The 72089-nt window shown below is 49.6% G+C and overlaps 2 protein-coding genes across 2 annotated transcripts in view; one reads left to right on the forward strand and one right to left on the reverse strand.

Moving 5' to 3' along the window:
* Nucleotides 1-16333: 16333 nt before the first annotated feature.
* On the forward strand, nt 16334-46370 carry LOC147096017 (CCN family member 1-like). The gene is made up of 5 exons (XM_085974981.1): nt 16334-16910; nt 26399-26603; nt 36441-36752; nt 37820-38022; nt 41722-46370. The coding sequence occupies exons 1-5, from the start codon at nt 16782-16784 to the stop codon at nt 42049-42051; spliced, it is 1179 nt and encodes a 392-aa protein (XP_085831107.1). The 5' UTR covers nt 16334-16781; the 3' UTR covers nt 42052-46370.
* Nucleotides 46371-60722: 14352 nt separating this feature from the next.
* Nucleotides 60723-72089, reverse strand: part of LOC147096018 (chloride intracellular channel protein 1-like) — a 12855-nt gene continuing 1488 nt past the window's right edge. Inside the window, exons 2-5 of the mRNA XM_085974983.1 lie at nt 70652-70783; nt 69078-69184; nt 63730-63911; nt 60723-61121 (exon numbers count right to left, since the gene is read on the reverse strand). Coding sequence (XP_085831109.1) covers nt 60960-61121; nt 63730-63911; nt 69078-69184; nt 70652-70783 — 583 coding nt within the window. The 3' untranslated portion in view covers nt 60723-60959. The remainder of the gene's footprint in view (nt 61122-63729; nt 63912-69077; nt 69185-70651; nt 70784-72089) is intronic.

The raw sequence follows: 72089 nt of genomic DNA on the forward strand, positions 1-72089 counted from the left end.
CCCGCCATCCTCTCACTATTCCAGCCCTCCTCTCACTATTCCCGCCCTCCTCTCATTATTCCCGCCCTCCTCTCACTATTCCCGCCCTCCTCTCACTATTCCCGCCCTCCTCTCACTTTTCCCGCCCTCCTCTCACTATGCCCGCCCTCCTCTCACTATTCCCGCCCTCCTCTCACTATTCCCGCCCTCCTGTCACTATTCCTGCCCTCCTCTCACTATTCCCGCCCTCCTCTCACTTTTCCCGCCCTCCTCTCACTTTTCCCGCCCTCCTCTCACTATTCCCGCCCTCCTCTCACTATTCCCACCCTCCTCTCACTACTCCCCCCGTCCTCTCACTACTCCCTCCCTCCTCTCACTATTCCTGCCCTCCTCTCACTACTCCCCCGTCCTCTCACTATTCCCGCCCTCCTCTCACTATTCCCGCCCTCCTCTCACTATTCCCGCCCTCCTCTCACTATTCCTGCCTTCCCCTCACTATTCCAGCCCTCCTCTCACTATTCCCGCCCTCCTCTCACTATTCCCGCCCTCCTCTCACTATTCCCGCCCTCCTCTCAATACTCCCCCCTCCTCTCACTATTCCCGCCCTCCTCTCACTATTCCAGCCCTCCTCTCACTAATCCCCCCCTCCTCTCACTACTCCCGCCATCCTCTCACTATTCCCGCCCTCCTCTCACTATTCCCGCCCTCCTCTCACTACTCCCGCCCTCCTCTCACTATTCCCGCCCCCTCTCACTATTCCCGCCCTCCTCTCACTATTCCCGCCCACCTCTCACTATTCCCGCCCTCTCACTACTCCCTCCCTCCTCTCACTATTCCCATCCTCCTCTCACTATTCCTGCCCTCCTCTCACTATTCCTGCTCTCCTCTCACTACTCCTGCCCTTATTTCAATATACCTGCCGTCCTCTCACTATTCCTGCCCTCCTCTCACTATTCCTGCCCTCCTCTCACTATTCCTGCACTCCTCTCATTATTCCTGCCCTCCTCTCACTATTCCTGCCCTCCTCTCACTATTCCCTCCCTCTTCTCACTATTCCCGCCCTCCTCTCACTATTCCCGCCCTCCTCTCACTATTCCCGCCCTCCTCTCATTTTCCCGCCCCCTCTCATTATTCACGCCCTCCTCTCACTATTCACGCCCTCTTCTCACTATTCCCGCCCTCCTCTCACTATGTCTGCCCTCCCCTCACTATTCCCGCCCTCCCCTCACTACTCCCGCAGTCCTCTCACTATTCATGCCCTGCTCTCACTATTCCTGCCCTCCTCTCACGATTCCTGCCCTCCTCTCACTATTCCTGCCCTCCCCTCACTATTCCTGTCCTCCCCTCACTATTCCCGCCCTCCTCGCACTATTCCCGCCCCTCACTATTCCCGCCCTCCTCTCACTATTCCGACCCTCCTCTCACTATTCCCGCCCTCCTCTCACTATTCCCGCCCGTCTCTCACTATTCCCGCCCTCCTCTCACTATTCCTCTGCCCTCCCCTCACTATTCCTGCCCTCCTCTCACTATTCCTGCCGTCCTCTCACTATTGCTGCCACCCTCTCACTATTCCCTCCCTCTTCTCACTATTCCCGCCCTCCTCTCACTATTCCCGCCCTCCTCTCATTTTCCCGCCCTCCTCTCACTATTCACGCCCTCCTCTCACTATTCACGCCCTCTTCTCACTATTCCTGCCCTCCTCTCACTATTCCTGCCCTCCTCTCACTATTCCTGCCCTCCCCTCACTATTCCCGCCCTCCCCTCACTATTCCCGCCCTCCTCTCACTCTTCCCCCCTCCTCTCACTATTCCCCCCCTCCACTCACTACTCCCGCAGTCCTCTCACTATTCACGCCCTCCTCTCACTATTCCTGCCCTCCTCTCACTATTCCTGCCCTCCTCTCACGATTCCTGCCCTCCTCTCACTATTCCTGCCCTCCTCTCACTATTCCTGCCCTCCCCTCACTATTCCCGTCCTCCCCTCAGTATTCCCGCCCGTCTCTCACTATTCCCGCCCTCCTCCCACTATTCCCGCCCCTCACTATTCCCGCCCTCCTCTCACTATTCCCACCCTCCTCTCACGATTCCCGCCCTCCTCTCACTATTCCCGCCCGTCTCTCACTATTCCCGCCCTCCTCTCACTATTCCTGCCCTCCTCTCACTATTCCTGCTCTCCTCTCACTATTCCTGCCCTCCTCTCACTATTCATGCCCTGCTCTCACTATTCCTGCCCTCCTCTCACGATTCCTGCCCTCCTCTCACTATTCCTGCCCTCCCCTCACTATTCCTGTCCTCCCCTCACTATTCCCGCCCTCCTCGCACTATTCCCGCCCCTCACTATTCCCGCCCTCCTCTCACTATTCCCACCCTCCTCTCACTATTCCCGCCCTCCTCTCACTATTCCCGCCCGTCTCTCACTATTCCCGCCCTCCTCTCACTATTCCTGCCCTCCCCTCACTATTCCTGCCCTCCTCTCACTATTCCTGCCGTCCTCTCACTATTGCTGCCACCCTCTCACTATTCCCTCCCTCTTCTCACTATTCCCGCCCTCCTCTCACTATTCCCGCCCTCCTCTCATTTTCCCGCCCTCCTCTCACTATTCACGCCCTCCTCTCACTATTCACGCCCTCTTCTCACTATTCCTGCCCTCCTCTCACTATTCCTGCCCTCCTCTCACTATTCCTGCCCTCCCCTCACTATTCCCGCCCTCCCCTCACTATTCCCGCCCTCCTCTCACTCTTCCCCCCTCCTCTCACTATTCCCCCCCTCCACTCACTACTCCCGCAGTCCTCTCACTATTCACGCCCTCCTCTCACTATTCCTGCCCTCCTCTCACTATTCCTGCCCTCCTCTCACGATTCCTGCCCTCCTCTCACTATTCCTGCCCTCCTCTCACTATTCCTGCCCTCCCCTCACTATTCCCGTCCTCCCCTCAGTATTCCCGCCCGTCTCTCACTATTCCCGCCCTCCTCCCACTATTCCCGCCCCTCACTATTCCCGCCCTCCTCTCACTATTCCCACCCTCCTCTCACGATTCCCGCCCTCCTCTCACTATTCCCGCCCGTCTCTCACTATTCCCGCCCTCCTCTCACTATTCCTGCCCTCCTCTCACTATTCCTGCTCTCCTCTCACTATTCCTGCCCTCCTCTCACTATTCCTGCCCTCCTCTCACTATTCCTGCCCTCCTCTCACTATTCCTGCCGTCCTCTCACTATTCCTGCCGTCCTCTCACTATTCCCGCCCTCCTCTCACTATTCCTGCCCTCCTCTCACTACTACCCCCTCCTCTCACTATTCCCGCCCTTCTTTCACTATTCCCGCCCTCCTCTCACTATTCCTGCCCTCCTCTCACTACTCCTGCCCTTGCTCACTATTCCTGCCATCCCTCACTATTCCTGCCCTCCTCTCACTATTCCTGCCTCCTCCTCTCACTATTCCCGCCTCCTCTCACTATTCCCGCCATCCTCTCACTATTCCTGCCCTCCTCTCACTTTTCCCGCCCTCCTGTCACTATTCCCGCCCTTCTCTCACTCTTCCTGCCATCCTCTCACTATTCCTGCCGTCCTCTCACTATCCCTGCCCTCCTCTCACTATTCTGCCCTCCCGCTCACTATTCCTGCCCTCCTCTCACTACTCCCTCCCTCCTCTCACTATTCCCGCCCTCCTCTCACTACTCACCCCCTCCTCTGACTATTCCCACCCCCCTCTCACTACTCCCGCCCTCCTCTGACTATTCCCGCCCTCCTCTGACTATTCCCGCCCTCCTCTGACTATTCCGCCCTCCTCTGACTATTCCCGCCCTCCTCTGACTATTCCCGACCTCCGCTCACTATTCCTGCCCTCCTCTCACTACTCCCGCCCTCCTCTCACTATTCCTGCCCTCCTCTCACTATTCCCGCCCTCCTCTGATGATTCCCGCCCTCCCCTCACTATTCCCGCCCTCCTCTGACTATTCCCACCCTCCTCTCACTATTCCCACCCTCCTCTCACTACTCCCGCCCTCCTCTCACTATTCCCGCCCCTCCTCTCACTATTCCCGCCCTCCTCTCACTTTTCCCGCCCTCCTCTCATTATACCAGCCCTCCTCTCACTTTTCCCGGCCTCCTCTCCCTACCCTCCCTCCCTCCTCTCACTATTCCCGCCCTCCTCTCACTATTCCCGCCCTCCTCTCACTATTCCCGCCCTCCTCTCACTATTCCCGCCCTCCTCTCACTATTCCCATCCTCCTCTCACTATTCCCGCCCTCCCTTCACTATTCCCGACCTCCTCTCACTACTCCCGCCCTCCTCTCACTATTCCCATCCTCCTCTCACTATTCCCGCCCTCCTCTCACTATTCCCGCCCTCCCCTCACTATTCCTGCCCTCCTCTCACTATTCCTGCCCTCCTCTCACGATTCCTGCCCTCCTCTCACTATTCCTGCCCTCCTCTCACTATTCCTGCCCTCCCCTCACTATTCCCGTCCTCCCCTCAGTATTCCCGCCCGTCTCTCACTATTCCCGCCCTCCTCCCACTATTCCCGCCCCTCACTATTCCCGCCCTCCTCTCACTATTCCCACCCTCCTCTCACGATTCCCGCCCTCCTCTCACTATTCCCGCCCGTCTCTCACTATTCCCGCCCTCCTCTCACTATTCCTGCCCTCCTCTCACTATTCCTGCTCTCCTCTCACTATTCCTGCCCTCCTCTCACTATTCCTGCCCTCCTCTCACTATTCCTGCCCTCCTCTCACTATTCCTGCCGTCCTCTCACTATTCCTGCCGTCCTCTCACTATTCCCGCCCTCCTCTCACTATTCCTGCCCTCCTCTCACTACTACCCCCTCCTCTCACTATTCCCGCCCTTCTTTCACTATTCCCGCCCTCCTCTCACTATTCCTGCCCTCCTCTCACTACTCCTGCCCTTGCTCACTATTCCTGCCATCCTCTCACTAGTCCTGCCCTCCTCTCACTATTCCTGCCCTCCTCTCACTATTCCCGCCCTCCTCTCACTATTCCCGCCATCCTCTCACTATTCCTGCCCTCCTCTCACTTTTCCCGCCCTCCTGTCACTATTCCCGCCCTCCTCTCACTCTTCCTGCCATCCTCTCACTATTCCTGCCGTCCTCTCACTATCACTGCCCTCCTCTCACTATTCCTGCCCTCCGCTCACTATTCCTGCCCTCCTCTCACTACTCCCTCCCTCCTCTCACTATTCCCGCCCTCCTCTCACTACTCACCCACTCCTCTGACTATTCCCACCCTCCTCTCACTACTCCCGCCCTCCTCTCACTATTCCCACCCTCCTCTCACTACTCCCGCCCTCCTCTGACTATTCCCGCCCTCCTCTGACTATTCCCGCCCTCCTCTGACTATTCCCGCCCTCCTCTGACTATTCCCGACCTCCGCTCACTATTCCTGCCCTCCTCTCACTACTCCCGCCCTCCTCTCACTATTCCTGCCCTCCTCTCACTATTCCCGCCCTCCTCTGATGATTCCCGCCCTCCCCTCACTATTCCCGCCCTCCTCTCACTACTCACCCCCTCCTCTCACTGTTCCCGCCCTCCTCTGACTATTCCCACCCTCCTCTCACTATTCCCACCCTCCTCTCACTACTCCCGCCCTCCTCTCACTATTCCCGCCCTCCTCTCACTATTCCCGCCCTCCTCTCACTTTTCCCGCCCTCCTCTCATTATACCAGCCCTCCTCTCACTTTTCCCGGCCTCCTCTCCCTACTCCCTCCCTCCTCTCACTATTCCCGCCCTCCTCTCACTATTCCCGCCCTCCTCTCACTATTCCCGCCCTCCTCTCACTATTCCCGCCCTCCTCTCACTATTCCCGCCCTCCCTTCACTATTCCCGACCTCCTCTCACTACTCCCGCCCTCCTCTCACTATTCCCATCCTCCTCTCACTATTCCCGCCCTCCTCTCACTATTCCTGCCACCCTCTCACTATTCCCTCCCTCTTCTCACTATTCCCGCCCTCCTCTCACTATTCCCGCCCTCCTCTCATTTTCCCGCCCTCCTCTCACTATTCACGCCCTCCTCTCACTATTCACGCCCTCTTCTCACTATTCCTGCCCTCCTCTCACTATTCCTGCCCTCCTCTCACTATTCCTGCCCTCCCCTCACTATTCCCGCCCTCCCCTCACTATTCCCGCCCTCCTCTCACTCTTCCCCCCCTCCTCTCACTATTCCCCCCCTCCACTCACTACTCCCGCAGTCCTCTCACTATTCACGCCCTCCTCTCACTATTCCTGCCCTCCTCTCACTATTCCTGCCCTCCTCTCACGATTCCTGCCCTCCTCTCACTATTCCTGCCCTCCTCTCACTATTCCTGCCCTCCCCTCACTATTCCCGTCCTCCCCTCAGTATTCCCGCCCGTCTCTCACTATTCCCGCCCTCCTCCCACTATTCCCGCCCCTCACTATTCCCGCCCTCCTCTCACTATTCCCACCCTCCTCTCACGATTCCCGCCCTCCTCTCACTATTCCCGCCCGTCTCTCACTATTCCCGCCCTCCTCTCACTATTCCTGCCCTCCTCTCACTATTCCTGCTCTCCTCTCACTATTCCTGCCCTCCTCTCACTATTCCTGCCCTCCTCTCACTATTCCTGCCGTCCTCTCACTATTCCTGCCGTCCTCTCACTATTCCCGCCCTCCTCTCACTATTCCTGCCCTCCTCTCACTACTCCCCCCTCCTCTCACTATTCCCGCCCTTCTTTCACTATTCCCGCCCTCCTCTCACTATTCCTGCCCTCCTCTCACTACTCCTGCCCTTGCTCACTATTCCTGCCATCCTCTCACTATTCCTGCCCTCCTCTCACTATTCCTGCCCTCCTCTCACTATTCCCGCCCTCCTCTCACTATTCCCGCCATCCTCTCACTATTCCTGCCCTCCTCTCACTTTTCCCGCCCTCCTGTCACTATTCCCACCCTCCTCTCACTCTTCCTGCCATCCTCTCACTATTCCTGCCGTCCTCTCACTATCCCTGCCCTCCTCTCACTATTCCTGCCCTCCGCTCACTATTCCTGCCCTCCTCTCACTACTCCCTCCCTCCTCTCACTATTCCCGCCCTCCTCTCACTACTCACCCCCTCCTCTGACTATTCCCACCCTCCTCTCACTACTCCCGCCCTCCTCTCACTATTCCCACCCTCCTCTCACTACTCCCGCCCTCCTCTCACTATTCCCGCCCTCCTCTGACTATTCCCGCCCTCCTCTGACTATTCCCGCCCTCCTCTGACAATTCCCGACCTCCGCTCACTATTCCTGCCCTCCTCTCACTAGTCCCGCCCTCCTCTCACTATTCCTGCCCTCTTCTCACTATTCCCGCCCTCCTCTGACTATTCCCGCCCTCCCCTCACTATTCCCGCCCTCCTCTCACTACTCACCCCCTCCTCTCACTGTTCCCGCCCTCCTCTGACTATTCCCACCCTCCTCTCACTATTCCCACCCTCCTCTCACTACTCCCGCCCTCCTCTCACTATTCCCGCCCTCCTCTCACTATTCCCGCCCTCCTCTCACTTTTCCCGCCCTCCTCTCATTATTCCAGCCCTCCTCTCACTTTTCCCGGCCTCCTCTCCCTACTCCCTCCCTCCTCTCACTATTCCCGCCCTCCTCTCACTATTCCCGCCCTCCTCTCACTATTCCCGCCCTCCTCTCACTATTCCCGCCCTCCCCTCACTATTCCCGACCTCCTCTCACTACTCCCGCCCTCCTCTCACTATTCCCATCCTGCTCTCACTATTCCCGCCCTCCTCTCACTATTCCTGCCCTCCTCTCACTATTCCCGCCCTCCTCTCACTATTCCTGCCCTCCTCTCACTACTCCTGCCCTTATCTCACTATACCTGCCATCCTCTCACTATTCCTGCCCTCCTCTCACTATTCCTGCCCTCCTCTCACTATTCCTGCACTCCTCTCACTATTCCTGCCCTCCTCTCACTATTCCTGCCCTCCTCTCACTACTCCTGCCCTTATCTCACTATACCTGCCGTCCTCTCACGACTCCTGCCCTTCTCTCACTACTCCCGCCCTCCTCTCACTATTCCCATCCTCCTCTCACTATTCCCGCCCTCCTCTCACTATTCCTGCCCTCCTCTCACTATTCCCGCCCTCCTCTCACTATTCCTGCCCTCCTCTCACTACTCCTGCCCTTATCTCACTATACCTGCCGTCCTCTCACTACTCCTGCCCTCCTCTCACTATTCCCCCCCTCCTCTCACTACTCCCACCCTCCTCTCACTATTCACGCCCTCCTCTCACTATTCTCGCCCTTCTCTCACTACTGCTGCCCTCCTCTCACTATTCCAGCCCTCCTCTCACTATTCCTGCCCTCCCCTCACTATTCCCGCCCTCCCCTCACTATTCCCGCCCTCCTCTCACTATTCCCGCCCTCCTATCACTATTCCCTCCCTCCTCTCACTATTCCCGCCCTCCTCTCACTATTCCCGCACTCCTCTCACTATTCCCGCCCTCCTCTCACTATTCTTGCCCTCCCCTTACTATTACTGCGCTCCTCTCACTATTCCTGCCCTCCTCTCACTATTCCTGCACTCCTCTCACTATTCCCGCCCTCCTCTCACTATTCCCGTCCTCCCCTCACTATTCCCATCCTCCTCTCACTATTCCCGCCCTCCTCTCACTATTACCGCCCTCCTCTCACTATTCCCGCCCTCCTCTCAATATTCCCGCCCTCCTCTCACTATTACCGCCCTCCTCTCACTATTCCCGACCTCCTCTCACTATTCCTGCCGTCCTCTCACTATTCCCGCCCTCCTCTCACTATTCCTGCCCTCCTCTCACTACTCGCGCCCTCCTCTCACTATTCCTGCCCTCCTCTCACTATTCCCGCCCTCCTCTCACTATTCCCGCCCTCCTCTCACTACTCCCGCCCTCCTCTCACTACTCCCGCCCTCCTCTCACTATTCCCGCCCTCCTCTCACTATTCCCGCCCTCCTCTCACTATTCCCGCCCTCCTCTCACTATTCCCGCACTCCTCTCACTATTCCCGCCCTCCTCTCAATATTCCCGCCCTCCTCTCACTATTACCGCCCTCCTCTCACTATTCCCGACCTCCTCTCACTATTCCTGCCGTCCTCTCACTATTCCCGCCCTCCTCTCACTATTCCCACCCTCCTCTCACTACTCGCGCCCTCCTCTCACTATTCCTGCCCTCCTCTCACTATTCCTGCACTCCTCTCACTATTCCCGCCCTCCTCTCACTATTCCCACCCTCCTCTCTCTATTCCCACCCTCCTCTCACTATTCCCGCCCTCCTCTCACTATTCTTGCCCTCCCCTTACTATTACTGCGCTCCTCTCACTATTCCTGCCCTCCTCTCACTATTCCTGCACTCCTCTCACTATTCCCGCTCTCCTCTCACTATTCCCACCCTCCTCTCTCTATTCCCACCCTCCTCTCACTATTCCCGCCTGCCTCTCACAACTCCCCCCTCCTCTCACTACTCCCGCCCTGCTCTCACTATTCCCGCCGTGCTCTCACTATTCCTGCCCTCCTCTCACTATTCCCGCACTCCTCTCATTACTGCTGCCCTCCTCTCACTACTCCTGCCGTCCTCTCACTATTCCCGCCCTCCTCTCACTATTCCCGCCCTCCTCTCACTATTCCCGCCCTCCTCTCACTATTCCCGCCCTCCTCTCACTATTCCCGCCCTGCTCTCACTATTCCCGCCCTCCTCTCACTATTCCTGCCCTCCTCTCATTACTGCTGCCCTCCTCTCACTACTCCTGCCGTCCTCTCACTATTCATGCCCTCCTCTCACTATTCCTGCCCTCCCCTCACTATTCCCGTCCTCCCCTCACTATTCCCATCCTCCTCTCACTATTCCCGCCCTCCTCTCACTATTACCGCCCTCCTCTCACTATTCCCGCCCTCCTCTCACTATTCCCGCCCTCCTCTCAATATTCCCGCCCTCCTCTCACTATTCCCGCCCTCCTCTCACTATTCCCGCCCTCCTCTCACTACTCGCGCCCTCCTCTCACTATTCCTGCCCTCCTCTCACTATTCCCGCCCTCCTCTCACTATTCCTGCTCTCCTCTCACTATTCCCACCCTCCTCTCACTACTCCCGCCCTCCTCTCACTACTCCCGCCCTCCTCTCACTACTCCCGCCCTCCTCTCACTACTCCCGCCCTTCTCTCACTATTCCCGCCCTCCTCTCACTATTCCCGCCCTCCTCTCACTATTCCCGCACTCCTCTCACTATTCCCGCCCTCCTCTCAATATTCCCGCCCTCCTCTCACTATTACCGCCCTCCTCTCACTATTCCCGACCTCCTCTCACTATTCCTGCCGTCCTCTCACTATTCCCGCACTCCTCTCACTATTCCCGCCCTCCTCTCACTACTCGCGCCCTCCTCTCACTATTCCTGCCCTCCTCTCACTATTCCCGCCCTCCTCTCACTATTCCCGCCCTACTATCACTATTCCCTCCCTCCTCTCACTATTCCCGCCCTCCTCTCACTATTCCCGCACTCCTCTCACTATTCCCGCCCTCCTCTCACTATTCTTGCCCTCCCCTTACTATTACTGCGCTCCTCTCACTATTCCTGCCCTCCTCTCACTATTCCTGCACTCCTCTCACTATTCCCGCCCTCCTCTCACTATTCCCGTCCTCCCCTCACTATTCCCATCCTCCTCTCACTATTCCCGCCCTCCTCTCACTATTACCGCCCTCCTCTCACTATTCCCGCCCTCCTCTCAATATTCCCGCCCTCCTCTCACTATTACCGCCCTCCTCTCACTATTCCCGACCTCCTCTCACTATTCCTGCCATCCTCTCACTATTCCCGCCCTCCTCTCACTATTCCCGCCCTCCTCTCACTACTCGCGCCCTCCTCTCACTATTCCCGCCCTCCTCTCACTATTCCCGCCCTCCTCTCACTATTCCCGCCCTCCTCTCACTATTCCCGCCCTCCTCTCACTACGCCCGCCCTCCACTCACTACTCCCGCCCTCCTCTCACTATTCCCGCCCTCCTCTCACTATTCCCGCCCTCCTCTCACTATTCCCGCACTCCTCTCACTATTCCCGCCCTCCTCTCAATATTCCCGCCCTCCTCTCACTATTACCGCCCTCCTCTCACTATTCCCGACCTCCTCTCACTATTCCTGCCGTCCTCTCACTATTCCCGCCCTCCTCTCACTATTCCCGCCCTCCTCTCACTACTCGCGCCCTCCTCTCACTATTCCTGCCCTCCTCTCACTATTCCCGCCCTCCTCTCACTATTCCCGCCCTCCTCTCACTATTCCCGCCCTCCTCTCACTATTCCCGCCCTCCTCTCACTATTCCCGCACTCCTCTCACTATTCCCGCCCTCCTCTCACTATTCTTGCTCTCCCCTTACTATTACTGCGCTCCTCTCACTATTCCTGCCCTCCTCTCACTATTCCTGCACTCCTCTCACTATTCCCGCCCTCCTCTCACTATTCCCACCCTCCTCTCTCTATTCCCACCCTCCTCTCACTATTCCCGCCCTCCTCTCACTATTCTTGCCCTCCCCTTACTATTACTGCGCTCCTCTCACTATTCCTGCCCTCCTCTCACTATTCCTGCACTCCTCTCACTATTCCCGCCCTCCTCTCACTATTCCCGCCTGCCTCTCACAACTCCCCCCTCCTCTCACTACTCCCGCCCTGCTCTCACTATTCCCGCCGTGCTCTCACTATTCCTGCCCTCCTCTCACTATTCCCGCCCTCCTCTCATTACTGCTGCCCTCCTCTCACTACTCCTGCCGTCCTCTCACTATTCCCGCCCTCCTCTCACTATGCCCGCCCTCCTCTCACTATTCCCGCCCTCCTCTCACTATTCCCGCCCTGCTCTCACTATTCCCGCCCTCCCCTCACTATTTCCGCCCTCCTCTCACTATTTCCGCCCTCCTCTCACTATTCCCGCCCTCCTCTCACTATTCCCGTCCTCCCCTCACTATTCCCGCCCTCCGCTCACTATTCCTGCCCTCCTCTCACTATTCCCGCCCTCACTATTCCCGCCCGCCTCTCACTATTCCCGCCCGCCTCTCACTATTCCCGCCCTCCTCTCACTATTCCCGCCCTCCTCCTACTATTCCCGCCCTCCTCTCACTATTCCCGCCCTCCTCTCACTATTCCCGCCCTCCTCTCACTATTCCCGCCCTCCTCTCAATATTCCTGCCCCCCTCACGATTCCCGCCCTCCTCTCACTATTCCCGCCCTCCTCTCAATATTCCCACCCTCCTCTCACTATTACCGCCCTCCTCTCACTATTCCCGCCCTCCTCTCACTATTCCCGCCCTCCTCTCACTACTCCCGCCCTCCTCTCACTACTCCCGCCCTCCTCTCACTATTCCCGCCCTCCTCTCACTATTCCCGCCCTCCTCTCACTATTCCCGCCCTCCTCTCACTACTCCTGCCCTCCTCTCCCTATTCCTGCCCTCTTCTCACTATACCTGCCTTCCTCTCACTATTCCTGCCCTCCTCTCACTATTCCCGACCTCCTCTCCCTATTCCTGCCCTCCTCTCACTATTCCCGACCTCCTCTCACTATTCCTGCCCTCCTCTCACTATTCCTGCCCTCCTCTCACTACTCCCGCCATCCTCTCACTATTCCTGCCCTCCTCTCCCTATTCCTGCCCTCCTCTCACTATACCTGCCTTCCTCTCACTATTCCCGCCCTCCTCTCACTATTCCTGCCCTCCTCTCCCTATTCCTGCGCTCCTCTCACTGTTCCTGCCCTCCTCTCACTATTCCTGCCCTCCTCTCACTATTCCTGCCCTCATCTCCTAGAGGCACTGACTCTTGCTGGGGCGTTGTTTCACAAACACTGACCGCACAATGCTTGGATATGCACTTGAAGTGCCGTAACCTGCAAGGCCACGGCCCAAGAGCCGGAAAGTGGGTTTAGGCGGGATATCTCTCTGTCGGCCGGCACAGACACAATGGGCGAATGGCCTCCTTCTGTGCCGTTAGTTGATATGATTCTATGAAGGCTACCTCACCCAAGTGGCTGTACTTCATGTTTGAAATCAGACAGCGGATGTCGGGCGGGCTATTCGACCATGGAGAGCACACTCTTCCCGGCTTCTTCCCTCCCTGTGGCTCAATCAATCTGCCCAGTGTTGACCATTTAGGACTGAGATGAGGAGAAATTTCTTCACTCAGAGGATGGTGAATCTTTGGAATTCTGTACCCCAGAGGGCTGTGGAGGCTCAGTCGTTGAGTATTTTCAAGACAGAGATCGATAGATTTTTGAATATTAAGGGAATCAATGGATGTGGGGATGGGGCAGGAAAGTGGAGATGAGATAGAAGATCAGCCATGATCTTATTGAATGGTAGTGCAGGCTCGAGGGGCCGAATGGCTGACTCCTGCTCCTATTTCTTAAGTTCTTACTTCTCCCAAGGTGCTCCACAGGCACGTAATCAGATGAAACAATTGACACCGAGCCACGTCAGGAGATATTGGGACAGGTGATCCAAAAGCTTGATCAGAGAGGTAGGTTTTAAGGAGCATCTTAGAGGAGGAGAGAGAGAGGCGGAGAGGTTCATGGAGGGAATTCCAGAGCTTGGGGCCTAAATGGCTGAAGGCACAGCCGCCGTTGGTGGTGCGATGGAAATTGGGAATGTGCAAGAGGTAAAGCGGCAGTAAAGGCAGTACAATTGGCCTCAGCATCGCTTGGCTGCGGTGTCTCCACATCCGCTCCACAGAGCAGCGACCAACAGGGCCAATCGAACGTTGAACGAGATGGCCGAAACAGCAGAGTACAACCCAGAGGAATTCCTGCTCAAATTGTACAGCGCTCTGCTCCCACATCACGACAGTGACTACACTTCAAAAGTACTTCATTGGCTGTGAAGCGCTTTGGGACGTCCCGAGGTCGTGAACGGCGCTGTATTCTTTTCTGCTGGTCAGACCGCACCTTGAGCACCGTGTCCAGCTCTGGTTGTCGAGACACACGGAAGTCATTGGAGTGTTGGAGGCAGTGCAGAGAAAGAGCCACAAGTCTGATCTCGCCAAGTGTCAGGGGTCTGTGTTATAAGAAAAGACTGGAGAGTCTCGGGCTTTTCTGCCTGGATAGCGGGCATTTGAGAGTTATAGTTATGAGGGTATATAAGATGGGGAACTGGAAAAAGTAATCCCAGCGATTCATTTAAATTACATTGATAGAGTAGGACGCAGGTTCAAACTCGTGAAAGATAATTTTAGACCAGATATCAACATTGTGAATGGATTTTCAGATAAAGTAGAGGAGAATGTCCTGGAATCATTTAAGGAACGATTGGACCCTGAAAAAGGGGGAGGGGGAAATTTAGCATCTTCCTGGCTGGATGACTCTTATAGACTGGAGCGAGCCCTTGGGTTAGTGGTTAGCATTCCTGCCTCTGAGTCGGATAGTCCCAGCGAGTGGACTCTGAATTCTAGGCTGACATCCAGCGGGACACTCGCGTCCGGTGGGTTGTAGGTGGTCTCCTCCCCTCTCAGGGTAAGGGAGGAGACCACCTACAACCCCCTCTCCTCTCTGGAAAAAAGGAAGGCTGAGGGGTGTCCTAATAGAGGTCTTTAAAATTATGAAAGGTTTTGATAGAGTGGATACAGAGAGAATGTTTCCACGTGTGGGGAAAGAAAGAAAGACTTACATGACTGAACAATCTCCAGAAGCGAGAATCCGAGCTGACTTTATCCCAGGGCCACTGACGCTAGTAATGGTGCCCTAATTGGGTTACTCTAACACCACACGGAAGAAGGAGTGAGCCTATCACCTTCTCATTCATGGACAACTCCGTACCACCCAACTCACTGAGGAGCCCATCTCTCCTTCCCATCCCAGCCTGCCAGTAGACTGGGAGAAAGACAATAAGGCAATAACATTAGGAGCGTAGTAAAATGACACAGTACTGAGGAAACCAATCTGAGTTATTCAGAACATCCCTCGTTCTAGTGTGGGTGATGACATTTTGATCTGGAGGACAGGGAATGGCAAAGGATTCAAGGTTGGTGTTTACACTCTCAAAGCTTCCAACTGCTAGCTTCACCCACCCACCCCACCAGCCCCCACCCTTCCCTGCCTTTCAGCTGTGGCTCAGTGGGTAGCATTCTTGCCTCCAAGTCAGAAGGTCGTGGGTTCGAGTCCCACTCCAGAGACCTGAGTGCATAATCTAGGGCTGACACTTCAGTGCAGTGCTGAGGGGGGCCCGCACTGTTGGAGGTGCCGTCTTTTGGATGAGACGTTAAGCCTCTCAGGTAAACATAAAAGATCCCACGGCACTATTTGAAGAAGAGCAGGGGAGTTCTCCTGGCCAATATTTATCCCTCAACCAACATCACTAACAACAGATTATCAGCTCATTATCCAATCTTCTCTTCTTAGGCAGTCCCTCGGAACCGAGGATGACTTGCTTCCACATTAAAAATGAGTTCTCAGGTGACTGATGAGTCCAATGCGGGACCTACAGTCTCTGTCACAGGTGGGGCAGACGGTGGGTGGGGTGCTTGGGTTGACGTGCACTCCTTGCGCTGCCTGCGCTTGGATTTCGCTTGCTCCCGGCGAAGAGACTCGAGGTGTTCGGCGCCTTCCTGGATGCTTCTCCTCCACTTTGTGCGGTCTTGGGCCAGGGATTCCCAGGTGCCGGTGGGGGTGTTACACTTTTTCAAGGAGGCTTTGAGGGTGTCCTTGAAGCATTTCCTCTGCCCACCTGGGGCTCTCTTGCTGTGCCGGAGCTCCGAGTAGAGCGCTTGTTTTGGGAGTCTTGTATTGGGCATGCGGACAATGTGACCCGTCCATCGGAGCTGATCGAGCGTGGTCAAAGCATCGATGCTGGGGATGTTGGCCTGAGCGAGAACACTGACGTTGGTGCGCCTATCCTGCCAATGGATTTGCAGGATCTTGCGGAGGCAGCGTTGGTGGTACCTCTCCAGTGCTTTGAGGTGCCTGCTGTACATGGTCCATGTCTCTGAGGCATACAGCAGGGCGGGTATCACTGCTGCTCAGCAGCAGCACTGCTACTCGCCCATTATCCAATGCAGACTCTATGGGCCAAATGGCTTCCTTCTGTATTGTACTATTCTATGATTCTCAGGTTTCAATTTGTGGGAGCTTGCTGTGGGCAAATTGGCTGTTGCATTTACCTACATTACAAATGTGACTACACTTCAAGAAAAATGCTTCATTGGCTGAGGTCGTGAAAGGCGCTAGAGAAATGCAAATTCTTTCTTTCTTGTCAAAACAAACAAGCCAGTCCTCAGTGACGAGCTGGGAGCCGCTGCAGGAACGATTCTGAGAAGCAGACCGCAGTGATGTCGAGTCAGCGCCGTTCCAGGAATTGTAACCGCGGGTTTATCTTTCTGAGCACCTTATCTGACAAGCGAAGGGCGTATATATAAATAAACACACACACACAAAGCCCAAAGGAAAGACTGGGGACTTGGACCAGGCGAAGGAGCAGCATTCCGGCTGACCTGCTCCTCAACAAGAAAGATGTGAAGTGTTTTTTTTCTTGCTAGGTGTTCGCTGCAAGTCTCTAACTTTCTTCCGCTGTAGATAGCAGAGTAATTCCAGTGAATCCCTCAGTTAGGTCTCACTGGCCACAGTAAGTAAGAGAAACCCAATCCCACACCCCTGGATTTTTTGGGGGGGCTCAGAACAGTTTTGCTGTTAAGATAAACCGGAGTCCCTGCCAAGTCCACTCCTAAGAGTGGGTTGGAAATCTGCTCCCAAACCATTATTGTACACCCGCCAATTTTTGGTTGTCGTCTTGAAGCAGAGTGACCTGAATCGTTTCGGCTCTTACTTGGCTTGCAATTCCGGCGCAGTTTCGGCGTTGGACGGGCTCAGACAGCGATGGGCACCGGAAGGAAGAGGGGTCCGTTTGGTCCGGGTCTGGGCGACCGTGTTCAGGCAGTGACCATCAGCACTCCGGTACTGTGGTGTGCGCTTGTTCTGCTGGGCAGCTCGTGTCTGGCTGATCTGGTAAGAAAAGGATATCTCTTTAAACTACCAGCAATGGAAGGATAACAGAGGATATAGAGGCACTGGAGAGGGTGCAGAGAAGATTTACAAGGATGATGCCAGAAATGCGAGGGTAAACCTATCAGGAAAGGATGAACAGGCTGGGTCTCTTTTCTCTTGAAAAGAGAAGGCTGAGGGGTGACCTAATGGAGGTCTTTAAAATTATGAAAGGTTTTGATAGAGTGGATACAGAGAGAATGTTTCCACTTGTGGGGAAGAGCAAAACTAGAGGACATCAATATAAGATAGTCACCAAGAAATCCAATAGGGAATTCAGAAGAAACTTCTTCACCCAGAGAGTGGTGAGAATGTGGAACTCGGATTGAAACAGGGAGTGGTTGAAGAGAATAGTATAGCTGCATTTAAGGGGCGGCTAGATACACGTATGAGGGAGAAGGGAATAGAGGGTTCTGCTGATAGAGTTAGATGAGGAAAGACGGGAGGAGGCTCGAGTGGAGCATAAAACGCCGGCATGGACTGGTTGGGCCGAATAGCCTGTTTTTGTGCTGTATAACACCTGGGGGTGAGTAATATAGGGAATAACAAGGACTGGAGTGTGTTATAGAGAATAATATGGACTAGAGTGAGTTATAGAGAATAATGTGTACTGGGAGTGAGTTATAGTGAATAACACGGACTGGGAGTGAGTTATAGAGAATAACACGGACTAGGAGTGAGTTATAGCGAATAACACGGACTGGGAGTGAGTTATAGAGAATAACACTGACTGGAGTGAGTTACAGAGAATAACACGGACTGGGAGTGAGTTATAGAGAATAACACGGACTGGGAGTGAGTTATAGAGAATAACACGGACTGGGAGTGAGTTATAGAGAATAACACTGACTGGAGTGAGTTATAGAGAATAACACTGACTGGAGTGAGTTATAGAGAATAACACTGACTGGAGTGAGTTATAGAGAGAATACTATGGACTGGAGTGAGTTATAGAGAGAATAACACGGACTGGAGTGAATTATAGAGAGAATAACACGGACTGGAGTGAGTTATAGAGAGAATAACATGGACTGGAGTGAGTTATAGAGAGAATACGATGGACTGGAGTGAGTTACAGAGAGAATAACATGGACTGGAGTGAGTTATAGAGAGAATACCATGGACTGGAGTGAGTTATAGAGAGAATAACATGGACTGGAGTGAGTTATAGAGAGAATAACACGGACTGGAGTGAGTTATAGAGAGAATAACACGGACTGGAGTGAGTTATAGAGAGAATACCATGGACTGGAGTGAGTTATAGAGAGAATAACACGGACTGGAGTGAGTTATAGAGAGAATAACACGGACTGGAGTGAGTTATAGAGAGAATAACATGGACTGGAGTGAGTTATAGAGAGAATAACACGGACTGGAGTGAGTTATAGAGAGAATAAGACGGACTGGAGTGAGTTATAGAGAGAATAACATGGACTGGAGTGAGTTATAGAGAGAATAACACGGACTGGGAGTGAGTTATAGAGAGAATAACATGGACTGGAGTGAGTTATAGAGAGAATACTATGGACTGGAGTGAGTTATAGAGAGAATAACACGGACTGGGAGTGAGTTATAGAGAGAATACCATGGACTGGAGTGAGTTATAGAGAGAATAACACGGACTGGAGTGAGTTATAGAGAGAATAACACGGACTGGGAGTGAGTTATAGAGAGAATAACACAGACTGGAGTGAGTTATAGAGAGAATACCATGGACTGGAGTGAGTTATAGAGAGAATACTATGGACTGGAGTGAGTTATAGAGAGAATAACACGGACTGGGAGTGAGTTATAGAGAGAATACCATGGACTGGAGTGAGTTATAGAGAGAATAACACGGACTGGAGTGAGTTATAGAGAGAATACCATGGACTGGAGTGAGTTATAGAGAGAATACCATGGACTGGAGTGAGTGAAAGAGAGAATAACACGGACGGGAGTGAGTTATAGAGAGAATACCATGGACTGGAGTGAGTTATAGAGAGAATAACACGGACTGGAGTGAGTTATAGAGAGAATAACACGGACTGGAGTGAGTTATAGAGAGAATAACATGGACTGGAGTGAGTTATAGCGAGAATACCATGGACTGGAGTGAGTTATAGAGAGAATACCATGGACTGGAGTGAGTTATAGAGAGAATACCACGGACTGGAGTGAGTTATAGAGAGAATAACACGGACTGGAGTGAGTTATAGAGAGAATAACACGGACTGGAGTGAGTTATAGAGAGAATACCATGGACTGGAGTGAGTTATAGAGAGAATAACACGGACTGGAGTGAGTTATAGAGAGAATAACACGGACTGGAGTGAGTTATAGAGAGAATAACACGGACTGGAGTGAGTTATAGAGAGAATAACACGGACTGGAGTGAGTTATAGAGAGAATAACACGGACTGGAGTGAGTTATAGAGAGAATAACACGGACTGGAGTGAGTTATAGAGAGAATAACACGGACTGGAGTGAGTTATAGAGAGAATAACAAGGACTGGAGTGAGTTATAGAGAGAATACCATGGACTGGAGTGAGTTATAGAGAGAATACCATGGACTGGAGTGAGTTATAGAGAGAATAACACGGACTGGAGTGAGTTATAGAGAGAATACCATGGACTGGAGTGAGTTATAGAGAGAATACTATGGACTGGAGTGAGTTATAGAGAGAATAACACGGACTGGAGTGAGTTATAGAGAGAATACCATGGACTGGAGTGAGTTATAGAGAGAATACCATGGACTGGAGTGAGTTATAGAGAGAATACTATGGACTGGAGTGAGTTATAGAGAGAATAACACGGACTGGAGTGAGTTATAGAGAGAATAACATGGACTGGAGTGAGTTATAGAGAGAATACTATGGACTGGAGTGAGTTATAGAGAGAATACCATGGACTGGAGTGAGTTATAGAGAGAATAACATGGACTGGAGTGAGTTATAGAGAGAATAACACGGACTGGAGTGAGTGAAAGAGAGAATAACACGGACTGGAGTGAGTTATAGAGAGAATACCATGGACTGGAGTGAGTTATAGAGAGAATAACACGGACTGGAGTGAGTTATAGAGAGAATACCATGGACTGGAGTGAGTTATAGAGAGAATACCATGGACGGGAGTGAGTTATAGAGAGAATAACACGGACTGGAGTGAGTTATAGAGAGAATACCATGGACTGGAGTGAGTTATAGAGAGAATAACACGGACTGGAGTGAGTTATAGAGAGAATACCATGGACTGGAGTGAGTTATAGAGAGAATACCATGGACTGGAGTGAGTTATAGAGAGAATACCATGGACTGGAGTGAGTTTTCGAGAGAATACCATGGACTGGAGTGAGTTATAGAGAGAATAACACTGATTGGAGTGAGTTATAGAGAGAATAACATGGACTGGAGTGAGTTATAGAGAGAATAACACGGACTGGAGTGAGTTATAGAGAGAATACCATGGACTGGAGTGAGTTATAGAGAGAATAACATGGACTGGAGTGAGTTATAGAGAGAATAACACGGACTGGAGTGAGTTATAGAGAGAATAACACGTACTGGAGTGAGTTATAGAGAGAATAACATGGACTGGAGTGAGTTATAGAGAGAATAACATGGACTGGAGTGAGTTATAGAGAGAATAACACGGACTGGAGTGAGTTATAGAGAGAATACCATGGACTGGAGTGAGTTATAGAGAGAATAACATGGACTGGAGTGAGTTATAGAGAGAATAACACGGACTGGAGTGAGTTATAGAGAGAATAACACGGACTGGAGTGAGTTATAGAGATAATAACACGGACTGGAGTGAGTTATAGAGAGAATACCATGGACTGGAGTGAGTTATAGAGAGAATAACATGGACTGGAGTGAGTTATAGAGAGAATACTATGGACTGGAGTGAGTTATGGAGAGAATACTATGGACTGGATTGAGTTATAGAGAGAATAACACGGACCTGAGTGAGTTATAGAGAGAATAACACTGACTGGAGTGAGTTATAGAGAGAATAACACGGACTGGAGTGAGTTATAGAGAGAATAACACGGACTGGAGTGAGTTATAGAGAGAATAACACGGACTGGAGTGAGTTATAGAGAGAATAACACTGACTGGAGTGAGTTATAGAGAGAATACCATGGACTGGAGTGAGTTAGAGAGAGAATAACACTGACTGGAGTGAGTTATAGAGAGAATAACATGGACTGGAGTGAGTTATAGAGAGAATGCCATGGACTGGGGTGAGTTACAGAGAGAATAACACTCACTGGAGTGAGTTATAGAGAGAATACCATGGACTGGAGTGAGTTATAGAGAGAATAACACGGACTGGAGTGAGTTATAGAGAGAATAACACTGACTGGAGTGAGTTATAGAGAGAATAACACTGACTGGAGTGAGTTACAGAGAGAATAACATGGACTGGAGTGAGTTATAGAGAGAATAACACGGACGGGAGTGAGTTATAGAGAGAATAACACGGACTGGAGTGAGTTATAGAGAGAATAACACGGACTGGAGTGAGTTATAGAGAGAATAACACGGACTGGACTGAGTTATCGAGAGAATACCATGGACTGGAGTGAGTTATAGAGAGAATAACATGGACTGGAGTGAGTTATAGAGAGAATAACACGGACTGGAGTGAGTTATAGAGAGAATAACATGGACTGGAGTGAGTTATAGAGAGAATAACATGGACTGGAGTGAGTTATAGAGAGAATAACTCGGACTGGAGTGAGTTATAGAGAGAATACTATGGACTGGAGTGAGTTATAGAGAGAATAACACGGACTGGAGTGAGTTATAGAGAGAATAACATGGACTGGAGTGAGTTATAGAGAGAATAACACTGACTGGAGTGAGTTATAGAGAGAATAACACGGACGGGAGTGAGTTATAGAGAGAATAACACGGACTGGAGTGAGTTATAGAGAGAATAACACGGACTGGAGTGAGTTATAGAGAGAATAACACGGACTGGAGTGAGTTATAGAGAGAATAACACGGACTGGAGTGAGTTATAGAGAGAATAACATGGACTGGAGTGAGTTATAGAGAGAATAACACGGACTGGAGTGAGTTATAGAGAGAATAACACTGATTGGAGTGAGTTATAGAGAGAATAACACGGACTGGAGTGAGTTATAGAGAGAATACTATGGACTGGAGTGAGTTATAGAGAGAATAACACGGACTGGAGTGAGTTATAGAGAGAATAACATGGACTGGAGTGAGTTATAGAGAGAATAACACGGACTGGAGTGAGTTATAGAGAGAATAACACGGACTGGAGTGAGTAAAAGAGAGAATAACACGGACTGGAGTGAGTTATAGAGAGAATAACACGGACTGGAGTGAGTTATAGAGAGAATAACACAGACTGGAGTGAGTTATAGAGAGAATAACACTGACTGGAGTGAGTTATAGAGAGAATACTATGGACTGGAGTGAGTTATAGAGAGAATAACACGGACTGGAGTGAGTGAAAGAGAGAATAACACGGACTGGAGTGAGTTATAGAGAGAATAACACTGACTGGAGTGAGTTATAGAGAGAATACCATGGACTGGAGTGAGTTATAGAGAGAATAACACGGACTGGAGTGAGTTATAGAGAGAATAACATGGACTGGAGTGAGTTACAGAGAGAATAACACGGACAGGAGTGAGTTATAGAGAGAATACTATGGACTGGAGTGAGTTATAGAGAGAATAACACGGACTGGAGTGAGTTATAGAGAGAATAACACGGACTGGAGTGAGTTATAGAGAGAATAACACGGACTGGAGTGAGTTATAGAGAGAATACTATGGACTGGAGTGAGTTATAGAGAGAATAACACGGACTGGAGTGAGTTATAGAGAGAATAACATGGACTGGAGTGAGTTATAGAGAGAATACTATGGACTGGAGTGAGTTATAGAGAGAATACCATGGACTGGAGTGAGTTATAGAGAGAATACTATGGACTGGAGTGAGTTATAGAGAGAATAACACGGACTGGAGTGAGTTATAGAGAGAATACCATGGACTGGAGTGAGTTATAGAGAGAATAACACGGACTGGAGTGAGTTATAGAGAGAATAACACGGACTGGAGTGAGTTATAGAGAGAATAACATGGACTGGAGTGAGTTATAGAGAGAATACTATGGACTGGAGTGAGTTATAGAGAGAATAACATGGACTGGAGTGAGTTATAGAGAGAATAACATGGACTGGAGTGAGTTATAGAGAGAATAACACGGACTGGAGTGAGTTATAGAGAGAATAACACGGACTGGAGTGAGTTATAGAGAGAATAACACAGACTGGAGTGAGTTATGGAGAGAATACCATGGAGTGGAGTGAGTTATAGAGAGAATACTATGGACTGGAGTGAGTTATAGAGAGAATAACATGGACTGGAGTGAGTTATAGAGAGAATACCATGGACGGGAGTGAGTTATAGAGAGAATAATACGGACTGGAGTGAGTTATAGAGAGAATAACACGGACTGGAGTGAGTTATAGAGAGAATAACACGGACTGGAGTGAGTTATAGAGAGAATAACACGGACTGGAGTGAGTTATAGAGAGAATAACACTGACTGGAGTGAGTTATAGAGAGAATACCATGGACTGGAGTGAGTTATAGAGAGAATAACACTGACTGGAGTGAGTTATAGAGAGAATAACACGGACTGGAGTGAGTTATAGAGAGAATACCATGGACTGGAGTGAGTTATAGAGAGAATAACACGGACTGGAGTGAGTAAAAGAGAGAATACTATGGACTGGAGTGAGTTATAGAGAGAATAACACGGACTGGAGTGAGTTATAGAGAGAATAACATGGACTGGAGTGAGTTATAGAGAGAATAACACGGACTGGAGTGAGTTATAGAGAGAATACTATGGACTGGAGTGAGTTATAGAGAGAATAACACGGACTGGAGTGAGTTATAGAGAGAATATCATGGACTGGAGTGAGTTATAGAGAGAATAACACGGACTGGAGTGAGTTATAGAGAGAATAACACGGACTGGAGTGAGTTATAGAGAGAATAACACGGACTGGAGTGAGTTATAGAGAGAATAACACGGACTGGAGTGAGTTATAGAGAGAATAACACAGACTGGAGTGAGTTATAGAGAGAATAACACTGACTGGAGTGAGTTATAGAGAGAATACCATGGACTGGAGTGAGTTATAGAGAGAATAACATGGACTGGAGTGAGTTATAGAGAGAATAACACGGACTGGAGTGAGTTACAGAGAGAATACTATGGACTGGAGTGAGTTATAGAGAGAATAACACGGACTGGAGTGAGTTATAGAGAGAATAACACGGACTGGAGTGAGTTATAGAGAGAATAACACAGGCTGGAGTGAGTTATAGAGAGAATACTATGGACTGGAGTGAGTTATAGAGAGAATAACACGGACTGGAGTGAGTTATAGAGAGAATAACATGGACTGGAGTGAGTTATAGAGAGAATACTATGGACTGGAGTGAGTTATAGAGAGAATACCATGGACTGGAGTGAGTTATAGAGAGAATACTATGGACTGGAGTGAGTTATAGAGAGAATAACACGGACTTGCGTGAGTTATAGAGAGAATAACATGGACTGGAGTGAGTTATAGAGAGAATACCATGGACTGGAGTGAGTTATAGAGAGAATAACACTGACTGGAGTGAGTTATAGAGAGAATAACACTGACTGGAGTGAGTTATAGAGAGAATACCATGGACTGGAGTGAGTTATAGAGAGAATAACATGGACTGGAGTGAGTTATAGAGAGAATAACATGGACTGGAGTGAGTTATAGAGAGAATACTATGGACTGGAGTGAGTTATAGAGAGAATAACATGGACTGGAGTGAGTTATAGAGAGAATAACATGGACTGGAGTGAGTTATAGAGAGAATAACACAGACTGGAGTGAGTTATAGAGAGAATAACACAGACTGGAGTGAGTTATGGAGAGAATACCATGGACTGGAGTGAGTTATAGAGAGAATAACACGGACTGGAGTGAGTTATAGAGAGAATACCATGGACTGGAGTGAGTTATAGAGAGAATACTATGGACTGGAGTGAGTTATCGAGAGAATAACATGGACTGGAGTGAGTTATAGAGAGAATACCATGGACGGGAGTGAGTTATAGAGAGAATAACACGGACTGGAGTGAGTTATAGAGAGAATAACACGGACTGGAGTGAGTTATAGAGAGAATAACACGGACTGGAGTGAGTTATAGAGAGAATAACACGGACTGGAGTGAGTTATAGAGAGAATAACACGGACTGGAGTGAGTTATAGAGAGAATACCATGGACTGGAGTGAGTTATAGAGAGAATAACACGGACTGGAGTGAGTTATAGAGAGAATACCATGGACTGGAGTGAGTTATAGAGAGAATAACACGGACTGGAGTGAGTTATAGAGAGAATACTATGGACTGGAGTGAGTTATAGAGAGAATAACATGGACTGGAGTGAGTTATAGAGAGAATAACACGGACTGGAGTGAGTTATAGAGAGAATACCATGGACTGGAGTGAGTTATAGAGAGAATAACACAGACTGGAGTGAGTTATAGAGAGAATACTATGGACTTGAGTGAGTTATAGAGAGAATAACACGGACTGGAGTGAGTTATAGAGAGAATACTATGGACTGGAGTGAGTTATAGAGAGAATAACATGGACTGGAGTGAGTTATAGAGAGAATAACACGGACTGGAGTGAGTTATAGAGAGAATAACACGGACTGGAGTGAGTTATAGAGAGAATAACATGGACTGGAGTGAGTTATAGAGAGAATAACATGGACTGGAGTGAGTTATAGAGAGAATACTATGGACTGGAGTGAGTTATAGAGAGAATAACACGGACTGGAGTGAGTTATAGAGAGAATAACATGGACTGGAGTGAGTTATAGAGAGAATAACACGGACTGGAGTGAGTTATAGAGAGAATACCATGGACTGGAGTGAGTTATAGAGAGAATACCATGGACTGGAGTGAGTTATAGAGAGAATAACACGGACTGGAGTGAGTTATAGAGAGAATAACACGGACTGGAGTGAGTTATAGAGAGAATAACATGGACTGGAGTGAGTTTTAGAGAGAATACTTTGGACTGGAGTGAGTTATAGAGAGAATAACACGGACTGGAGTGAGTTATAGAGACAATAACTGGGGAGGGGGTGGTAGACAATCAGTCAACATCGTTACTGGAAAGGATGTGCATGTGTTGGTGTCAGGTACTGAATTGTCTGTCACGTTTTCCTCCATTACAACAGTGACTACAATTGAAAAAATTACTTGATTGACTGTAAAAGCACTTTGGGACGTCCTGGGGACATGAAAGGTGCTGTATAAATACAAGTCTTTCTTCATCAGGCAAAGTGAGGCAGAAAAAAAGCAAGTTGCCGAATAAACAGTGCAGTAATCTCCTTTTCACAGGCCGCGTGTCCCCTGGAGTGTCACTGCCCAAAGTCCCGGCCGTGCCCTCCAGGAGTCCGTCTGGTTCTGGACGACTGCAGGTGCTGCCAAGTCTGTGCCCGGCGGTTTAACGAGGATTGTGATGCGCTGCGACCCTGTGACCATGCCCGCGGGCTCCGCTGCCAACTCGAGGCGACACCGAACGCTACCCACGGAATCTGCAGAGGTGAGGATAAATGGTGCCCAGGGCTTAGCCCACCACCCCCCCTCACCCACCCACGGACCCACTGGGCATCGGGAGTATTTACACAACACATCACCAGGCATAGATACATAGAAGATAGGAGCAGGAGTAGGCCATTCGGCCCCTCGAGCCTGCTCTGCCATTCAATGAGATCATAGCTGATCATTCAAATTCAGTACCCTGTCCCTGCTTTCTCCCCATATCCCTTTATCCCCTTAGCCTTAAGAAATATATCTAACTCCTTCTTGAATATATTTAATGAACTGGCCTCCACCGCCCTCTGTGGCAGAGAATTCCATAGGTTCACCACTCTCTGGGTGAAGAAATTCCTCCTCATCTCAGTCCTAAATGGCTTACCCCTTATCCTTAGACTGTGACCCCTGGATCTGGACTCCCTGGCCATCAGGAACATCCTTCCTGCATCTAGTCTGACCAGGCCTGACAGAATTTTATATGTTTCGATGAGATCCCCTCTCAATCTTCTACAAGTCCAATCGACACAATCTCTCCTCATATGTCATTCCTGCCATCCCAGGTATCAGCCTGGTGAATCTTCGCTGCACTCCTTCCATGGCATCGGGAGTATTTACACAACACATCACCAGACATAGGGAGTATTTACACAATACATCACCGGGCATCAGGGGTATTTACACAACACATCACTGGGCATCGGGGGTATTTACACAATACATCGCTGGGCATCAGGGGTATTTACACAACACATCACTGGGCATCGGGAGTATTTACACAACACATCACCGGGCATCGGGAGTATTTACACAACCCATCACCGGGCATCGGGAGTATTTACACAAAACAGCACCGGGATTTGGGAGTATTTACACAAAACATCATCAGGCATCGGGAGTATTTACACAACACATCACTGGGCATCGGGGGTATTTACACAGCACATCACTGGACATCGGGAGTATTTACACAACACATCACTGGGCATCGGGGGTATTTACACAACACATCACTGGGCATCGGGAGTATTTGCACAACACATCACTGGGCATCGGGGGTATTTACACAGCACATCACCGGGCATCGGGGGTATTTACACAGCACATCACCGGGCATCGGGAGTATTTACACAACACATCACTGGGCATCGGTAGTATTTACACAACACATCACCGGGCATCGGGAGTATTTACGCAACACATCACTGGGCATCGGGGGTATTTACACAACACATCACCGGGCATCGAGAGTATTTACACAAAACTTCACTGGGCATCGGGTGTATTGACACAACACATCACCGGGCATCGGGGGTATTTACACAACACATCACCGGGCATCGGGGGTATTTACACAACACATCACCAGGCATCAGGGGTATTTACACAGCACATCACCGGGCATCGGTAGTATTTACACAACACATCACCGGGCATCGGGAGTATTTACAGAACACGTCACTGGGCATTGGGGGTATTTACACATCACATCACCGGGCATCAGGTGTATTTACACATCACATCACCATGCATTGGGGGTATTTACACAACACATCACCATGCATCGGGGGTATTTACACAACAGATCACCGGTCATCGGGGGTATTTACACAAGACATCACCATGCATCGGGGGTATGTACACAACCCATCACCATGCATTGGGGGTATTTACACAACACATCACCGGGCATCGGGAGTATTTACACAGCACATCACTGGTCATTGGGGGTATTTACACAACGTATCACTGAGCATCGGGAGTATTTACTCAACACATCACCGGGCATCGAGGGTATTTACACAACACATCACTGGGTATCGGGAGTATTTACACAGCACATCACCGGGCATCGCGGGTATTTACACAACACATCACCATGCATCGGGGGTATTTACACAACATGTCACCGGGCATCGGGAGTATTTACACAACACATCACCGGGCATCAGGGGTATTTACACAACACATCACCGGGATTCGGGGGTATTTACACAACACATCACCATGCATCGGGAGTATTTACATAATGCATTGCCGGGCATCAGGGGTATTTATACAACACATCACTGGGCATTGGGAGTATTTACACAACACATCACCAGGCATTGGGTGTATTTACACAACACATCACCGGGCATCAGGGGTATTTACACAACACATCACCGGGCATCGGGAGTATTTACACAAAACATCATCAGGCATCGGGAGTATTTACACAACACATCACCGGGCATCGGGGGTATTTACACAACACATCACCGGGCATCGGGGGTATTTACACAGCACATCACCGGGCATCGGGGGTATTTACACAACACATCACCGGGCATCGGGGGTATTTACACAGCACATCACCGGGCATCGGGGGTATTTACACAGCACATCACCGGGCATCGGTAGTATTTACACAACACATCACCGGGCATCGGGAGTATTTACACAACACATCACTGGGCATCGGGAGTATTTACACAACACGTCACTGGGCATCAGGGGTATTTAAACAACACATCACTGGGCATTGGGGGTATTTACACATCACATCACTGGGCATCAGGTGTATTTACACATCACATCACCATGCATCGGGGGTATTTACACAACACATCACCGGGCATCGGGGGTATTTACACAACACATCACCGAGCATCGGGGGCATTTACACATCACATCACCATGCATCGGGGTATTTACACAACACATCACCATGCATCGGGGGTATATACACAACACATCACCGGGATTCGGGGGTATTTACGCAACACATCAAGCATCAGGAGTATTTACACAACACATCATGCATCGGGAGTATTTACACAATACATCGCCGGGCATCGGGAGTGTTTACACAACACATCATCAGGCATCGGGAGTATTTACACAAGACATCAATGGGCATCGGGATTATTTACACAACACATCACCGGGCATCGGGGGTATTTACACAGCACATCACCGGGCATCGGGAGCATTTACACAACACATCACCGGACATCGGGAGTATTTACACAACACATCACCGGACATCGGGAGTATTTACACAACACATCACCGGACATCGGGAGTATTTACACAACACATCACCGGACATCGGGAGTATTTACACAACACATCACCGGACATCGGGAGTATTTACACAACACATCACCGGACATCGGGGGTATTTACACAACACATGAACAGGCATCGGGAGTATTGAAACAACACCTCACCGGGCATCGGGAGTATTTACACAACACCTCACTGGACATCGGGAGTATTTACACAACACATCACCGGACATCGGGAGTATTTACACAACACATCACTGGGCATTGGGGGTATTTACACATCACATCACTGGGCATTGGGGGTTATTACACAACACATCACCAGGCATCGGGAGTATTTACACAACACATTACTGGGCATCAGGGGTATTTACACAACACATCACTGGGCATTGGGGGTATTTACACATCACATCACCGGGCATCGGGAGTATTTACACAACACATCACCATGCATCGGGGGTATTTACACAACACATCACCATGCATCGGGGGTATTTACACAACACATCACTGGGCATCGGGGGTATTTACACAACACATCACTGGGCATCGGGAGCATATACGCAACACATCACCGGGCATCAGGTGTATTTACACAACACATCACCGGGCATCGGGTGTATTTACACAACAGATCACCGGGCATCGGGGGTATTTACACAACACATCACCGGGCATCGGGAGTATTTACACAAAACAGCATCGGGATTCGGGTGTATTTACACAACACATCACCGGGATTCGGGGGTATTTACACAACACATCACCGGGCATCGGGGGTATTTACACAACACATCACCGGGCATCGGGAGTATTTACACAAAACAGCATCGGGATTCGGGAGTATTTACACAAAACATCACCGGGCATCAGAAGTATTTACACAACACATCGCCGGGCATCAGGGGTATTTACACAGAACATCACCGGGAATCGGGAGTATTTACACAAAACAGCATCGGGATTCGGGAGTATTTACACAAAACATCACCGGGCATCGGAAGTATTTACACAAAACATCACCGGGCATCATCGGTATTTACACAGAACATCACCGGGCATCGGGAGTATTTACACAAAACAGCATCGGGATTCGGGAGTATTTACACAAAACATCACCGGGCATCATCGGTATTTACACAGAACATCACCGGGAATCGGGAGTATTTACACAACACATCACCGGTCATCGGGGGTATTTACGCAACACATCACTGGGCATCGGGAGTATTTACACAACACATCACCGGGCATCGGGGGTATTTACACAACACATCAACAGGCATCGGGAGTATTTACACAACACATCGCTGGGCATCAGGGGTATTTACACCGCACATCACCGGGCATCGGGAGTATTTACACAACACTTCACTGGGCATTGGGAGTATTTACACAACACATCACCGGGCATCGGGGGTATTTACACAACACATCACCGGGCATTGGGGGTATTTACACAACACATCACTGGGCATTGGGACTATTTGCACAACACATCACCGGGCATCGGGAGTATTTACAAAACACATCACCGGGCATCGGGAGTATTTACACAACACATCGCCGGGCATCAGGGGTATTTACACAACCCATCACCGGGCATCGGGAGTATTTACACAACACATCACTGGGCATCGGGGGTATTTACGCAACACATCACCGGCATCGGGATATTTACACAACACATCACCAGGCATCAAGAGTAATTACACAGTACATCACCAGGATTCGGGAGCATTTACACCAAACATCACCGGCATTGGGAGTATTTACACAACACATCACTGGGCATCGGGAGTATTTACACAACACATCACTGGGCATCGGGGGTATTTACACAACACATCACCGGGCATTGGGGGTATTTACACAACACATCACTGGGCATCGGGAGTATTTACACAACACATCACCGGGCATTGGGGGTATTTACACAACACATCACTGGGCATTGGGAGTATTTACACAACACATCACCGGGCATCGGGAGTATTTACACAACACATCACTGGGCATCGGGGATATTTACACAACACATCACCGGGCATTGGGGGTATTTACACAACACATCACTGGGCATTGGGACTATTTGCACAACACATCACCGGGCATCGGGAGTATTTACACAACACATCGCCGGGCATCAGGGGTATTTACACAACCCATCACTGGGCATCGGGAGTATTTACACAACACATCACTGGGCATCGGGAATATTTACGCAACACATCACCGGGCATCGGGGGTAATTACACAACACATCACCGGGCATCGGGAGTATTTGCACAAAACATCATCGGGCATCGGGAGTATTTACACAGCACATCACCAGGATTTGGGAGCATTTACACCAAACATCACCGGCATCGGGAGTATTTGCACAACACATCACTGGGCATCAGGAGTATTTACACAACACATCACCGGGCATCGGGGTTATTTACACAACCCATCACCATGCATCGGGGGTATTTACACAACAGATCACCGGGCATCGGGGGCATTTACACAACATATCACCTGGCATCGGGGGTATTTACGCAAAACAGCACCGGGATTCGAGAGTATTTACACAAAACATCATCGGGCATCGGGTGTATTTACACAACACATCACTGGGCATTGGGAGTATTTACACAACACATCGGCGGGCATCGGGGGTATTTACACAACACATCAGCGGGCACCGGGGGTATTTACACAGCACATCACTGGGCATCGGGAGTATTTACACAACACCTCACCGGGCATCGGGGGTATTTACACAACACATCACTGGGCATCGGGAGTATTTACACAACACCTCACCGGGCATCGGGGGTATTTACACAACACATCACTGGGCATCGGGAGTATTTACACAACACCTCACCGGGCATTGGGAGTATTTCCACAACACATCACCATGCATCGGGGGTATTTACACAACACATCACTGAGCATCGAGGGTATTTACACAACACATCACAGGGCATCAGGTGTATTTACACAACACATCACTGGGCATCGCGGGTATTTACACAACACATCACCATGCATCGGGGGTATTTACACAACACGTCACCGAGCATCGGGAGTATTTACACAGCACATCACCATGCATCGGGGGTATTTACACAACACATCACCGGGATTCGGGGGTATTTACACAACACATCACTGGGCATCGGGGTATTTACACAACACATCACCGGGCATCGGGAGTATTTACACAACACATCACTGGGCATCGGGGGTATTTACACAGCACTTCACCATGCTTCGGGGGTATTTACACATTACTTCATCGGGCATCGGGGGAATTTACACAACATGTCACCAGGCATCGGGAGTATTTACACAACACATACCGGGCACCGGGGGTAATTACACAACACATCACCGGACATCGGGTATTTACACAACATGTCACCGGGCATCGGGAGTATTTACACAACACATCACCGGGCATCGGGGGTATTTACACAACACATCACCGGGCATCGTGAGTATTTACACAACACATCACTGGTCATCGGGGGTATTTACACAACACATCACCAAGCATCGGGGGTGTTTACACAACACATCACTGGGCTTCGGGAGTATTTATACAACACATCACCAGACAATGGGTCTATTTACACATCACATCACCGGGCATCGGGGGTATTTATCCAAAACATCGCCGGGCATCGGGGGTATTTACACAACACATCACCGGGCATCGGGGGTATTTACAGAACACATCACCGGGCATCGGGGGTATTTACAGAACACATCACGGGGCATCGGGAGTATTTACACATCACATCAACAGGCATCGGGGGTATTTACACATCACATCACTGGGCATCGGGGGTATTTATCCAAAACATACCGGGCATCGGGGGTATTTACACAACATGTCACCGGGATTCGGGGGTATTTACACAACACATCACGGGGCTTTGGGAGTATTTACACAACACATCACCATGCACCGGGGGTATTTACACAACACATCACCAGCCATTGGGGCTATTTACACATCACATCACCGGGCATCGGGGGTATTTATCCAAAACATCATCGTGGGTATTTACACAACATGTCACCGGGCATCGGGAGTATTTACACAACTCATACTGGGCATCGGGCGTATTTACACAACACATGACTGGGCATCGGGTATATTTACACAACACACCACCATGCATCGGGAGTATTTACACAACATGTCACTGGGCATTGGGAGTATTTACACAACACATTACTGGGTATCGGGGGTATTTACACAACACATCACCGGGCATCGGGAGTATTTACACAACACATCACCGGGCATTGGGGGTATTTACACAGCACATCACTGGGCATTGGGGGTATTTATACATCACATCACCGGGCATCAGGTGTATTTACACATCACATCACCATGCATCGGGGGTATTTACACATCACATCATGCATCGGGGGTATTTACACAACACATCACTGGGCATCGGGAGTATTTACACAACACATCACTGGGCATCGGGAGTATTTACACAACATGTCACCGGGCATTGGGGGTATTTACACAACACATCACTGGGCATCGGGGGTATTTACACAACACATCAGGCATCGGGGGTATTTACACAACACATCACCGGGCATTGGGAGTATTTACACAACACAGCACCGGGCATCGGGGGTATTTACACAACACATCACCGGGCATCAGGAGTATTTACACAACACATCACCGGGCATCAGGAGTATTTACACAACACATCACCATGCATCGTGGGTATGTACACAACACATCACCATGCATCATGGGTATGTACACAACACATCACCATGCATCGGGGGTATTTACACAACACATCACCGGGCATCAGGAGTATTTACACAACACATCACCATGCATCGGGGGTATTTACACAATACATCACCGGAATTCGGGGGTATTTACACAACACATCACCAAGCATCGGGGGTGTTTACACAACACATCACTGGGCTTCGGGAGTATTTATACAACACATCACCAGACAATGGGTCTATTTACACATCACATCACCGGGCATCGGGGGTATTTATCCAAAACATCGCCGGGCATCGGGGGTATTTACACAACACATCACTGGGCATTGGGGGTATTTACACATCACATCACCGGGCATCAGGTGTATTTACACATCACATCACCATGCATCGGGGGTATTTACACATCACATCATGCATCGGGGGTATTTACACAACACATCACTGGGCATCGGGGGTATTTACACAACACATCACCAGGCATCGGGGGTATTTACACAACACATCACCGGGCATTGGGAGTATTTACACAACACAGCACCGGGCATCGGGGGTATTTACACAACACATCACCGGGCATCAGGAGTATTTACACAACACATCACCATGCATCGTGGGTATGTACACAACACATCACCATGCATCATGGGTATGTACACAACACATCACCATGCATCGGGGGTATTTACACAACACATCACCGGGCATCAGGAGTATTTACACAACACATCACCATGCATCGGGGGTATTTACACAACACATCACCATGCATTGGGGGTATTTACACAACCCATCACCATGCATCAGGGGTATTTACACAACACATCACCGGGCATCGTGAGTATTTACACAACACATCACTGGTCATCGAGGGTATTTACACAACACATCACTGGGCATCGGGGGTATTTACACAACACATCACCGGGCATCGGGGGTATTTATCCAAAACATCACCGGGCACCAGGAGTGTTTACACAACATGTCACCGGGCATCGGGGGTATTTACACAACACATCACCGGGCATCGGGAGTGTTTACACTACACTTCACCAGGCATCAGGGTGTATTTACACAAAACATCACCAGGCATCGGCGGTATTTACACATCACTTCACCGGGCATCAGGGGTATTTACACAAAACATCACCGGGCATCGGGGGTGCTTACACAACACATCACTGGGCTTTGGGAGAATTTACACAACACATCACCAGCCATTGGGGGTGTTTATCCAAAACATCATCGTGGGTATTTACACAACATGTCACCGGGCATCGGGGGTATTTACACAACATGGCATCGGGGGTATTTACACAACACATCACCGGGCATCGGGAGTGTTTACACAACACATCACCGGGCATCGGGGGTATTTACACAACACATACTGGGCATCGTGGGTATTTACACAACACATCGCCGGGCATCGGGGGTACTTACACATCACATCAGCAGACATCGGGGGTATTTACACAACACATCACCGGGCATCGGGAGTATTTACACAACACATCACCGGGCATCGGGGGTATTTACACAACACATACTGGGCATCGGGGGTATTTACACAACACATCGCCGGGCATCGGGGGTACTTACACATCACATCAGCAGACATTGGGGGTATTTACACAAAACATCACCAGGCATCGGGGGTATTTACGCAACACATCACCAGGCATCGGGGGTATTTACGCAACACATCACTGGGCATCGGGGGTATTTACACAACACATCACCGGGCATCGGGGGTCTTTACACAACACATCACCGGGCATACATACACAAATACATGCACGTCTAATTTTCTACTGCCTTTACTATAAAGGGAATGTCAGGCTGAGTGTATAACAGGTGATCAGTTCAATATCTCCCGTTGTACACTCCTGCCCACTGTTGAAATTACCCCCACATGCCTTGAAAAACTCATGTTGTAATGATTTTGCTAACACTCTAGAGAAGTCGAATGAATGACTTTTATCCCCACACTGACTGTTCCTCTCCTCTCGCAGCCAGCACCCCAGGACGGCCTTGTATTATGGACGGTAAAGTCTACCAGCACAGAGAGATCTTCAAGCAGACCTGTCGGCTCCAGTGCACCTGCAAGGATGGCAAAGCTGCCTGCTTCCCTCTCTGCCCCTCACGCATGTCTGTCCTGCCCGTCTCCTGCGCAGACGCTCGGCTAGTCAAGGTGCCCGGGACGTGCTGCAAGAAATGGAAGTGCGCTTCGAGTTACTCCAAGGACAAGGCGCTGAGAATGAGAAAGTGGAAGGAGACGCTCCTGTCCGCCAGTCAGGTGGCCAAGCAGCGGAAAGCAGTCCGGAGTAAGTCGGGGTGTATGAAGGAAAGAGCAGAAGGACGTCCCTGTATCCCCTTCATCATGCCAAACACTTCTTCTCCCCTCGCAATTCTTAGTCTATCCAGGACATCAATACCGTTGTCATGCCTGAGGGTTGCACCTCGCTCACGCTCCGAGATGGGATGCAAGAAAAAGCTTTCCATCATACAGTGCAGACGGAGGCCTTTCGGCCCATCGTGTCTGTGCCGTCTCTTTGGTCGAGCTATCCAATTAGTCCCACTCCACCGTTGCTCTTTCCCCCTAGCCCTGCGCCTTATTCTTTTTCAAGTATATGTCCAATTCCCTTTTTATGGAATCATCATTACAGGCAACTTTTTGCATACAGAATTTCCATTCTAAAGGGGTAATGGTAACTTAACCCCCTTCCCCCACACCACCTCCCCCCATCACCCCACCACAGGAACTGGGCAGGTTCAGGTCGGACGTCCATTAAACGCTCTGCCGGATTTTACTCTCCGTTTTAGCCAATAGAGCATAGAATTGAGCGGGATGTAGATAGACATCAAACCCGAACCCACCAGGGAAGTTCGGTCAAAACTACCCCCTAAATGTTTACATAGGCAGTTTCAACATTGACATAAAAGCGTGATGAAAAATTGTGTGAACAGTGTGAGTGTGCTCGTGTGTGTATATGTATGCGTGTGCAGCTATGTATGCACATGAAAGAGTGCGCAAGTGTATGTCTGGGTGTGTTTTTTGTGTGTATGAGAATGTGAGGTTGTGAGTATGAGTTTGTGTATCCGTGTGTGTGTGAGAGTGTGTATACGTGTGCACTTCTGTGTATGTGTGTGAGAATGTGAGCATGGACGTGTGTGCGTGTAGGGAAAGCGTGTAGTTGTATGTGTATGGGATTGTTTTTGTGAGCATGTCTGTGTAGCATGTGAGAGTATGTATTGGTGAGAGTATGTATTGGTGTGAATGCGTGTGTCTGTATGAGTGTGCCTGTGTGTACGTCTGTGTATGAGTATGTGTGTGTGTATACTGTACATGCATTTAATTATTGTTAATGGATTTGTTTTTTGTCTGCTCCAGAGATGAGAGGCCGATTCAAGAGTCAAAGCTCCAGCGATTCTGGTTGCCGAGTGAAGAACACGGAGTGGTCAATGTGTTCCCAGACCTGTGACATGGGCATTTCCATTCGTCAGAGTAACAACAACACCTGGTGTCAGCCAAAACAGGAGATCAGGCTCTGCCAGCTCCGACGCTGCCATATGCTCAATGATGTCCATCTCATGGTTAGTCTGAGTACAAGGGGGTGGGACGCACCTATTACAGATCTAGTTGAATCGAACTGATACTTTTCCTGATCTATATGTCAGTCTGTACTATAATGCGTTGTTCTAGATCAATGTAACAGTCTGCACTATAATGTGGTATTCTAGATCAATGTGACAGTCTGCACTATAATGTGGTATTCTAGATCAATGTGACAGTCTGCACTATAATGTGTTGTTCTAGATCAATGTGACAGCCTGCATTATAATGTGTTGTTCCAGATCAATGTGACAGCCTGCATTATAATGTGTTGTTCCAGATCAATGTGACAGTCTATACTATAATGTGTTCTAGATCAATGTGACAGTCTACACTATAATGTGTTCTAGATCAATGTGACAGACTGCACTATATGTTCTAGATCAATGTGGCAGTCTGCACTATAATGTGTTGTAGATCAATGTGAGTCTGCTCTATAATGTATTGTTCTAGATCAATGTGGCAGCCTGCACTATAATGTGTTCTAGATCAATGGGACAGTCTGCACTATAATGTATTGTTCTTGATCAATGTGACAATCTGCACTATAGTGTTTTCTTCTAGATCAGTCTGATGCCCTACAGTATAATATACAGGTCCATATCAAAGAGATACCCTAAAATGTGATTTATTGTTCTAGATTAGCGTAATATCCCATAGCATAATCACAGAATCATAGAAAGTTACAGCACAGGAGGCAATTCTGCCCATCGTTCCTGTGCTGGCTCTTTGTAACAGCAGTAGTGCGTAGTCTCACATCTCCACTTTTTGTGCTTAACCCTGTAAGTTTCTCATCCTCAAGTACCTGTCCAGCTCCCTTTTAAAATTATTTATGGAATCAGCTTCCACCAGGTTTTCAGGTAGAGCATTCCAGATCACGACAATTCGCTGAGTGAAAAAAGTTCTCCTCCTCTCCCCTCTAGATCTTTTGTCAATGATTTTGAATCTATGACCTATGACCACACGCCAGAGGGAATGATCAAAACCTCTCATCATCTTGAAAACCTCGGTCAGGCCACCTCTTAACCTTTTCTGATCCAAGGAGACAGCCTATATTGTAACATTGTTCTACCTCAATGTGACATGTTGCATTATAACTCCGTCCCACTCCCACTCTGACCACTCTGTCCTCGGCCTCCTACACTGTTCTAATGAAGCTCAACGTAAGCTTGAGGAACAGCACCTCAACTTTATATTAGGTACTTTACAACCTTCCGGACTCGACACCGAGTTGAACAATTTCAGATCATAACCTCTGCTCCCTATTTTTTCCAGACGGCAGCTGTTGATGATTCTGCCATTCACATTTACACCTCCTCTAGACTCATCTTTCGTTTTGTCACTTGTCCCATTACCATCTCCTTTTGCCTCGCATCATCATCCCTTTTGTCATTTAATCTCTCCTGCCTTCCATCCTATCATAGACCTTCCCTTTGGTTCTTTCCTCCACTCCCCCCTTTCCCTGCCCCTACACTTGCTTAAAATCTGTTACATCTCTAACATTTTCCAGTTCTGACGCAAGGGTCATCGACCTGAAACGTTAACTCTCTCTCTCCACAGATGCTGCCTGACCCGCTGAGTGTTTCCAGCATTTTCTGTTTTTATTGCATTATAACTTGTTGTTCTAGATCAATGTCTTCTCTAGAGTTTAGAAGAATGAGAGGTGATCTCATTGAAACATACAAAATTCTTACAGGGCTTGACAGGGTAGATGCAGGGAGGATGTTTTCCCCTGGCTGGGGAGTCCAGAACCAGGGGTCACGGTCTCAGAATAAGGGGTCGGCCATTTAGGACTGAGATAAGGAGAAATTTCTTCAGTCAGAGGGTGGTGAATCTTTGGAATTCTCTACCCCAGAGGGCTGTGGAGGCTCAGTCGTTGAGTATATTCAAGACAGAGATCAATAGATTTTTGAATATTAAGGGAATCAAGGGATATGGGGATAGTGCGGGAAAGTGGAGATGAGGTAGAAGATCAGCCATGATCTTATTGAATGGCGGAGCAGGCTGGAGGGGCCAAATGGCCGACTCCTGCTCCTATTTCTTATGTTCTTATGATGTGATACCCTGCAGTATGATATACTACTGTGGATCAATATGGAATAATATACAGTTCTAGATCAGTGAAGAAACCTGCTGTATAATATAATGTTCCAGCACAATGTCTGCTTCAGGACTACTGCTTTAAAGCACATGGATCGGGAACATGCAGTGAATCTGAGTGAGTTAGAGCACTGCCCATTCACCTCTAGGGCCTGCGACTGTGTCTAACCTGGACGGAAGGGATGAAAGTCTCTTCTTTCTGCAGGCTAACAATGGCCCAACGTGAAATGAGTCTTGACCGGTCTCAAACCAGATCATAGGCAGCGTGAGTCCACGACGCAAAACTGCCCCTAATCTAGGATTCAAATCAGTAGCATAATGCCAACATCTGCTGTCAATGGTGTAGCAAGTAAGCAAGCTCACTGTACAAGGTTCTCGTGGACACGAGCCCTTTCCAACCCTCTGTGACACCAGTGGCGAACCAGCAGGTTGTGCTGACGGAGGGACACAGAGCCACCTGCTTGGACAGAAGTCGTACTGGAAGCAAACAACATCCTGGTTCTGGTCCACGCAACGTAACACAGATACAACAAACAACTTGCATTTATACAGCGCCTTTAACGTAGTAAAACGTCCCAAGGTGCTTCACAGGAGCGATTATTGAACACAAATTGACACCGAGCCTCCTAAGGTGATACTCAGGCAGGTGACCAAAAGCTTGGTCTTGGAGGTAGGTTTTAAGGAGCGTCTTAAAGGAGGAGAGAGAGGCGGAAATGTTTAGGGAGGGAATTACAGAGCTCAGGGCCTCGGCAGCTAAAGGCACGGCCTCCAGTGGTGGAGCGATGAAAATCGGGGATGCTCAAGAGGCCAGAATTGGAGGAGCGCAGAGATCTCGGAATAGTTGTAGGGCTGGAGGAGGTTAGAAAGATAGGGAGGGGGCGAGACCATGGAAGGATTTGAAACCAAGGATGAGAATTTTAAATTCGAAGCGTTTTAAGAGGATACAGTCCTAGTAAAGGACCTAGGTGGGGCAGGTTGGGATGGGGGGGGTGCGGGTAAGGATGTGATCATTCACTGAGAGGTCGGGAGTAACAGATTCTCCAGTGACTCTCAATGCAGTGATTTACAGATTCTCCAGTGACTCTCAATGCAGTGATTTATAGATTCTCCAGTGACTCTCAATGCAGTGATTTACAGATTCTCCAGTGACTCTCAATGCAGTGATTTATAGATTCTCCAGTGACTCAATGCAGTGATTTAGATTCTCCAGTGACTCACAATGCAGTGATTTACAGATTCTCCAGTGACTCACAATGCAGTGATTTACAGATTCTCCAGTGACTCACAATGCAGTGATTTAGATTCTCCAGTGACTCACAATGCAGTGATTTACAGATTCTCCAGTGACTCACAATGCAGTGATTTACAGATTCTCCAGTGACTCACAATGCAGTGATTTACAGATTCTCCAGTGACTCACAATGCAGTGATTTAGATTCTCCAGTGACTCACAAAGCAGTGATTTACAGATTCTCCAGTGACTCACAATGCAGTGATTTAGATTCTCCAGTGACTCACAAAGCAGTGATTTACAGATTCTCCAGTGACTCACAATGCAGCGATTTACTTCTGTGTTTCAGGAAGGCAAGAAATGCCTGCAAAGTGACAAGGAGAAGGAGCCCAGGCCATTTGTTTTCGCAGGATGCACCAGCTTGAGGAGGTACATGCCCAGGTATTGCGGCTTCTGCACGGATGGGCGCTGCTGCCAGCCCTCTGAGACCAGGACCACCAAGGTGCGTTTCCGCTGCTGGGGCAGCAAGGAAACCTTCGTCAAAGGCGTGATGAAGATCAAGCGGTGCGAATGCAACCGGCGCTGTCAGGGGGACAGCGGTCACTACTGGCCGGGCAGCCCCGCGCCCGACGAGTCTACCGACCGGGAGAGCGCCGAAGAAATCCATCACAACTTCTAGACCATCGCTGGATGCCAGGGACAGACCTTGGCCCCCAAGTTGGCGCCCAGGTCTCCCGTAGAATGCTATCACGCAGACAGTGCCGTTCGCCCTCTTCTTGGGAGGAGCTTTCCCGCTGCAGTATTGCCCTGCTCTGTCGCCTGCTCTGCTCCGGTTCACCTTAGGATACTCCTTATCCATTTAATAATGGATTCATAGAAGCTAGAGGCGGTAATGTGTCTGATAATTAAATACTATTGTTTTCAAAAACATTCACCGTAAGACTACATACAGAGCAGTACACGCAGCCCCTACGCCTAGAAACTCACCTGTAAAGAACTCCCCGGGAGTCCTGAGCCCTGACCAAAGCCGTTCACGGTACCTTTCTTTGAAGGTAGCCAAACTGAGTGAAGGTTCATAGCTCTCTTTTATACCATGTTAAACACAAGCATTCACTGTCCAATATTTGCTGAGTTTGCTATTGGGTGTTTCATGACTCTTAAGTCATCGAACAGCTTGCTGGACACACATATTGAGGCCCTAACCTACTCAATATCCTGTTCCGTTATCTAGAGTTTCATCCTTCTCCAATGTTCTCACTAATGCTGTGATCAAAAGGATAGGATTTGCAAGCTTACCGTTTAAACCAATTCTGTCGACTCGTGCGGTTTAACCAGAATTGTTATGTTAGCTGTTTTGTCTTTGTTCCACATTAAAAACAATCTAAAAAATATCTATATTCTTAGTCAGCTGCACCACCTTCCCTTTCCCCTATCAGCCAATGGTTCAGTGGGTGACACTCGCGCCTCTGAGTTAGAAGGTTGTTGGTTTCAAGTCCCACACCAGACACTTGAGCACGTAATCCAGGCCGACACTCCCCAGTGCAGTACTGAAGGAGTGCTGCACTGTCAGAGGTGCCGTCTTTCGGATGAGACATTAAACCGAGGCCCCGTCTGCCCCCCTTGGGTGGACATAAAAGATCCTATGGCACTATTTCGAAGAAGAGCAGGGGGAGTTCTCCCCAGTGCCCTGGGCCAATATTTCTCTCTCAACCAACATCACTAAAAAAACAGATTGTCCGGTCATTATCACATTGCTGTTTGTGGGAGCTTGCTGTGCGCAAATTGGCTGCCGCATTTCCTACATTACAACAGTTCAAAGGTACTTCATTGACTGTAAAGTGCTTTGGGATGTCCTAAGGTTGTGAAAGGCGCTATATTAAAGTAAGTTCTTTGCTTTACTTAGACCACGTTAGGAGTTGCTTTCTCTAGGCTTGAGGTTGTTTCTCTCGCTGCATTATTGTGCTTGTCACGGTGAGTGATGTTAGCGCTGGGCTGGTGCAGCCTTTCCCCCGTTATGGATATTGGCTACACACTTTTCCTTTGTCGTCGGGCACCAAAATGGTGGTGCGTATCACCTGCCCGTTACCAAAGCCACTCCCACAGATCACCGCACAGACGCTGAAGGTAAACTGAAGGACGCTGACCTTCCTGGTTCAGATAATGATGCCCCCCACCCACCTTGGAACAGCGCCCCCTACTGCACCAAGTGTGACACTGTTCCCCCATTTCCCACACCAGGCACCCTTGCAATCTCTCTGAATGGGACTGCCAATTAGGACCCAGTTGCTATGGGACAAGCAGCTGGGTCGAGAAGGCCCCAAACTAATTCCACGTTAAGTCCCTTCCAGAGGGCAGCCTTCCATCCCCACCGATTGCTGCTGGGTTTGACCCCAGAGTCCCAGAGGTGAAAAGGGCGAGTTTCCACAACCTTGTCTTGGGAAGTCTGTCTGATCTTATTGCAGGTGGGGTTGCGGAACGCTTATTCAGCCCCTTCAGCTTCCCCATCACTGAGGGCCTTACACAAACATTGACGCACACAATTGAACCAAGCTACGTGCCACCGATATTAACGGATGGCAAAGCACAGGCTATGCGCTCGCGATTTTCCGATGGTGCAGAAAATTTGACCTAAAGGAGCAGAAATTCCTCTCAGCTGTAGCGCTAAACGGGCAGCACGGTATCGCCCGCTTGATATACGCCCCGCCCGATATTCAATTCTATTGAACCTAATGGGACTGAACATCAGGCAGGGCGTATAACAGGCAGCCAATTCAATACCGCCTGAACTCTAACCCAAAGCTCTTTTCCACCTCGATGCAAGACCCATAATCCCACCATTCCCTTCTGAGTCAGGGATCGGTCCTTTTCCTTTCTGAATGTTTCGCTCGACTCTATATTCACTTGACTTGAGTGTCAGCCTGTTCTGTAAGATAAAACGTGAAATATTATTACAGTCATGTTTAGCCTGACGTTGTGTTAACTTTTAATTGGGATTTTTTAACTCCAAGCGACATGCCTCTTAATCCAGCTTCTTTAGTTATGCAGTGATCGCAGAACATTGGATCCTCCCTCTTTAGTTCTTTTCTGAACGACTCCAACCAACCTTCATCCCCAGCAACAGCTGTTCCAGAGGTGGTCCGTTGCCATGGACTAGATTGTTTCTTCCCTGTTTGTTGTCAGGGCAACCAATACTGGTTAGGCCTCAGCTGGAGTATTGTGCCCAATTCTGGGCACCGCACTTTAGGAAGGATGTCAAGGCCTTGGAGAGGGTTGCAGAGGAGATTTGCCAAAATGATACCAGGGATGAGGGACTTCAGTTATGTGGAGAGACTGGAGAAGCTGGGGTTGTTCTCCTTAGAGCAGAGCAGGTTAAGGGGAGATTTGATTGAGGTGTTCAAAATCATGAAGGGTTTTGATAAAGTAAATAAAGAGAAACTGTTTCCAGTGACCGAAGGTAACCAGAGGACACAGATTGAAGGTGATTGGCAAAAGAACCAGAGGGGGAGATGATGAGATTTTTTTTTACGCAGTGAGTTGTTGTGATCTGATCTGGACTGCGCTGCCTGAAAGGGCGGTGGGAGCAGGTTCAATAGTAACTTACAATAGAGAATTGGATAAATACTTGAAGAGGATAAAATTACAGGGTTATGGGGAAAGAGCAGGTTGGAGTGGGTTTAATTGGATCGCTCTTTCAAAGAGCCGGCACAGGCACGATGGGCTGAATGGCCTCCTTCTGAGCTGTATCATTCTGTGATTCTTTGATAAGAGGCCTGTCAGAACCTCAGTCAAGCAGAGTCCCCAGCCCTTCCACAACAAAGGGGTGACCTGAGCAAAGTTTTCAGGATATTAAGGGGAACAGAGAGGGTAGATAGAGAGGTACTATGTCCTCTGGCTGGGGAGTCCAGGACTGGGGGGCACAGTCTAAAAATTAGAGCCAGACCTTTCAGGAGTGAAGTTCGGAAACACTTCTACACGCAAAGGGTGGTAGAAGTTTGGCACTCTCTTCTGCAAATGGCAATTGATGCTGGGTCAATTGTTAATTTGAAATCTGAGATTGATAGATTTTTGTTAACCAAAGGTATTAAGGAATATGGGTCAAAGGCGGGTGTATGGAGTTAGGTCACTGATCAGCCATGATCTCATTGAATGGCGGAACAGGCTCGAGGGGCTGAATGGCCTCTTCCTGTTCCTATGTTCCTAGAACAGGTGTGGGGCGGGCGGAATCATATCTGCTCATGCCGAAAATGAATTGCGCGCCTCAGTAACCAGCATGTTTATTTCACATGGCACAGAACTATCTAGAAGAATACTGTTCTCTTTTTTTTTTTAAAAGAGTGGATTTTGATGTCCGGTTACAATTTTAGAAATCTCCGGACAGCTTGCTCAAAATCCGGACAGTCTGAGCCAAAACTGGGCAGGTGATGTCCGAACACTCAAACCATTCCAATTAATATTTAACATCAGTAAGGATATGCAGGTGGGGTGAGATGAAAAGGGGTGGGAGGAGGTTCATGTGGAGCACAAACACCGGCACGGACCAACTGGGCCGAATGGTCTGTTCCCGTGCTGGAAAATTCGATGTAATTCTATATAATCCCACTAATAAATTCAATAGGGAACTGAGGAGAAACTTCTTTACCCAGAGAGTGGTGAGAATGTGGAACTCGCTACCACAGGGAGTGGTTGAGGCAAATCGTATAGACACAGTTAAGGGGAAGCTGGATAAGTACATGAGGGAGAAAGGAATAGAAGGATATGTTGATGGGGTGAGATGAAGTAGGGTGGGAGGAGGCGCATGTGGAGCATAAACTTGTTGGGCTGAATGGCCTGTTGCTGTGATATTAAAATCTATGTAATGCTGTGTAACTCTATGTAATCTCAGTAATCAGTTGGATCCTATCCACTGCCCAGAAGGGAACATTTAAGAAACCTCACTGTGTGTAAAGCAAGCTTCTGAACGTAGTGTAATCGATCCTGTATAAAATGGATTTTACTGCACAGGTCTTGGTGCTGTCTCCTTACTTGTTCCTCACAGAAAGGGTTAGTGGAACTCTCTCCCCCCGCCACCCCCCCCCCCCCCGAAAACTGTTGAGGCTGGTGGGGGTCGATTGAAAATTTCAAAACTGAGATTGGTAGATTCGGTGAGGGTATTAAGGGCTACGGAACCAAGGCGGGCAGATGGAGTTAAGATACAGGTCAGCCGTGATCTAATTGAATGGGGAGCAGGCCCGAGGGGCCAAATGGCCTCCTGCTGTTCCTACATTCCTCTGACCTGCTGTGCGTCTCCAACACATTCTGCCTCTGCCCTCCAAGCAGAACGAGCAGTTTAATTTCTCGTTTATTTGAGATTTTATGATGTTACGATGAGAGGGAGGGTGACTTTAAAATGTTCCATTGGAGCAAGGGGGGGTGGAAGGAAGGATGCTGTTGGACCACCTGAAGGATGGGGGCGGCCATGTGGAGTATTGAATAGAAAGAAGCACCACACAGAGGCTAGATGAAGGGAGGCTTGAGCCGGAACCTGCCTTAAGCAGACGACTGACGATGAAGACGATGATGATGAAGGTGATGATGTCATGCACCTCTTGCTTCTGCTGTCAGCCGAGGCCCAGTGGGCAGCACCCTCGCCTTTGAGGTCAGATAGGTCGTGGGTTCAAGTCCCACTCCAGAGACTTTGAGCACAAAATCCAGGCTGACACTCCAATCAAGAGCTGCACTGTCTGAGGTGTCGTCTTTCAGGTGAGACGTTAAACCGAGGCCCCCTGTCTGCTGTCTCAGATGGACGTAAAATATCCCACGGCACTCATTTCAAAGAAGAGCAGGGGGGAGTTATCCCTGATGACCTGGGCAATATTTATCACTCAGTCCACATCACTAAAACAGGTTATCTGGTCGTTATCACATTGCTGTTTGTGGGAGCTTGCTGTGTGCAAATTGGCTGCCGTGTGTCCTACAACAGTGACTACACTTCAAAAAGTACTTCATTGGCTGTAAAGTGCTTTGAGATGGCCTGAGGTCGTGAAAGGTGCAGTGTTTTTTTCTCTTTAGACAACACTGGTTCCCATTCTGAAAATGACCCTGCCATTGCTTACATAACCACAGTTACTGCACTTCAACAATTAATTCATGGGATGAAATGCTTTGCGATCTTTTCCTCATCCACGCCTTCTGTTACCTCTGGACTTGACTATTCCAACGCACTCCTGGCTGGCCTCCCGCATTCCACTCTCCATAAACTCAAACTCATCCAAAACTCTTGCCGCCCGTATCTTAACTCGCACCAAGTCCCGTTCACCCATCGCCCCCTGGGCTCGCTGACCTACACAGGCTCCCGGTCCGGCAACCCCTCAACTTTAAAATTCTCATCCTGGTTTACAAATCCCTCCATGGCCTCGCCCCCTCCCTATCTCTGTAATGTTCTCCAGCCCCACAACCCTCCTGAGATCTCCGCGCTCCTCCAATTCTGGCCCCTTGAGCATCCGCGATTTTAATCGCTCCACCATTGGCGGCCGTGCCTTCAGCTGCCTGGGCCCTAAGCTCTGGAATTCCCTCCCTAAACCTCTCCGCCTCTCTCTCCTCCTTTAAGGTGCTCCTTAAAACCTACCCCTTTGACCAAGCTTTTGATCACCTGTCAAATTTTGTTTGATAATCGCTCCTGTTGTTGTTGTTGACATCTCAGGGTGCAATCCAAATGTTACGTGACCAGAGTCACTTCACAGATAGGCCACAAGGTGGCAGCAGCTCCCTCTGGAAATAGAACAGTTAAAGAAAGACTTGCGTTTACATCTCATCTTTCACCACCTCGGGACGTCCCAAAGCTCTTTACAGCCAACAAAGTACTTTTGAGGTGTGGTCACTGTTGGAATGTGGGAAACGCGGCAACCAATTCGCGCACAGCAAGCTCCCACAAACAGCGATAATGATAATGACCAGATCACCTGTTTTATTTAGTGACTTTGGTTGAGGGATAGATATTGGCCCGGGACACCAGGGAGAACTCCCCCCCCCCCCTGCTCTTCTTCCAAATTGCGCCGCGGGATCTTTTACGTCCCACCCGAGAGGACAGGCGGGGCTTCGTTAACATTTTTTCCAGAAGACGGCACCTCCGGCAGTGCAGCGCTGGGAGTTACGGCCCAGATTTTTGTGCTCAAGGCTCTGGAGTGGGGACTTGAACCCACGACCTTCTGACCCCGAGGCGAGAGTGCTACCCACTGAGCCGCGATGTTGAAGACAAGCGCGGCAGTAGGATCAGAATCGGGATTCCGGGGTGCGCTTGGGCTTCCGACTGTTGGGTCTTCGGCTCCTTCGCCGTTTTTGTACCAGCTATTCAGTCATGGGGGGCTTCACTACTGCCCTGTGGTTCAAAGCTGGGGGCCCTTTCTATTTTTTTTTACAGCTGGGCTTCACCACAACAGCACCAGCTTGTATTCACATAGCGCCTTTAACATAGTAAAACATCCCAAGGCACTTCACAGGAGTGTTATCAACCGACTATCGACTGAGCCAGCATGAGGGTGAAGAATGGATGGGGGGTATCAGAGACAGGGTTGCTGTTGTAGGAAAAATGATTCCTCGGAAACTAGACTTTGAGTAAGAGAGACAACTTTATTAAATGACAGAGCTCTGGGAGAAGCGTCTGCAACCATGCGGTCTGCGAGAGCACCTTCTCCCCGATTGTAGTACGTGCCGAGCTTATATACAATTCCAAGAAGTTGGTTTTAGATCATTTACATTCATCCAATCAATTCGTTTATTAGCGCATATCGTTATTTTCCTCCAGTCAGGAGTTTACACACTTGTGTTGCCAATTCTGCCTCTTCAGGTCTTCATTCCGTCTTGTTCCCCGGCGGAATGTGATTAGTTCGATAATAGGATACAAGTGATTAGTTCGATGATAGGATACCAGTGAACCTTGTTAGTCCTCAGTGATTCAATTAGTCCCAGTCAGGACACGAGATGAACTTTGTTCCAGCCATGCGTAAGCGTGGCATGTCTCACTGTGCAGTGATTCAATTAGTCCCAGTCAGCGAATTTGTTGTTTGTGTCTTTTCCAGCAAAATCTTGTCCAGCAATCTAGTCCAGCAAAATTTTATTCTAACAGTTGCCAACCCTCCAGGATTGCCCTGGAGTCTCCAGGAATTGCTGCGAGGAAAACCAAGAGAAAAATCATAGCTAACGGGGCGCAAAGGGGGAGGTTAGCGGTGGCGGTAGCCGGTAGTGCCCCGCGGTGTTGTGCCTCCGTCGATGACGTCATCGCCGTGCACCCGCCCTGGCCGTAAACTTGGCTCGCGCCCCCTGACCTCCCGCTGGACACTATGTCTGACAGTGTCGGGGGGGGTTTGTGGCCGGGGTGGCAATAATTAAAGGGCGGGTGATGGGCGGCCATTTTTTTGGGGGCCCGCCTGCCAGCGCCTGCCCCCTCTGGCCTCCTCCCGCGGAGGGCCGGCCGCGATCCGTCAGCCCCGAGTGCCGGACTCGTTTGCCGGCTCCTCCGCTCCCCGGTGGTCCAGCAGGGCCCTGGTGCGCGAGGCCCCTCCCCTTTAATCAGGGGAGGGAGGCCTGCAGTACCGCAGCTCTCCATGCCAGCGCGTGTGGCGCTGCTGCACGTAACTCCGCCATATTCAATGGGAGCGCCCCAAGAGGGAGGGGGATCGCTTCCAGTAGCGCCCCGCCTCCTGCTTGGGGTGCTACCATTCAATTTCGGGCGCGGGGGGTGCTAACTCTTTCGGGGCGCTACTGCGAAGTTAATGCCCCAAAGGGGGCGCGAGCCAATTTTGCCCCCATACTGTTTTATTCACTTTCTCTGAACATTTTCGCTCATCGATTGTAAATCTACTGGAGATGGGAAGCCAAAGACAGATTGAGTGGATGGGGCGATTGTGATGACACCCTCCAGGAACAGGTCCAAGCTGAGTTGGAAACCCCTAATCAAAGACTGTTGCTGACAGCTCCGCCGTGGTGCCTCAGTCAGAGTCAGAGTCAGCGCTTTCGGGACAGTAAAGGAATAGTTTCTCTCCCCCGCCCCCCCTACAAAAATCTGTCACAGAAACTCGGAGAGAGAGAAACAAAAAAACAAAACCCTGTTTTCCTCAACAGCCCCGCGGCAGCTTTTGGGTCGGTGTCTGGCCTTTGACCCTTTGGGAGACACTCCATGACGGAGGATGGGGCCTAGTTATGGTTGCCGGGACACAGCCTGCCCCATTGTGCAGGAAGCAGAATAGATCCTTTCATCAGCTGGATCATGAGCCCCTCGTGCTCCCGGCTCCAGTGATTCCAATTACCCAATTACTACGTCGGAATGTTTAGGAGCAGGAGACCATCAGGCCCAGTAATCCCAGCACGTTCCGGCAAATCGGCTCCAGCCTTAGCTGACTGTCCACCTACAATCCCTTCGCTCTCCAGAAACGCATCTCCAAGTCCCTCTTGAAACCTCTTTGTTGGCCAGGAAATTCTTGTTGGCGATATTAGACGATGGTTGAAGCAGCAGTGTTGACAATCGGGAACCCGAAGACTCATTACATGACTGCACCCCCACCCCCCCCAGCCTAAAGCCACCAGACATGACCCATGCCTAACGCTCCCCAGGATCACCCACACATTGGGCACAAGGCTCACTCGCCATCACACTCTCTCGCCTCAGAGTCAGATGGTCGTGGGTTCATAGTGCAACTCCAGAGACTCGAGCACAAAATCTAGGCTGACACTCCCAGTGCGGTACTGAGGGAGCGCTGCACTGTCGGAGGTGTCATCTTTCGGATGAGACGTTAAACCGAGATCCCCCCATCTGCCCTCTCGGGTGAACGTAAAAGATCCCATGGCACTATTTCGAAGAAGAGCAGTGGCGTTCTCCCCTGGTGTCTTGGCCAATATTTATCCTTCATCCAACATCACTGATTCTCTGGCCATTATCACATTGCTGTTTGTGGGAACTTACTGTTCGCAAATTGGCTGCCGCGTTTCCCACATTACAGCAGTGCCTACACTTCAAAGAGTACTTCATTGACTGTAAAGCATTTGGGACGTCCGGAGGTCATGAAAGGAGCTGTAGAAATGCAGGTTCTTTTATAGAGGGGAGAAGCGCTCGGGCAAGTGGCTGAAAGTCCAGTCATCGAGGCAAGTTTTGAGGAGGAATTTGAAGGCGGGGAGGGGGGGAACAAGGTGGAGGGGTTTAGGTTCTTGAGTATTTATTGTGGGTAGAATATTTCCGAGGAAGCAGGTCCACCAGCCAGACATCGGGAAGCATATGGGAAGAGTCACGGGAGCGGCGGCTATACTTTTCCGCCTATTAACGGATGGGAAGCCACGCGTACCTCGGCTGCAATTTGCCGCTGAACCGCCGGCTCTGTGTGAGGCCATCAGGGTGGGCCGAGGCCCTTGTAAATTTAGGCCCCGCCCCCCAGTGTATCCAGTTTAATTAAGCTGTCAATTTGGCAGAAATACGGCTGGAATTGGGAAACATATCGGATCGCCTCTCCTAACCTTCCCTCTGAGCGTAAGGCCTGGGGCCGAACTGTGGCTTGGCACTACTCCAGCTTCTTTCATCTGACAGTCAGCCTAGAAGCAGCAAACCTGATTAAAAGGAAACATAGAAACATAGAAGATAGGAGCAGGAGTAGGCCATTTGGCCCCTCGAGCCCACTCTGCCATTCATTGAGATCATGGCTGATCATCCAAATTCAGTATCCTGTCCCTGCTTTCTCCCCATATCCCTTGATCCCGTTAGCCTTAAGAAATATTTTTAACTCCTTCTTGAATATATTTAATGAATTGGCCTCCACTGCCTTCTGTGGTAGAGAATTCCACAGGTTCACCACTCTCTGGGTGAAGTAATTCCTCCTCATCTCTGTCCTAAATGGCTTACCCCTTATCCTTAGACTGTGACCCCTGGTTCTGGACTCCCCGGCCATCGGGGACATCCTTCCTGCATCTAGTCTGTCTAGTCCTGTTAGAATTTTATAAGTTTCAATGAGACTGTCTGTGTGGAGTTTGCACATTCTCCCCGTGTTTGCGTGGGTTTTCTCCGGGTGCTCCGGTTTCCTCCCACAGTCCAAAGATGTGCGAGTTAGGTTGATTGGCCATGACAAAAATTGGCCCTTAGTGTTAGGGGGGGATTAAATACGCAGGGTTACGGGGATAGGGCTTGTGTGGGATGGCTGTCGGTGTAGGGACCGGGTGCTAGGGTTTGGATGATCAGCCATGATCTCGTTGAATGGCGGAGCAGGCTCGAAGGGCCGAATGGCCTACTCCTGCTCCTATCTTCTATGTTTCTATCCCTCTCATTCTTCTAAACTCCAGCGAGTATAAGTCCAATTGACCCAATCTCTCCTCATACGTCATTCCTGCCGTCCCAGGTATCAGTCTGGTGAATCTTCGCTGCACTCCCTCCATGGCAAAATCATCCTTCCTCAGATAAGGCGACCAAAACGGCACACAATATTCAAGATGTGGTCTCACCAAGGCCCTGTACAACTGCAGCAAGACATCCTTGTTCCTGTACTCAAACCCTCTCGCTACGAAGGCCAACATACCATTTGCCTTCTTAACCGCCTGCTGCACCTGCATGCTTACCTTCAGCGACTGGTGTACAAGAACACCCAGGTCTCGTTGCACTTCCCCTTCTCCCAATCTATTGCCGTTCAGATAATAATCTGCCTTCCTGTTTTTGCCACCAAAGTGGATAACCTCACATTTATCCACATTATACTGCATCTGCTATGCTTCTGCCCAATCACCCAACCTGTCCAAATCATACTGGAGTTTCTCGGCATCCTCCTCACAGCACACACGCCCACCCAGCTTTGTGTCATCTGCAAACTTGAAGTCAATGAGCGACTGCTAACTCTAACCTCACAGGGAGATCTTTGCAGTTTGATTTTAAGGCTGTAAAAGTTACTGCGGGTTATATGCCTCAGGGTTTGAGCGGGCCCGAAGCCTGAATTTCCTCCGCTCTTGCCTCCCTTTTAAGAACACTCTCCAGGTACACACTGGGACTCTCCTGTTGCCTATTCTTCATCGGTGAGCCTCTGTCTGTGTCCGACTGATCCTGTCCTCCACCCCATAGCCACACACACACCTTCCAACAGGAGTCACTAGGGAGTGATCAGGAGAGCGAATCCCAGTTGATTTTCCCCATCTCCAGTCTCGGGGAATGCTGAAGTCCACTATTAGTAGCCCCAAAACGTTACCCAGCACAGATCATTCGATGCGAGTTCGGTGAATCAAAACAAAACAACTTGCATTTATGTGTGTCAGCCAGTGGCTCAGTGGGCAGCACCCTCACCAAGGTTGTGGGTTCAAGTCCCCACTCCAGCGACTTGACCACAAAAATCTAGGCTGACACACTCCAGTGCAGTACTGAGGGAGCGCTGCACGGTCAGAGGTGCTGCCTTTTGGCTGAGACGATAAACCGAGGCCCCGTCTGCTCTCTCGGGTGGACGTAAAGGATCCCACAGCCACTATTTCGAAGAAGAGCTGGTGAGTTCTCCCCGGTGTCCTGGGCCAATATTTATCCCTCAATCAACATTAAACTAGGCATGTATTCTCTTGAATTCAGAAGAATGAGAGGGGATCTCATTGAAGCATACAAAATTATTACAGGGCTTGATAGGATGGATGCTGGGAGAATGTTTCCCTTGGCTGGGGAGTCCAGAACCAGGGGCCACAGCCTCAGGATAAAGGGTCGGCCATTCAGGACTGAGATGAGGAGAAATTTCTTCACACAGAGGGTGGTGAATCTTTGGAAATCTCTACCCCAGAGGGCTGTGGAGGCTCAGTCATTGGGTATATTCAAAACAGAAGTCGACAGATTTCTGATTAGTAAGGGCATCAAGGGATATGGCGATAGGGCCGGTGAATGGAGTTGAGGCAGAAGATCAGCCATGATCTCTTTGAATGACGGAGCAGGCTCGAAGGGCCGACTCCTGCTCCTATTTCTTATGATCTAACGTCACTAAAAACAGATCATCTGGTTATTATCACATCGCTGTTTGTGGGATCTTGCTGTGCGCAGATTGGCTGCCACATTTCCCACATTACAACAGTGACCGCACTTCGAAAAGTACTTCATTGGCTGTGAAGCGCCTCGGGCCGTCCTGTGGTGGTGAAAGGCAGCCGTCGGCCCTGAGGGATCAGCTGCGTTCCACCCAGACTTGGGCTTAATTTGATTACCTGTGGTAATTGCTGGCGGCACTGGGGAGGGGGGGGGGGTTAACCAATCGCATCCTGCTGCTGCTGCTGAGGGCTTGCTGTGCCTGAGCTGGGAGAAGGAGCTCTCGCTGTGAAGATGAAGTCCGCCCTGGTTTTCTCCCTCTTCTTCTCTGTCGGTAAGTGAGCCAAGTCCTAGCGCGGGACAGATTGGAGCAGAAATTTGGAATTCTCTCTCCCCACCCTCAAAAGGCTGCGGATGCTGGGGGCGGGGGGGGGGGGGGGGGGGGGGGAGGGAACTTTCCATCGGGAGCTTTCCAGGCTGAGATTTGTGTGGGGCGAAGGGTATTAAGGGATAAGGAACAAAGGCGGGTAACTGGGGTCAAGGTGCTGAGCTGATTGAACAGTGGAGCAGATTCGAGGGGCTGAATGGCCTCCTCCTGTTCTGAATGCCCCTCTGGTATGTGTGCGCGTCCCTGATTTCTATTCCTTGCGTCCCATTATTAAAGCTTGTTGTTTAAAAGGACTTAGAGAACTGGGTGGCTTGAACAACAACTTGCATTTATATAGCGCCTTTAATGGCGTCAAACATCCCAAGGCACGATTATCAAAAAGATTTGACAGTGAGCCGCATAAGGAGATATTAGGACAGGCGACTAAAAGCTTGGTCGAAGAGGTAGAGGCAGATCAGTCAGACAGCAGTTACGTATCACTGGTGTTTTGTTGCTGGTTTTCGGTCAACAGCGGACTTGTTGCCGACAAGTCTCAGAAGATCCGCTTCATTCTGGAATGTTCCGACTTATTAGGGAAGCGAAACTGAAAACAGGATGACGAGGTAGTTACTTTAGGGTCTGATTTCTTTGACTTGTCAGAGGCCGTCAACCAAGCAGGTACAGAGCCATAGTGGCAGGTAGGGCCCATGTGGTGTCTAGAATCTATCCCGAGTCTGCTGACCTCAGATAGGGAGTGGCAGGGTCCAAATAACAGCCCCATCCAGGGAAAGGACAAGACCAGCACGGATTTCCACTTTCTGATCACTATCCAGTGACCTCTGTTGGAATTGTACGTGTGTGGATTAATTGGGGATCAGCTGCGATGCTTTTCATAGTCAAATAGCCAGCCAGCACTCACTGTCCAAGCCCCCATGTGAAGAATAGCCACTACAGTAAGGGGCGTGTTAGATCACACACTATTACAATCAGGGGCATGGTGTGTCACACAGTGTTAAAAGGGTGTGGTATTTCAGAGAGAGAGAGAGAGAGAGAGAAAGAGAAAGAGACAGAAAGAGAGAAACGTCCCAAAGTGCTTTACAACCAACAAAATACTTTTTGGAAGTGTAGTCACTTTTGTAATGTAGGAATCATGGCAGCCAATTTGCACACAGCAAGCTCCCACAAACAGCAATGTGATAATCTGTTTTAGTGATGTTGGTTGAGGGATAAATATTGGCCAGGACACCGGGAAAAGAACACTGCTGCTCTTCTTCGAAATAGTGGCCGTGGGATCTTTTACATCCACCTGGGTTTAACATTTTGTCTGAAAGACACTGTTATGTATTGTGTGTTCTATTGTGTGTTCTCCTCCCACCTGTGGTGGCGCTGTCACGGGAGATAAATGGTTGGGTGTTCTCTTAAGTTTAGCTCTCTTTGTTCAGAACTTTCCAGAACTTCCTTTCCTTCCAATAAAGCACTTCATGTTTGAATCTCTGAGTTCTGAGTCCTAAATTGTGTCTAGGTAGAAAGGTACCGACACAACAGACGGCACCTCTGACAGTGCAGCGCTCCCTTCAGTAGTGCACTGGAGCATCAACAATGTGCTCAATCTCATGGGGAGGGGGACTTGAACTCACAACCTTCTAACTCAGAGACAAGAGTACTACCCACTGAGCCACAGCGGACACATAAATGTGTGGCATTTCTGTTATAATGAAGCCTCTATCAATGACCTCATGGGCTGAACGCAGGCCGAGGAGTTTCACCACAAGGGGCAGTAATTCCACTGTAACTGGCGGTCGCCCTCCTTGCCGCACTCTACCAGGCTTAGTCCGAATGCGTCCAACAGAATTTCCTCTTTCCCTTTTAGGTGAAGCCCTGAAATGCTACACGTGCATCTTCCCTGCCCTGTCAAGTGACTGCCTGAAATTTCCGCAGCTGTGTCTACCCACGGAGACCTGCTTAATGAGTAAAGCTGTGGGCAAGAAAGGTAATTTACAGTCTAAAGATAAGGGGTAAGGGGGAGTCCAGAACCAGGGCTCACAGTCTAAGGATAAGGGGTAAGGGGAAGTCCAGAACCAGGGCCCACAGTCTAAGGATAAGGGGTAGGCCATTTAGGACAGAGATGAGGAGGAATTTCTTCACCCAGAGAGTGGTGAACCTGTGGAATTCTCTACCACAGAAGACAGTTGAGGCCAATTCATTAAATACATTCAAGAAGGAGTTGGATATATTTCTTAAGGCTAAAGGGATCAAGGGATATGGGGAGAAGGCAGGGACAGGGTACTGAGTTTGGATGATCAGCCATGATCTCATTGAATAACGGAGCAGGCTCGAGGGGCCGAATGGCCTACTCCTGCTCCTATTTTCTATGTTTTAAAGACTCGAATCAGTGTCTCGCCCACCGCACCACCCAGTCCCAGAGGGGGAAAGGACAGTGTCTGACCCACTGCACCACCCAGTCCCAGAGGGGGAAAGGACAGTGTCTGATCCACCGTACCCCCCAGTCCCAGAGGGGGAAAGGACAGTGTCTGACCCACTGCAGGGCCTAGCCCCAGAGGGTGAAAGGACAGTGTCTGACCCACTGCACCGCCCAGCCCCAGAGGGTGAAAGGGCGGGATTTACCACACTAGGGAGTGCACTTCCTCACAGCCATCAGTCGGTGGGGGGCGGGGGGGTGGGCGTGGTAGAGGGAAGGGCGGGAAGAGGAATTTGAAAGTTAAGCAACATAGAGGTATTGCCACCAGCTGTGCAACAGAACAAGGCCCAGCAGAGGTCAGTGTTGTTTCCAAGATTCTGTAACCTCATTCTGATATAAATAATGTACCACATCATCTCCAAGGCTTTGCCAATGTTATAGAGGGGCTGAAGGGGCATTAAGTCAAAAAAAAAAACTTTAAGGTTCCTGCATTCTCTCTCATCCTTGTTTTCAAATCCCTCCATGGCCTCGCCCCTCCCTCTCTGTAGCCACCTCCAGCCCTACAAGATCTCTGCCCTCCTCCAATTCTGGCCTCTTGCGCATCCCCCGATTTTAAGCACTCCACCACTGGCGGCTGTGCCTTCAGCTGCCTGGGCCCCAAGCGCTGGAATTCCCTGCCTAAACCTCCCCGCCTCTCTCTCCTCCTTTAAGACGCTCCTTAAAACCTACCTCTTCGGCCAAGCTTAAGGGTCACCTGCCCTAATATCTCCTTATGTGGCTTGGTGTTAAATTTTGTTTGATAATCGCTCCCGGGAAGCACCTTGGGACGTTTTACTACGTTACAGGTGGCGTATAAATGCACGTTGTTGTTGATGCGGTCAAGCTCCCAGAATTCCGTGTTGGTTTTTTTTTTACAGGAAGGCAGAGGGTCATCCTGTACGGGAAGGGCTGCGTGGCCAAGTCGCTGTGCGGGATCTGCGGCACCAAGACCGCGATGGGCATCGTGTTCACCTTCAACACCACCTGCTGCGACACCGACCTCTGCAACACAGCCGCGGGAGCGAAGGCCTCGCTGGTCCTGACCATCGGGGCAGCCCTGGTCTCGGCCTTGGGCCTTGCCCTCTTCTAATAACGCTAAGGCCCAAGTCAGCTCCGTCGCTGCTTAGGATCCACGCTGTGATGGTGGCTGGGTGGGGGGGGACAATGTAAGAACAGGTGCAGGTCATTCAGCCTCTTGAGCCTGTTCCGTCCATTCAATATTGATCACGGCTGATTTCTATCTTAAGTCCATTCACCTACCTTGGCTCCATATCCTTTTATACCCTTGTGCAACAAAAGTCTATCCATCTCGGGGCAGTTTGCCAACTTCTATTGGAAATATTCCCTCCCCATAGCTGCCTTTGCCTCTCCATTCAAGTCTGTTTGGACCATTCTCTGTCATAATCCCTGATCTATGTGCATTACTCTTCACTTCTCTACATCTGTGTGTTTGCCCCACCTCCCCTCGCACCTGGAGTCACCCTTTCAAAACACACGGGCTGGTTTCCTTAATATATCGACATAAAATCCAGCCACATTGAAACAATGTAGAGGTGTCTGCAGGAGTCACACCAAAGGAACACGCACGTTACACACCCTCCCCGCCCCACCTCAAATCAAAAGACCGTCAGAGAAACTATAGACAACTGGACCAAGGAGTCAGATTAACCAGTGCGTGGGTAGGAGCAGGAGCAGAAGCAAGAGCCGGCTATTCAGCCTCTCGTGGCTGACAGTTAAGATCCAGCCACCCGACTTTGCTCCATATCCTTTTATACCCTCGTCTGGCAAAAATCTAGCGATCTCGGGAGCAGGTGGGGTTGCATTCCTGGTGAGGTTTCACCACGTGACCCTCCCGGCTCCAAGCGTCCCACCATTGGTCACTCGACATGTCCATCCTCAATGCCCCGCCTTCCCATCGACCAATCAGAAAGAGAGCAGACTCACTAGCCCATTGGATGATTCTTGACCGTCCATCAAACAGGACTTTAAAAAAAAAAACACCATTTTTAAAAATTAGTCAACAAAAGTGTTGGAAGAAAGTTTTTTTTTGTTGAAAAAGCACAATTATTTCAATGCCCCATGCGGTTTCTCCGGGGGTGTTGCTCGCTGCAGCGTCGTGGGAGATTTGTGTTTCATTCCTGGAGACTCCAGGGCGATCTTGACAGGGTTTGGCAACCCTAGGGGCTGGTGAGGGGGGGGGGGGGGAAAAATACACCTGACTGGAAAACAGGCACAGAGCAGGGTTGGGTCCCCATCACAGCATTTGCTCATCTATTTCCCCCATTCTCAAGGGGGGCGTGAGGGTATATCCCAGATGGTGCAACCCCTCCCCTCTCTCAACTGGCAAGAAACCATTCTTTATTTTACCATTGGGTGCTATTATATTTCCCCTATTCCCTCCCCCACCTCCCTGTCAAAGGTGGCGTCTAATGCTGCATTAGATCAGACGAAGGTCAGGGCATCCTCTGGTAGCTCGCCCCAATTTCTGGAATTTAAGAAGTCTAAGGGATGATTTGATCAAAGTTTTCAAGATATTAAGGGAAATTGATGGAGACTCGGGCCCTCTTGCTCGGAATTTTTAAGCAGAGCACACCCCCAGTGCAGTGATGTCCCCTCCGGACATGTAAAGTACATTCAGGCCACTATTACACCACAAGAACAGCCCACACCCCAAGTCCAGATTAATATCCAGTGGCCCCCCCACTATGTTCACGTGTGAACAGGTCCCGTACAGCTATCATTTACCCTCTCCCCGCCCTCGCCCCCCAGAGTTAAGGAGTCCACCAACACTCAAGGTGAAGAATTGGGACAAGGCCGCACGGGGGATCCACGACAACCCCTAGGCCTAGCGCGGGGGCTCCTCCTACAGGAAGACAGAGGAACAGCACCAGGGGCCACAAGGAAAGAATTCACAACCAACACCCTTCTTATTCCGTCTTGTCAAGTTTGTGGGCGATGGTGGGGGGTCAGCACAGCTTCCTCAGGAGCCGGCAGTTCCCCAGTTTCCATGGTAATTAACCTCATTAACACTAACGCTTGGAGGTGCAGAACGTGGCACACTCAACTAGAAGCTGTACTGTTAAATAAAACCTCGCTCTAAATGCGTGAGTGTGTGTGTTTTCTGTGTGAGCCTTTGTATAGACTGTACCAACACGCAAGGGCAGCAGACCTACCACCCCTCCCCCAGAACTTCTGTTCCCTGCTGACGAGCAGTTTGGGGCTTTATGCTTTTTAAAGGCCAGCATTTATTGCCCATCCCTAATTGCCCTCGAGAAGGTGGTGGTGAACTGCTGCAGCCCATGTGGTGATCATATTGAATGGCGGAGCAGGCTTGAAAGGCCTACTCCTGCTCCTATTTTTCTATGTTAAAAAGATTAGTAAATGGAAAATTGTTACCGCACCCCCCCCCCCCCCTTTCAAAGAAGGAAAGTGGACCTCTGCCCACTTTAACCCCCTAACCAACACCTTGCCAGTGAAATCCAGACCCAAGTAGGCCAGAATTCTACATTGTCTCGTTTCCAAAGCAACCACACAGGCTTCGACTAAACATAAATATATATTTTGAGGAAATACTCCAGGCAAGCAAATAAAGGGCAGCTAGAAGACTGAACATTGATCAAGTAATACTTCTTTTAAAAAAACAAAAAAAAGATTTAATCTATCAAAATGGCCGTGCGGCTCTATGGAGATTTTACTCGGCTGCTCATCCAGTAACACTTGTGTTACTAGTTGTTTTTTTCTTCCATTAAAGTTGTTCCTCATTGACCGGGCTCCTTATTTGAGAGGTTTGGCCACCAAAGCGTAAGCAAGCTCGATCTCCTCGTCCTTCGGGCAGGTGTGGGCGAACTCTTCACAGTCGTAAGCATTTTTTAGGTACCTCCAGATACCCGTGAACTGCTGAGGGATTTCGAAGGCTCGGTACTTCCTGCACACCACCTAGGAGAGAGAGAGAGGAGAGAGGAGAGAAAGAAAAAAGGGGTGGGGAAGAAAAGTGAATTATAAGTAAAAGAAAAATATATACCCGCTCAACACAATCTGCTAATAGATTACAGCACAGATTAGGCCATTCGGACCATCGTGCCTGTGTTGGCTCTTTGAAAGGGCTGTCCAATTAGACCCCCTGCTCTATTCCGTCACCCACCACTCAATAGCCCTGCAAATTTTTCCTTTTTAAGTCTGTATCTAATTCCCTTTTGAAAGTTACTATTGAAATCAGCTTCCACCTCCCTGTCAGGCAGTGCATTCCCAATCACAACAACTCGCTGAATAAAAATAATGTTCCTCATCTCGCCCCTCTGGTTCTTTTGCCAATGATCTTAAATCTGTGCCCACTGGTTACCGACTCTTCTGCCACAGGAAATGGTTTCATCCCCATCTACACTATCAAAAGCACTCATTGTTTTGAACACCTCTATTAAAAGCTCTACTTAACCTTCTCTGCTCCAAGGAGAACAACCCCAGCTTCTCCAGTCTCTGCACATAACTGAAGCATACAGTAGGGCGGGTATCACTGCTGCTCTGTAGACCATGAGCTTGGTGCTGGGTTTGAGGTCCTGGTCTTCAAACACTCTCTTCCTCAGGCGACCGAAGGCTGCACTGGCACACTGAAGGCGGTGTTGGACTTGGTCATCGACATCTGCCCTTGTTGACAGTAGGCTCCGGAGGTATGGAAAGTGGTCCACATTGTCCATGGCCTCGTCATGGATTTTGATAATCGGGGAGCAGTACTGTGTGGCGGGGCAGGTTGGTAGAGGACCTTTGTCTTACGGAGCAAGCGCTGTACTCGGAGCTCCGACGTGGCAAGAGAGCCCCAGGTGGGCAGAGGAAATGCTTCAAGGACACCCTCAAAGCCTCCTTGAAAAAGTGCAACATCCCCACTGACACCTGGGAATCCCTGGCCCAAGACCGCACAAAGTGGAGGAGAAGCATCCGGGAAGGCGCCGAACACCTCGAGTCTCTTCGCCGGGAGCAAGCGGAAGCCAACGGAAGGAGGGCACATCAACCCAAGCACCCCACCCATCTGCGCCTTCAACCACCGTCTGCCCCACCTGTGACAGAGACTGTAGGTCCCACATTGAACTCAGTCACCCGAGAACTCATTTTTAGTGTGGAAGCAAGCCATCCTCGGTTCTGCCTAATAGACATAACTGAAGTCCCTCATCCCTGGTATCATTCCTACTTTCTCTCATTAACCTTTGGTTTAGAAAGTGCTTCCTTACTTCGTACTCCCAAGTTCCTCACTTTAAAAAAAAAAAAAAAAAACTTCTATCCCTTGGGTTGTCACCCCTTCACCATTGTGATCAATTTGCCTCACTGACTATCAAAACCCTTCATGATTTTGAACGCCTCTATTAAATCTCCTCTTAACCTTCTCTGCTCTAAAGGAGACAGTGTTCTCAATCCTATTCATAATCTTCAACTCTATTGCATCAAGCTCTCTTTAAAAAAAACTCAATTTAAAAATCTCGTACCATTTTTACCAGAATGATACCAGGGTCGAAGGACTTCAGTTATATGGAGAATCTGGGATAGTTGTCCTTAGTGCAGAGAAGGTTAAGAGGAGATTTAATAGAGGTGTTCAAAATCATGAAGGGTTTTGATAGAGTCAGTGAGGAGAAATGGTTTCCACTGGTGGGAGGGTCAGTAACAGACTGAAGATAGTTGGCAGGTGAGGCGAGGAGAATTTATTTTACGCTGCGAGTTATGATGAATTCACTATGAAAGAGCAGTGGAAACAGGAGCAATAGTAACTCTCAAAAGGGAATTAGGTAAAGACTTGAAAAATTTGCTGGGTGATGGGGAAAGAGAAGGTGGGCGGGGGGGGGCGGTCGGGAAGTGCAGAGGGGGGTAGAAATGAGGCTCGGGGAACAGCACCTCATCTCTCGATTAGGCATTTCACAGCCTTCTGGACTCAACATAGAGTTCAATAAATTCAGACTATAACCTCAGCCCCCATCATTTTTTTTCCATTCCTTCCCCCCTTTTTTTCTCTCTCCCACATGGCAGCTGTCTTTCATTCTACCATTGCCATTTACACTTCATCTAGAGCCATCTTTTGTTTCTTAACTTGTCCCATTACCATCTCCTTTTGCCTTGCACCATCAGCCCTTTTGTCTCTTAATCTCTCCTGCCTTCCGTCCGATCACAGACCTTCCCTTTTGTTCTTTCCTCCACCCCCCCTTTCCCAGCTCCTACACTTGCTTAAAAACCTACTCCATCTCCAGCTTTTTCCAGTTCTGACGAAGGGACATCGACCTGAAACATTGACTCGGTTTCTCTCTCTCCACAGATGCTGCCTGACTTGCTGAGCATTTCCAGCATTTTCGGTTTTATTTCAGATTTCCAGCATCCGCAGTATTTGTCTTTTGTAGAAATGGGGCTAATTGGAATGCTCCTTCAGAGAGCCAGCATGGGAACGATGGGCCGAACGGCCTCCTTCTGTGCTATATCATTCTACAAGAGGAAAAGCTCCACTACTTTAATCAATAAGGTTCCAGTTCTAGACCCTCCATTAAAAATAAAACAACCAACTGCCGGTTTTTACCTGGACAATGTGGAGTTTTGGCAACAGGTTGCAGTCAGCCAGAGTCAGCTCATTGCCATCCAGGAACTTCCTGCTGGAGACAGTGATGTCCTCAGTGCTGTTCTCATCGATCTCCTCGGGCACAGGCGTGTTGAGGTACTCGTCCAGCTTCAGCAAAGATTTCACGAGAGCCTTCTCCAACGCTAAGGGCGAGAAAGAAGAATCGCTCTTTTAACAAGGAGGTGGTTGGACGCTGTACTGTGTGTTGGCCGCGGCTCAGCGGGTAGCCACTCTTGCCTCCGAGTCAGTAAGTTGCGGGTTCGAGTCCCACTGCAGGGACTCGAGCACAAAATTTAGGCCGACGCGCCCGGTGCAGTATGGAGGTGCCATCTTTCGGATGAGGTGTTAAATCACCGAGGCCTCATCTGCCCTTTTGGTGGGACATAGATCCCACGGGCACTATTTCAAAAAAGAGCAGGAGAGTTCTCCCCGTGAGTCCTGGCCAATATTTATTCCTCAACCATACCATGGGGTGGGGTGGGAGGGGGTTGTTATTGAGCCACATACCTTCCTCACTCCAAAACACACAATTTCCAGTAGCAGACACGGGATCCAGAGCGGGAACGCTGGCCGTGTTCCTTACTTAAGTAGCGACACAGGTTAACAAGGCCATTAAAAAAGCAAACCAAGCACTAGGGTTTATTTCTAGAGGGGTAGAATTAAAAAGTAGGGAGGTTATGCTAAACCTGTATTGAACCTTGGTTAGACCACACTTAGAGTACTGCGTACAGTTCTGGTAGCCATATTATAAAAAGGATATAGAAGCACTGGAGAGGGTGGAGAGAAGATTTTCAAGGATGATACCAGAAATGCAAAGGTATACCCATCAGGAATGAACAGGCTGGGTCTCTTTTCACTTGAAAAGAGAAGGCTGAGGGGTGACCTAATAGCAGTCTTTAAAATTATGAAAGATTTTGATAGACTGGATACAGAGAGTGTGTTTCTACTTGTGGGGAAGAGCATAACTAGAGGCCATCAATAGAAGATAGTCACCAAGAAATCCAATAGGGAATTCAGAAGAAACTTCTTTACCCAGAGAGTGGTGAGAATGTGGAACTCGCTACCACAGGGAGTGGTTGAAGCGAATAGTACAGATGCATTTAAGGGGAGGGTAGACAAGCATATGAGGGAGAAGGCAATAGAAGGTTATGCTGATAAGAGTTAGATGAGGAAAGAGAGGAGGAGGCTCGAGTGGAGCATAAACGCCGGCATGGACTGGTTGGGCCGAATGGCCTGTTTCTGTGCCATATATCCTATGCAATGTAATCATCACTAAAATCAGATGATCTGTTTGTGGGAGCTTGCTGTGCGCAAGTTGGCTGCGGCATATCCTACAACAATTTGTATTTATATAGCACCTTTAACGTAGTAAAACGTCCCCAAGGCGCTACAACAGTGACTACACTTAAATGATGAATTGGCCTGATGTTCGAGCGGTAGGGGGAGCCATTTAAGAAAAATGCCCTGGAGCTGAAATTTGAAGGAGGGAGCCGAGAAATTCTTTATCGACTTTAGGGAAGCTAGGAATGCAGTCTGAGCCTTTGACAGAGTTTGCCAAGGTGGAAGGGGAGGAAATGTGGGGGGGGGGGGGGGGGGGGGGGGGAAGGGGGTAGGGGAGAAGCAACAGGAAAAAAAAAACCCCGAAGTGAACGGAAACCTAATGTAGAAGTACAAAACGGCACTGCACCGAGTCAGAAGACGGGGAAGGGCCCAGGCTCAGTCCCTGCTCAGAGTTATTGCAATCCAGAGGTCGACCCCACACTTCGAGCAGCAATTCTAAAGCCAACCCACCAGTCGGGAAACTGACTGGATCGGGTGCAAGGCTGGTTTAACAGGCCGCCCCGATTTCACCCTCCGTTGGGTGTAAATCCGACTACTACTCCTCCCCCCCCCCCCCACCCCCGTTGATCTGAGGGGGGGGCCCCTCAGGCTGCAAAGGCAACATTTAAGACGACCCTGCGCGCGCGCACACACTTGTGCGAACACACACATGGTCACCTGGCCTCTAAATAAAGTGGGACGAGTGGGGAGGAAAGAATCGTGCTCCCTCGCCTCAGATGTCATTCTTCTTTCCACCCCCGCCCCAATGTCCACCGGTCGTCAGATTGCCCAGTAACAAGCCATATTCAGGAGAGAAAAAGTGTGTCACTTGGGCAAGGTACTAAAAGAAAGACTTGCATTTATATAGCGCCTTTCATGGCCACCAGGTGTCTCAAAGCGCTTTACAGCCAATGAAGTACTTTTTGAAGTGTTGTCACTGTTGTCATGTGGGAAACACGCCAGCCAAAAATGCACACAGCAAGCTCTCACAAACAGCAATGTGATAATGACCAGATCATCTGTTTTTGTTATGTTGATTGAGGGATAAATATTGGCCCAGGACACCGAGGAGAGCTCCCCTGCTCTTCTTCGAAATAGTGCCGCGGGATCTTTTACATCCACCTGAGAGAGCAGACGGGGCCTTGGTTTAACGTCTCATCCGAAAGACGGCACCTCCGACAGTGCAGCACTCCCTCAGCACTGCACTGGGAGTGTCAGCCTAGCTTTATGTGCTCAAGTCCCTGGAGTGGGGCTCGAACCCACAACCTTCTGACCCAGAGGCGAGTGTGCTACCCACTGAGCCACAGCTGACACTAAAGGGTTGCCAGAAGAGAAGGAATGAAACAGAACTGCCAAAGAGGAAGAGAATGGCTTCTGTTCCACTCGGTAATCTCACCATCTTAGATGCCCAGCCGGTAGTAGATTCGAAAGCCGAATAGCAGCACAGGAATGACCTTCACCTCAACTCTTACTCAGAATGAGCTACACCCAGCTCATTGAAGAGAAAAACAAAAGAAACTGGCCCGTCTAGTTTCATTTCTCAAAAGGAGTTCGAAAAGGCAAGTGGCACATGCACTCCACGTCTCTATTGACGCCAATTCATTATTCGGTCAACTTCACCCAGAATTCAAAGTATTTACAGCACAGAAACTGGCCATTCGGCCCAATAGATTCACGGCAGTGTTTACGATCCACACGAGCCTCCTCCCACCCTTCTTCCTCTCACCCCATCAACAAAACCCTCTATTCCCTTCTCCCTCATGTGCTTATCTAGCTCCCCCTTAAATGCGTCTGTGCTATTTGCCTCAACCAGTTCCTTGTGGTAGAGAGTTCCACATTCTAACCAAGTTCATAACTCGCACCAAGTCCCATCCACCCATCACCCCCGGTGCTCGCTTGACCTACATTGGCTCCCGGTTAAGCAACGCCTCGATTTTAAAAATCTCATCCTGGTTTTCAAATCCCTCCATGGCTTCGACCTTTTAAAAAAAATTAATTCACAGGATGTGGGCATCTCTGGCAAGGCCGGCATTTATTGCCCATCCCTAATTGCCCTCGAGAAGGTGGTGGTGAATTCCTCCAATTCTGCCCTCTTGAACATCCCCGATTTTAATCACTCCACTATTAGCAGCCGTGCCTTCAACTGCCGAGGCCCTAAGCTCTGGAATTCCCTCCCTAAACCTCTCTCTCTCTCCCCTCCTTTAAGATGCTCCATAAAACCTACCTCTTTGACCAAGCTTTTGGTCACCTGTCCTAATATCTCATGTTGCTCGGTGTTAAATTTTATTTGATAGTCGCTCGTGAAGCGCCCTGGGATGTTTTACTACATTAAAAGGCGCTATATAAATACAAGTTGTTGTTAAATACGGGATCCCGGGCTTTATAAATAGGAGGCAGCGTGTACAAAAGTAAGGAAGTTATGCTAAACCTTTTCAAAATCACTGGATAGGCCTCAGCTGGAGTATTGTGTCTAATTCTGGGCACCTCACTTTAGGAAGGATGTCAAGGCCTTGGAGAGGGTGCAGAGGAGATTTGCCAGAATGATACCAGGGATGAGGGACTTCAGTTACACGGAGAGACTGGAGGAGCCGGGATTGCTCTCCTTCGAGCAGAGAACATTTAATAAGAGGTGTTAAGAATTAGGACGGATATTGAGAGAGGACGTTAAAGAGAGACTGTTGCCACTGGCAACAGGTCAGCATCCAGAGGACACAGGTTTAAGGTAACTGGCAAAGAACCAGAGGGGGAGATGGAGATTTTGTTTTCTACGCAGTGAATTGTTGTGATCTGGAATGTGCTGCCTGCAAGGGTGATGCAGATTCAATAGAAACTTTCAAAGGGGAATTAGATAAATACTTGGAAAGGAGAAATATGCAGGGCTATGGGGAAAGAGCAGGGAGTGGGACTGATTGGATAGCTCTCTCAAAGACACGATGGGCCAAATGGCCTCCTTCTGTGTTGCACGATTCTGAAACTTACTAACCACCAGCCTCACCCCCAGCAGCCGGCATGGAGACCTCAGATTCAATTCCTTTAGGCCAAGTTAACGGAGCTTAGCCAGGGTACAGCAAGGGATGCTTCTGATCTGTATCTAGTGACCTTTGGATATTGGGCAAGGATTGCTCGGAAACCAGCCCTTTCCTCCCCATCCCACCCCAGGGAGTCTACCAACAGTCAGCAGCTCGACCGACGTATGAAGCACAGCCACCTGAGCAAAGGGACAGGCACGTGGAGCCTCACACAAGTCAACACACTCCTTGGGGTGGGGGGGCGGAGAAAAGAGCTGGTCATGGGCAACCCACAAAAGTAACAACCATGCATCCTTCTGGAAGAACTGAGCAACCATGCGGTAATGCATGGCCAAGATAATCCCTGCTCCATGGCCCCAATCGGTTGGGCTGTACCCCTCGATTACTTTGCGTCCAATCTTCACCCAAAAGATCTAACTTGCATTTCTATAGCGCCTTTCACAAACTCATGATGTCTCAAAGCGCTTTACAGCCAATGAAGTACTTTTGAAGTGTACCCAGTGTTGGAAGGTAGGAAAAGCGGCAGCCAATTTGCGCACAGCAAGCTCCCACAAACCGCAATGAGATAATGACCGGATAATAGTGTTGGTTGAGGGATAAATGTTGGCCAGGACACTGGGGTTAACTCCCCTGTTCTTCTTCGAAATAGTGCCGTGAGATCTTATACATCCATCCAATAAGGTTTGAACGTCTCAACTGAAAGACGGCACCTCTGACAGTGCAGCGCTCCCTCAGTACTTCACTGAAGTGTCAGCCTAGATTTTGTGCTCAGAAGTCTCTGGAGTGGGACTTGAACCCACGACCTTCGGACTCATGGCTGACCCCTAAACAGTAGGGAGATTCCCCTTGCCAATAGGAAGGCTTGATCTACTGACTCAAGGACCCAATCCCACCCCACCCCTCCCCAGTCATGCCGAGCTGCAACAGAGGCTGCTTCCCAAAGGATAACGAGCCACTTACTGTCATTCATGGTGGGATTGGAGTTCTTGATGTAGGCCGAGAACTTGGAGAAGACATTACTCCCGGCAGTGTTGGAGTCTGGGTTCCTCGCGGCAAGTCGTGGATATCTTAAAATTAAAAAAAAAATCACACATTAGAAACAGGGAGTTTAGCCAGTTTTTTTTTTGGGGGGGGGGGGGGGGGGGCGGAGGAGAGGGGGTGGGGGTGCAAGTGAAAATGAGTGGAGTGAGTGAAGGCATGTGACTGGAAGAACACAGGGTTCCAATTCTGGGCCCTTCCCGTTAAGGGTCACAGGTTAGGGTTCAGAAGCCTTTCTCCGTCACTAGTCCAGCAGGGCGGGGTTGCTGTCCTGCTTCCCAGCTGACAGCACTTAACTAGACACCAAGGGATTGCACTGGAGGCCCTTCAGGTCTCAGCTGCGGACTGGGCAGGGAGGTGGTGAAAAGAACTACTAAGCAGCACAGGGATTTCTCCCGACGTCTTGTCCAATATTCCCAAAAACAGCTGCTCACCAAGAAGAAACCGAAGGTTCAAAACTTTAAAGGGAAGACATCATAACCCTGCCCGCCTGACACAGGAACTTGCCGACCATCGAAACAGTCGGGAGAGCGGGGCTCGGTTGGGGAAAGAGGTGTAAACTATGGAGGTTAGGACACGGACATAGTGTGACTGGGAGGTGGGGGGGGGGGGAGAAAGGGCAGCAGGGACTTGGGAATGGGGCTCGGAAGTTTGGGGATTGAAACATACAAAATTCTTACAGGGCTTGACAGGGTAGATGCAGGGAGGATGTTTCCCCTGGCTGGAGAGTCTAGAACCAGGGGTCACAGTCTCAGAATAAGGGGTCGGCCATTTAGGACTGAGATGAGGAGAAATTTCTTCACTCAGAGGGCGGTGAATCTTTGGAATTCTCTACCCCAGAGGGCTGTGGAGGCTCAGTCGTTGAGTATATTCAAGGCTGAGATCGATAGATTTTTGGACTTGAGGGGAATCAAGGGATGTGGGGATGGGGGCGGGAAAGTGGAGATGAGGTCGAAGATCAGCCATGATTTTATTGAATGGCAGAGCAGGCTCAAGGGGCATTATGGACTACTCCTGCTCCTAATGCTCATGACTCGGGGTGGGGGTAAAGAGAGAGGCAGACTGGGGAATGGGATAAGTGTGGGGCCCAACATTTCCTGCATAATCAGGAGAAGCAGCAGTGAGTGGGAGCGGCACGGAGAGAGGAGCATCCAGTATGAGGGAGAATGAAGCCTGGGAGACCTTACTGCGGTTAGGATTGTTTCCATGGGTGGGCGACTGGGGAACAAGGAGACAAGAGACCGAGGATTCCCACCGTGCACAGGGGAGCTGCACGCCCCGATTTCAGATCGCAAGTGCCAATAAATGGTGCAGGAGGGTCAGAGTCTGGGCCAGCCGTGGCCCACAGTAGAGCTGGGTTGGAGGAGAGTGTATGTACAGTATGGTGATGCACAAGCTATCGCAGTTGGGTAGGACAGGCTGATGGACAGGAGAAGACCCTCTGGTCCATCATTGTTGGTATATTCAGCCACCTCGCGTGGTGCAGCTACACGTACTTAGGAGGGCAGAGGTTCTCCTCCAGAAACTCCTCAATTTTGTTGGTGTCTGTCTTCACTTCATTCTCGTAGAGTAGAAATGGTGGCTGAGCGCCAGGAGCCAAATCCTCCAGGACTTTGTTCTCAAATTTCCTAAATCCGGGAGGAAAGAAAAAAAAAAGACCTTGGGTTAAATAGTGACTACAACATTTCAAGAGTCCGGTTCACTGGTCAAATTCAACCAGCTAGACATGCATTCAAGTCCAGCAGAGGCGGATGGGCTGAATGGGACCACTTACTTCCACCTCTGTAACATCGCCCGTATCCCCTCTTGCCTCAGCTCATCTGCTGCTGAAGCCCTCATCCACACCTTTGTTACCTCTCGACATGGACAATTCCTGGCCAGCCTGCTAGCTTCCACCCTCCATAAACTTAAGCTCATCCAAAACTCTGCTGTCCGTATCCTAACTCGCACCCAAGTCCCGCTGACCCATCACCCCCTGTGCTCGCTGACCTACAGTGGCTCCCAGTTGAGCAACGCCTTGATTTTTAAAATTCTCATCCTGGTTTTCAAATCCCCCCCCATGGCCTCGCCCCTTTTTTAAAAAACAAAATTCATTCACAGGATGTGGGCGGCGCTGGCAAGGCCGGCATTTATTGCCCATCCCTAATTGCCCTCGAGAAAGCGGTGGTGAACCGCCTTCTTGAATCGCTGCAGTCCGTGTGGTGAAGGTAATCCCACAATGACTGTCGTAGTGGTTTGGTACAAATGAGTGGCTTGCTAGGCCATTTCAGAGGGCAGTTAAGAGTCAACACATTGCTGAAGTCAAATATAGACCAGAAAGGACGGCAGAATTCCTTCCCTAAAGGACATGGGTGAACCCGATGGATTTTTATGACAATCCGATAGTTTCATGGTTACCATTACTGATACTAGCTTTTATATTCCAGATTTATTTAATTAACTGAATTTAAATTCACCAGCTGCCGTGGTGGGATTTGAACTCACGTCTCTGGATCATTAATCCAGGCCTCTGGATTACTAGTCCAGTGACATTACCAATATGCTACAGCCCCACCCCCCCAACCCCAAGATCTCTGCGCTCCTCCAGTTCTGCCCTCTTGCGCATCCTCCGATTGTCATCGCTCCACCAATGGCGGCCGTGCCTTCAGCTGCCGAGGGCCTAAGCTCTGGAAGTCTCTCACTAAACCTCTCCGTCTCTCTTTCCTCCTTTAAGACGCTCCTTAAAACCAACCTCTTTGACCAAGTCTGCCGTAATATCTCATGTGGCTTGGCGTCAAACTTTGTTTGTTAACGCTCCTTTGACGCGACTTGGGACGTTTTACTGCGTTAAAGGCGCTATATAAATGAAAGTTGTTGTGAGCCACCAAATTAGCAGCTGCGCTCAAGGGGCCTCTGGAATGGCTGGGGTAGGAAATGGGAAAATGTTACACGAGT

This window comes from Somniosus microcephalus, unplaced genomic scaffold (genome assembly GCF_052327205.1).
Source record: "Somniosus microcephalus isolate GS21.2 unplaced genomic scaffold, FLI_Smic_1.0 unresolved_chr1, whole genome shotgun sequence".
Taxonomy (NCBI): domain Eukaryota; kingdom Metazoa; phylum Chordata; class Chondrichthyes; order Squaliformes; family Somniosidae; genus Somniosus; species Somniosus microcephalus.

Excerpts from the sequence above, each read along its gene's own strand:
- LOC147096017 (XM_085974981.1), top strand. The coding sequence starts at position 16,782 with ATGGGCACCGGAAGGAAGAGGGGTCCGTTTGGTCCGGGTCTGGGCGAC. Across the intron at positions 26,604-36,440 it reads TACCCACGGAATCTGCAGAG|CCAGCACCCCAGGACGGCCT; the intron begins GTGAGGATAAAT and ends CTCCTCTCGCAG. Across the intron at positions 38,023-41,721 it reads TCAATGATGTCCATCTCATG|GAAGGCAAGAAATGCCTGCA; the intron begins GTTAGTCTGAGT and ends TCTGTGTTTCAG.